Source organism: Phyllopteryx taeniolatus, chromosome 11 (assembly GCF_024500385.1).
Source record: "Phyllopteryx taeniolatus isolate TA_2022b chromosome 11, UOR_Ptae_1.2, whole genome shotgun sequence".
In the NCBI taxonomy this organism is placed as follows: Eukaryota; Metazoa; Chordata; class Actinopteri; order Syngnathiformes; family Syngnathidae; genus Phyllopteryx; species Phyllopteryx taeniolatus.
Window position 1 is genome coordinate 21,524,711 of NC_084512.1, and position 72,089 is coordinate 21,596,799.

Here is a 72,089-nt window from a genome sequence, read left to right on the forward strand (position 1 = left end):
GCACACCCTGAACTGGTTGCCAGCCAATCGCAGGGCACATAGAAACTAACAACCATTCGCACTCACAGTCATGCCTACGGGCAATTTAGAGTCTCCAATTAATGCATGTTTTTGGGATGTGGGAGGAAACCGGAGTGCCCGGAGAAAACCCACGCAGGCACGGGGAGAACATGCAAACTCCACACAGGCGGGGACGGGGATTGAACCCCGCACCTCAGAACTGTGAGGCTGACGCTCTAACCAGTCGGCCACCGTGCCGCTGCCAAATGTAGACTTTATATTTTTATATATATATTTTTTTTATATCCACTAAACAGATTATAACTTCAGATGCATTGCCATAATATTATGTTGCTCTTGATGTTGTACTATAACATTTGGGGGCTTTTTTGTTTTAAGGCGACTTACAATTTTTGTATTCTTTTTGGACAAAAAAAACAACAACAACAAAAACGCTTTTTTTTTTTCTTTTAATGTATCTGACTACTTTCTGCTCTCCTAATACTAAAACTATAGACTCCTATTGTTCCCCCATACGAACATCATACTCCCTTTTTCTCCTTCCCAAGCTTTAGCCACATTTTTTCCCCATCACCCGCAGAAGGAATTCTCACAAGATATCAAAACAAAAATCTATATTTAATATGGGGGCAATTACACTGCAAAGTTGGCTGCACGCGGCCGTTGTCAGCCAAGCGCGTGTTTTTCATCAAACAGGTCATTAGACCGTGATGGATGTAAACCTATAAAGTATCTAAACTGCAGCTTTTAACAAAGCGCCGGCAACACTATCATTTCTCTAATAGAACCTGCTGACCGTGTCATTCCCCGCTGCCATTTGTCTTTTTTTTTTTTTCCACCACCTCTCTGTGAAATAATCAATATCTGGCCGCTTTGAAAAAAATAAAATCAAAAGTCACGTTAACCTACCCGAGGAGCAACAAAAATAGACTTACGGGGCTCGAGCCAGAGGCCCGCGTGCTTAACGTCTATGCAGCGTGCGCCTTTCTTAATCGATGCGTCTGATAGAGTCCAGAATTATTTAAGACTATTCACACAGTCAAGCTGAATTTAACTTTCACACTCAGTGGATTTTCCTGTGTGGTGAAGACAAAGTCCGAAAGAAAGGTACAACAGAACACTCCAAAAGTGCTACGATTTGGAGTTCAACCAACATTATCAGCCCTGAAAGTCAAAGAAAATCTGACTTCAAGGCATCAGCATGCAAATTCTGTGAGACGTCATCTCCGTGACGTGCACGTGTTTTGCTTTTCTTTTCTTTTTTTTTCAAGTAATGGCAAAAAGGAAAAGTGCGAAAGAATGGAGCTTCCTGCAACACTCACTATACATTACATATGAAACACCACGAGGTGATGATATTGTCTTAAATGGGTGAGGAGTTTGACTTTATTTTACTTTCATTATACAGCTGTTAACTCGTCTTTATCCTTGTACAATAAAATTTGACTTGCAACATTCCCTGAATAGCTACAAAAAAAATTGTTTTATGCTGCAACAGTTTGAGCTATTGCAGTTGTTACCGCAATTAAGAGAGACCCCACACGTGACGAGGACAAAAAAAAATCATCACGTGTGGTGCACTTGATACAAAACACAACCCGCGCACAAAAGCCTTATCAACATCGAGAATAGCGAGTCCCCTTCATCCAATCAGATGTCTGTCGTAGTACCAAGACTGACCTGTGAGAGGCAGCCTGGTGCCACAGGTCATCCATACAAAACAGAGGAGTGATAGAAGAAGAATTCAAAAAAAGCTAAGCTAATTGTTAGCTTATGTGCTAACAATATTGATGTTTTAAACTCTTGTTGTTGTTTTTTATCGTAGTGAATGAATTGTGAGACATGTTACACAAACACTCGACATAAATTTGCTCCTCCGAGTGTTGCTTTCTAATTGGCTGTCGTCACGTTTCACGTCGTAATCACACACACACACAGACACATAAAGATTTGCCATCGTAAATATTGAACAAGTTTAACATTTACCACCCTGACCATATTTTTTCTCCAAGCAGATACGCGAGGACAAAAGAAATCACCCTCAAAACACCCCACACCACAAGATAATCGCTGAAAATATGAAGCCCTTTGCTGACTTTGATCAGAAAGGAGGAAAAATGCTCTAATTTGGCGCGATTATTGGTACAGCATTTGTGTACTGTACACTTTAGCAGTAGTACCTCGATATTTGCAAAAAAAAAAACAACAACCTGTTGCTGGAGGTGCATTTCTGTTGCATACAAATTATAGCCTGTACAATATTAATACTGGTAATATTATGTGCATATTACTCCCATCCAGTGACTAAAATGTATACAATTTGTGAAAAAAAACACCACTTTTTATTACTATTGAATTGATTTATTTTTATTTATTATTTCTATTTATTCAGCATCCTCCAATACATCCACGCGTCCCACACGTCTATGCTCGTAATTCACAATTCCACTTCTCGACCAAGAGAGGGCGCTGTCTCCCCACCCTTCCCCGTCCACTTCACCCAACAGACTCCACCACACGTTTTTGTTTTTTTTTGTTTTTTTTTAAACAAGTCAATTAATGGCAGCGAGCGAATATTCATGGCACATCTACAACAACGAGCTACAATCCGACGAATGAATTAAGCACATCGATTGGAGAGGAATAAATGACCGTGTAACCTTGGAAGTGGCCCTCACTGTAGTTAAAAAAAAAAAAAAAGAAAAAAATCAATGGACGAGAAATATGAATCTAATCGGCCTTTCGTGCAACACAGTGAGTGGCCACACAAATAAATGATTTTTACTTTCAGTACAATCTAAACTATTCTAAGGAGTATAACAAGCCTCTTTAGACTTTTAACCTATATTTATTTTTGCTTAAATACTTACTGTCGCTGTTTTTGCCAATCAACTTCAGAAGTTCTAATTGCCTAGTTAAATAGTAATATAGTCACTTATTGTTGTACTTATTATTGAAAATAATGCATTTTAGAGGTTGGGTGTATTAGAGGTAGCTGCAAGTTGTCTTGGTATCCACTCACTGGTCACAATATTAGGAACACCTGCACCATATAAGTTCCAATATAACACGATTCTGCCTTTACAATAATAATAATAATAATTAATAATAATAATAAATCAAATTTATACAGTCCTTTTCTGGCAATAAGAAGTTGTTATTATTGTGTACTTTTTCTAATATTTGGTTAGTTCATGACATGGTTAAAACATTGGAAACCACATTTAATATCACGCATTGCAAAGAACAACACCAGTAATACAAAACAAATTATAGTATTATGTTTGCAAATGCAGAATTGTGGTACAGGGTCTCATTTTATGTCGAAGGTGTTCCTAATATTTTAACCGTCTCATAAGTAACCAATTATTATCTTTGTCTTTGTAAAGGTGCAATTTGGATGGTGCCGGTGTACCTAATGAAGTGTCCAGCGAGTGTGCGTTATAAATGTTGCGTTGAGGTGCAAACTTTTTTTTTTTTTTTTTTTTTTTTTTTGGCGTTAACAGCCTGGCGCTCATTTGCTGCCTAACGGGACTTTATGAGAGCAATAACACGGGGACACACGCACCCGCACGCACGCCCGCGTGCACACGCACGCATGCCTGCCCTGCAGCCAAAGAGGGGAGGATGTCCCCTCTCTCTCTCTCTCTTTCTCTCTCTCTCTCTCTCTCCTCTCTCTCTCTCTCTCTCCTCCCTCCTCAGTCTGCCTTAATCCCATTTGCTATTGTGCGAGCCCAATCGCCTGTACTTTCCGCATTTAACTTGGATGACATTTTTATTTCGTCATTAGCACACCGGCTCGCGGTTCGGCGTTCGAGCCCCCGGGATGATCCATCCGGCACGCCTTGTGCACGCTCCCGCTGCCCCTCGACCGCCTTCCGTCTCTTTCCGTGCGTGCGCTTTGGTTTGAGTTCACCCAAAGAAGCAGTGGAAGTCACCACTTGCAAAGAAAAAAAAAGAAAAAATACATTTAAAAAAAGATTTTTTTGTGTTTTTTTGTTTTTTTGTTTTTTTTTAAACCCAAAACCCTCGATCCTCCGCCGCCATGCCCGAGACCACGCAGGAGGCTCCGGCCAAGGACTCGCCCTTCTTTATCAAGAACCTGCTCAACTGCGACAGCAAGCCGCCCAACAAGCCCAAGCCGCCGGCGCTGGCGGCCCACCGGGCGGCCCTGGAGGCGGCGGCCGGGGGCTTTTCCCTGGCGCAGGTGGCCGACTTCGGCTTCCCTCGCTTCGAGCTGCCCGCGCAGCGCTTCACTCTGCCGGCCCACTACCTGGAGCGCACCTCGGCCTGGTGGTACCCGTACGCCCTCAACTCGTCCGCGCACATCCACAGAAGTGAAGGTAATAAGACTTCTATTCGACCGTAGATACATGAGATACATGAGATACATGAGATACATGAGATACATGAGATAGATAGATAGATAGATAGATAGATAGATAGATAGATAGATAGATAGATAGATAGATAGATAGATAGATAGATAGATAGATAGATAGATAGATCAAATGTAGCTTTTTTTTAATGTCTGTGTAGATTGTCAGTCATTCAATGCATCGAAGCAACTCGACTCGTCTGAAATGTTTGTTGGAATTTTTTTTGGTCATATGAAAATGAAATATGAAAATAAAATAAAATAATGACTTGGACAACTACGCTACATAGGGTTTATTTATAATATAAGATGTCATTATATAGAGGGTGTCCATAAAAGTGTCTTTGCATTTTCACAACAACAACAAAAAGTGTTGCGAAGGCAAGAAATAATAATAATAAAGGAAGAGTTATTATTATCATTTTTTTTCAATTGTAAAGAGGCTTTGTGGATATTCAGCTAGCAAGACACTAATAATAAGAACGAATTGAATAATGATGAAAGCGGTTTGTTTGGCCCCCTGCAGAATAGTTGAATGGTGCACCGCCAAAATTCTTGTAATTGAACATATACTGTATCGCAACGAGTGTGTTTGGAATTATTATTTTTTTTTATGTCACAGGGTGATTAAAATCACTGCTAATATCAATAATAACTCATTGACTCCAGATAAATGCGGGAGTTTGCTTGGCCTCTTTCGAAGATTTTTTCAGGGTCGTCGAACATGGACTATTGCAGCTGCGTTTTTGCTCGTCATTTCTAAGGTCACGTGGTGATTGAAATCTATCAAATGACATCATGCGTGTAGTAATTAAAGGCAGTAATATAAAATGATAACGAATGAATTAAGGGTGGGGGTTGAGGGGATGCATGCTGCTGTACTGTTGTAATGTCTGCATGAACTTCCGCAGCCATAGAAAAACTGACAGCCAGAGACTCGTCCCCGACGTCGGGCACGGACCGGGACTCTCCGGAACTGGTGCTCAAGTCCGAGCCGGAGGCCTGCAAGGACGACGACGAGGACGACGAGCGCGCGGCGAGCAAAAGCGGCGACGAGATCATCTTGGAGGAGAGCGACTCCGAGGAGGCCTGCAAGAAGGACGAGCTGGACGACTGGAAGAAACGCGACGACGACGGCGGCGGCGGCGGAGGAGACAAGAAACCGTGTCGCAAGAAGAAAACGCGCACCGTGTTCTCTCGCAGCCAAGTCTTCCAGTTGGAGTCCACGTTCGACATGAAGCGCTACCTGAGCAGCTCGGAGCGCGCCGGCCTGGCCGCCTCGCTGCACCTGACCGAGACGCAGGTGAAGATCTGGTTCCAGAACCGCAGGAACAAGTGGAAGAGGCAGCTGGCCGCCGAGCTGGAGGCGGCCAACCTCAGCCACGCCGCCGCGCAGAGGATAGTCCGGGTGCCCATCCTTTACCACGAGAACTCGGCGTCGGAGGGCGCGGGCGCCGCCCCCAGCGCGCCCGCCAGCCAGCCGCTGCTCACCTTCCCGCACCCGGGCGTCTTCTACTCGCACCCCATCGTCACCTCCGTGCCACTGCTCAGACCCGTCTGAAAGTACACACACACGCACACACACACACACACACAAAAGAATAGGAATGAATAAAAAAAAAAAAAAAAAAAAGAAGTAAAATATTTTTATACTCGATGAAGAAACGAACGAGGAGGTGGAAACAAAACTGTAAGGCCTGCAGGGACCTCTTGTTTTACGGTTTACACGTGATCCGACAATTCAACCACGTTATTATTATTATTATTATTTGGGCTGCAGCTAACAGTTATTTTAATAATCAATGAATCTGTATAATATTTTCAATTAATCCTTGAATTGGATTTAAAAAAAAAAAAAACTAAAATTCTATCCATAAAAAAAACAAAAAACAGGACATGTTTTCAAAGTAGTACTTAAGTAAAGCTGATGTTTACAAATGTCTTCTTTTGATGACAACAAAGAACAGTCTGCTTTCATGGAGGACTGCAGAAATGTGCGAATGTTGACTGGCGAGAGGATGAAATTAGAGGATTAGAGGAGGTCTGTAAATGATGACTCGATCATCAAAATTGATAATCGATTAGTTGAATCGATGAACGGAATGGTTGCAGCTCTAGTTATTATTATTATTATTATTATCATCATCTCAGGAGTCTACCTGCTTACACTGCCCAAAGAGTGTCTATTTTTTTTGATTGTATTTTTTTTTTTATTTCGACTACTTTTTAAGTTCGAGTTTTTAACACTGTGACCACCTTGTTTAGGGCCCAAAATAAGTCCCACTGGCTTGTTCATGTGTAAAACACTTTTGTTGTTGTTTTGAACCATTATGTGCAATACATCATTCCAACCAACAAGAATTTGTACTTTTTTAGTTTGTTATGATTCCTATTTGTTCTGGCAAAGAGCTCGTGACGGGTGACAATCAAGACACTCTCAACTGTACATGACTGTGATTGTTGCTATGTGTGTAATTAGCTTTAGTTTTGATTCGATGAAGGTGTAGACTCCACTGCTGTATAAAGTTATGTAAATGTATATATTTAATGAACGGGGAGACAGTTTTTTTGTTTGTTTCTTTCTTTCTTTCTTTCTTTCTTTGTACAGAAAAAAAAACACACGCATCGTTTCTTTTGATATTGTATTGATGGAGCAAGTGGTGAAATAAATGGAGAATATTGCCTATCTTTTTAATTTTATTTTTCTACATTTCTGCGGCGCTGCTCTGGTGATGTTTTATTTGAATTGATATCATTTTTGTTTTTTTTTAAAGGACAGGTGGGTTAAAAAAAAAAAAAAAATACACTTAGCATAAAAATGGTCCCTTCAATTAGAAGCGTAATGGCCACCATCTTGTCCAAATAATCGCCAGAAATGCATTCACAAGAGGTGTGTGTGTGTGTGTGTGTGTGTGTGTGTTCTCCACATCTCTTTGTTGCTTCAGCAAATGAATTTTATATTTGAATCAGTTCAAATAAAAATCGATAAAAACATATTACTCGCCTATTTAGTATTTAGTCATATTTTTGATCAGATCGATGTATTTTTTGGAGTGATTTAGCGATTTAGTTGAAGCAAAGAAATGTCGACGAGGATGTGTAACATTTCAAACTATATAAGAGATGAATTATTTAGCTGCTACTTTGTAACACACACGATCGTACAAGCGTCACCGGACACTTGATGCCACTAAACAGCCAATGACCTCCTTGTGTGTGCGTGCGTGTGTGCGTGCGTGTGCGTGTGCGTGTGTAATTTAAGAAACTAATGCATCCAAATATGGGGGAGGAAAAACTCTTATAATGCTATTTATTGTTTTATTTTAATTCAGTTTCATTTCAAGGAAAGTAACTTTGCATTTGATTGCACTTGGATTATTATTATTACTTTTTAATGCGCTATAATGATGCCATTTTTGGGAGTGTATTTATGTTATGCATTCATTTTAGCAGAATATTTGTTTCTATATGATCTTTAAAAAAAAAATCTAAGCAACACAACGAAGCATGTTAAATATGCTTTAATGACATATTTGTTCAGCCATCCAGCCTATATATTATTTTTACAAATACATTGCAGCAGCACAATATTCTTTTCGACATATTAAGAATAGTAAAGAATATTAATTCTGTTTTAATTATGCATTTTAACACTGTCGGGATGAAAGTTTGTATTTGAAAATGGTTGATACAATCTTATCTGCGTGATTAGCTAATCATAATGTATAGCTTTGAATTCCGATTTGTTTTTTTTCTTTTAATCAAGGCGCAAACTTTGCAGGCGCTTCATGCATGTCATGCTTCAACTCAAGTCTTGTCCATTTTGCGTGTACGTCTGCGCACTACTAATCTTAATAATGATACTAGTAGTGACGCTCAAAACGACTGCAGTGTGCGGCGCATGGTGACCTCATCAGCGAGACAATATGCTCGGACCCGATCCTCGCCGTCATCGTTATCGACGTGCGGGCTCCATTAGCGCCGATGAATAGATTGGATGGCCCGCATGATTATTATTCGCTTCCTCCGGCGCACACTCGGCAGCCGCAGCGTGCATCGACCCGTGCGCATATCCGCGGATGATGACCTTGATGTGTGCGCATACATTGGAAATAAAATGACCACTCGATAATTTCCCACTTAAAATAAAAAAAAAAATAAATAATAATAATAAAAAAAAAAATTATACTCTACTGAATTTTTAGGCCTGACAAAGTTTTGGGTCCATCCTCGTGCGCCGTCTTTATTGCGCCTATAAAAATAAACACATAAATAAAAGTACGCGCGTAATTGCGCATGTGCGCGCAGATTTACGCGCAGAAATGAAATCCCAGGTGATTTATCCCTTGTGTTTGGCGCACAATATAAGAAACCGTCTGCTACAGCGCACTTGTGTACAAGCCCGCTCGTAACAAACATACACAGTTGCACTTGCAGGGCCTTGTTTGCTAAAGAACCCCCCCCCCCCCACCCCCATTTTGCAACGTCTGCGTCCTTGATGGAAGGCGAGCATCCGATTTTCATCAAGGTTCCATTAAGTGAAACATAGGTTGCGAGCCCGCCTCTGATCGGAACAGTTTCAATTTTAATTGTATTTTTAATTTGACATATAGTTGCGGTGAAGAGTGACACCGGCGCGCCTCGGGTAGGGAGGGGGGGAGGGGGGGCTGGGTGGGGGGGCGAAGGGTGGCGCTTGGCGGTCGATTTTCTTAATTTCTCCCCGAGGAATTGATGAGTCTATCAGGGCAGTAGATTGGAAAGCCATTAAAAGTCAATGGTTAGCTTGTTAATTGGAACTTGATGGATAGGAGCCCTCGGATAGGCGGTGCTGATCCAATCTTCCTGACTTTTGTGTTTTCCAATAAATTACCCAGTTCATTTCGTACGCTCGCATTACATAAATGGTGCACCTCCGGGGCTCCGCTCGCATTTACAACTCTCTCCCTCACCCAAAACATGAGAGGGGGGGAGAAAAAATAAATGAAATAAATAAATGAGCAGGGCCCCTTTCTTTCTTGAATGAAAATCGAAACATAATCAACGTTTATACTTAGAGAATTTATCGATATCATTTTCTCTGGTAATTTCCTTATTGTAGATGCCGGACACGCCATAGATCATAATCCAGGCGCGTTGTTTAATATTTATCGAGGCTTGAGTTCCACATCGAAGCGCGCCCATAACTTCAGCCGTCCCTCCAGATAAGGATGCTCTTGTTCGCTTGTTGCGGTAGGTAAAAGGGGGGGGGGGGGGGGGGGGCCGGACGCCACCCATCATCGTGATAGAGAGCCAACAGCGGAGGGGAGGGGAAGGGGGTCCCTAACGTTTGCCTCCCGCCCCCCTCCCTTTGTGAAACATCGGCAGCATGCGAGCATACGTCCCCTTCACTATCTCATGATGAACTCCTCTCTCACTTTGCCACACGAGTGACAAGAGATTGGAAATATTTATATAAAATGGGATCAATAAACTAGTATCTACGGAAGCGTATTGCATTCACTTGGATAAAAAAAAAAAAAAAAAAAAAAAAATAGTTTTTCTGAGTATTTTTTTCTTTGAGTTATCGGGACACATCGAACTCACGCGAGAACCTGCGAACTGCAAGTGACTCTTTGCGGACCCCAAACATGACCGGCTTATTCAGTTTGATCAAGTATTATTTTGATATGGGTTTTAAGACACTGGGAGATACTCCTGTCTTTGAGTCACATAGATGGTATAGTTATTTGTCATTAGAAAAAAAAAAACAGTCAGAAAAACTGGGGAAAAAAACTACTCAGAAAAACAGGGGGAAAATAGTCACAAAACAGGGGGGAAAATAGACAGAAAAACTGAGAAAAATAATTAGTCAGAAAAACAGAAAGAAATACTCAAAAAAAACAAAGCCCTCAAAATAATTGCTTAGAAAAACAGGACTTTTTTTTTTTTTTTTTTAATCCAAGTGAATGCAATACGCTTCCGTAAGTATCTACCTAGCAACTGATGAAACCGAATACAAAAAGCTATATGTCTAAACATTCTGCCTTTTGTACATTCAAGTGGCTTACTATTTTTTGTTATTGGTTTGATTTTTTTTGTCCCCAATATTTTCCGTCAACTATCTCAATACGGAATCTAATAGAGCGGTGTCTTGAGATACAAGGGTGTTTTTCGAGATACAAGTTGTCGTTTGGCCGATTTGTTTGCCTTGACTTGAGAGCGCAAACTTGAGATGCAAGCGCCGGATGGTGGAAGAGAACGCAGATAATATTAGCAAATAATAGAGGGAAGGAAAGGCGTCAAGGTGTTTATTGCCACTCCTAGTGGAGTTTTACTGTCAGACTAAACAAAAAAACAACAACCACTTAGCTTAGCCTTTTGTCTGCTAGTTTACGGCTAATGCTAGCATACAATGGGAAGCACCATAGGCACGGGCTAAGGATTAGCATCCACGTGGCGGTGTTACAATCCTTTATGCAACAGATATTGGACAAAAGATTTATGGCAAAACTCTGCCCCTAGTCTCCTCGATGATAAAATGAACGCAGCCCACATGCTCCTCCAATGCTGTTTGCTAATGACTGATGTGTTCAATGCGGCATGGATTTAGCAGTTTCCCGCAATTACTAAGGCAGTCCTATTCAAACCAGGCTAGTAAAGCGGGGCCTTAGTTGACGACGGAGTTCCGTTACCACTGTGGCAACGTCACACAAATTTGTGAGTGAGAACGGAGCATAGTCTACGGTAGGTATGAAAAGTCTTCACACCCCTGTTCAAATGACAAAAAAAAGATACATCGTTTCAAAACTTTTTTCTCCGTTGTGACTAAGAACCAGTACAACGCAATTGAAAAAAATAATAATCTTTTCGACAGGGGGTGTAAAAATAAACAACAGAGATAAATGTGTTTGCACAAGTGTGCACACCCTCTTATAACTGCAGGTGCGGCTGTGTAATCAATCACATTCAAACTCACGTTAGTACAGGAGGTCCTTGCTTAACCACAGAGTTTTGTTCTGTTCCTGTTCGTAACCTCGAACCCCGTATGTTGGTACCATCAGAAACCGAGGACTTTTTATGTCTGGGTTGCATGCAAAATTCATGAACTACAAATCTTATTTTTGTCTGTGTAAAACTGCAAAATGTTAAAAAGAAAAAGTTGACCGCTTCTATTGCGACGATTGAAATTCTGTAGGTTTGTGCAACTATTGATGCGTCTTTTTATTACTGAGAAATCTGATGATGTTGGTAATTGTATGACTTCAGTTGCTCTACATTATGGTACGTAATGTTTTGCTGTATAATCTAATAAGACTACGTGAGCGGTCCTTCTTGTGCAGCGTGACCGCGTGTCATTTTACGCACCTGTTAAAACTAGTCGAATGCACGGCGTTCGTAACCTTGAAACATCATATCCTCAGCCAAATTGCGTACTTATATATGAACGAAGTCATTTTTGAACATTTTCGGACAAAAAGAAAAACAAACACAATTAAGAGTCCAAGAACAGTGCAGTTGCCTCGATTCAACTTTTGCAAATTTCCATGACCTGGATGACTGACAATCTACACAGACATACATTTTCAGCACGCACATTGATAGTTTTTATTGATATTGTGAATGTAAGTGAAAAATGACTTGAGCAACTATGCTATTAGGCTAATGATATATTGGTACTGTTGTAAACTAAGGACCCCTGCACTGGCAGTGATGTCATACCAAACTGTTCACAGTCCCTATACATTGAGTCTCTGCATGTTTATGCTTCGGTATTCATTTATTTTTTTTTATGCTCATGCCATAGCCTTGTCTAATAGAAAAAAAAAACGTGCTTCGCCGCCATCTTGTGGCATCAACAGGCAATTACAAACCGTTTTTGGGTGGGCGTCAATTGCTCGAGGATTTTGCGTCAGGTCTTCGTCTCTATCTTCTCCGTAGGGGCCATATTTGCATTGTATGTCGGGATTGCTATGATATACTGTCAAGATTGAATCCGGATAATCAGCAAGGTGTCAAAATCGACCTCTCGCATCACCAGAATCCCCACCTTCCTCTCGCCCTCCAGCCCGTCCCGATACACTCATGCCGCGAGTGAAAGCCGCTGACACCATGATTAAAGGCCACCATTTGTAATGTGTCTGGGCCTCCCTTACAAAGAAGTAAAACAGGCATCATGTGGCCACTCCAGCCCTGCAGCTGTCTCGCAACCGCCACTACGATGCCTAATGGGTGAGAGGAGGCAAAGGTGGCGGGATGGTTGCCCACCCTCCAACTCGCTCCCCTCCACACACATGCACAGTTCACCCCTCTTGCCATCACCGCCAATTAATCAATTAGCCGGCGTCCTGAACTCAAAGGCAGATTAGCTTGTTAATGATCAAATGAATTCTTAAATGCTGGTAATGAATCACGTGGCACAAACTAGCAAACGAAGCACACATTTCGCATCAGATCAGGTGACTAGTAAAATATAATACAATTGGTATAGGGACCGAGGCCTAAATAATTGCCTATCCAGTGGTCCTTCTTTCCTTTCTTGTTCTCATCCTGATGAGAACGTATAGTCCATTGCATGTGTGCATGTATAAAAGATCCTTTCGACATTTCGGTTTGCATTTCTGTGTGAAAATGAGTGCAGGAGTTCGCTCGGCTCAATTTTCACTTGGGACTTTATTACAAGGACATCGCTGCTTTACTTGCAAGTCGTCAACATTCCGTTGTGTCTGACAAACATTTAAAACAAATTTTGAAGTCTTGTGGTCTGGTTCGGTTGTAAATAGTTGGAAGTTAATAGTAAGTAAGTAAATAAGCTACCGTTCGGAGGAAGCTACTGTACAGCTACCCCAACGCAGGAAGCTACCGCGAGAAGGTAAATAAGCTACTGGTTTGAATGAGAAACTTTTATTAATATGAGAAAGTTTTTTTGTTTTTTTTTTCCAAGTCCCTTTAGGGGCTCCGCAGAAATGCCATTAATCTGTTCCAACCTCACAAAAAAAAACTAAACTAAACGTTTTTCACACGTATTTTTAATAATAATTAAAAAAAAAACAGCACTCTATAATATTGTACTTTATAAAAGAGATAGTATTAACATAAACAGAATGCAAATAATTTGTGTATCATGATTTTATACTTCAATGCCCATTAACCTTGTGCTGATTCTGGTATGTGCGCCTTGACCACCAGGGGACAGTATATTACAGATGTAGATAATACACAGAGTTTCAGAGCTAAGTGACTCAGTAAGCCGCACTCATTTTAGTTGCCTTTCGCAGAGGATAAAGAATATACGCGTGTATGTAGTGTCTGTCTACATGTGTTGCTGTGCCGTTCATGTTCAAATATCGTTTACTGCCACATCGATGCTCGTGTTGATTGTCTGTCTGAGGTATTTTGCATACGTGTTAGCATTAAGCTAGCAGACTTTCATAAATTCTGTTCATTTGATGAAATACACAACGTGTGAGTCTTGGTTTTATGTTTAAACTTCAACTGGAAATGGGAATGATGAGCTCAGAGCAAGCACTTGGAGCTCTTTTTTTGATTTTATTTGTTTAAAACTCCAGTATTTTTTATCTGCTACCTGCCGTGAAGTTCCCTGCCACCATTTAGCGATTGTAACTAAACTTTTTGCCTGAAACCCAAGACAGAATCTGCCAAGCAATGGTGCGTTTCTCCCAAAAAAACTTGTAAGTCACTCATATGTTGAAGTACCACTGTATTAATAACTAAACCCCTAAATATTAACCACAAACTGGGATCCCCAAACACTGAAATAACATTTCAAACATACAATATTACCCTGATACGGCGAGGATGCTAGCTTCCAGCTCATAGTTGGTATAATAATAGCAATAGTTGGGGTAAATAAAAATCATCATTTTGTTAGCTGACTGATGAAGAAGGTTAAAATCATATTTCAGCACAAGTTGGACAGCATTTCTGACAAAGTTTAAATATTATCAGTTCAAATTAGTATGAATAATATTAACAGTTTAATCTGTAAATATACCACAACCTATCATCCCAAAACACTAATATAATTTTAAACTCATTTTACAGCATTGCACTTAAAAATAAATGCCTTACAAATGATTTCATCGTAAAAAGTCCCTTCTTCGCTCTGCCTTGTTGAAGCCTTACACAGATCCACGACAAACTTGAGAACAATAAATCACATCTATAGTCATCTGTAGGCTTCAACATTTATTTACATTTTTATGTATTCATTCAAAAATAAGTTTTTCTAATGTCTCGGCATTCAGGCAATTCCATTTTTCTTCTTGCAAGTTCTCCAGCTTTAGAGAACATCTGCTCACATGCCTTTTATGGACCTTTCATTCACTATGATTTCATGTATTATTTTAACTTAGTTTATCACATTGTACAATTTGTATATGTATTTGCTTCTATTTTGCTTTGTTTTGTTTTATACTCTGCTGTCTTCAGCTAGGTCGGTGTTGCAAAAGCCTGACCTGGATAAGGTTCAATGAATAAGCCTCGTATTTCTAGCCTTGCGCCACGCCGCATTCAGTAATGGTTGCTCTGTGAATGAAAAAAGTAAACGCCTACAGAGCTCTGTCGACCAATCAGCGTTCGTTAGCACAGGCCGCCCCTACCCGCCACGAGGAACGAAATAATCCAGGGGGAACCTTCTGTATCCTGGTAGTTTTTTTTCGTGGGGACACGGGTGGGAACTCAAGCGACCAGGGTAGCGAGGGAAGTTCCTGCAAAGGTTCGTGCAGTGGGAAAGCCCCTCCTGTTTGCCACACCTGCTGTCTTTGATTGGTTGTTTTTCCACAGGTGAGGTGTTTTCCTAAAAATCCAATTAGAGGTACAAGATTGGGCCAGAGAGGGCAATCCTTTTCCCAATGTCCCACTTATACACGCTTTCAAGCGTCATTTGTTCACGGTTTTAGCCATTTGCAATCTGGTCCAGTCGCAAATAGCAGGGCTCCACTGGAATTACAGTTTTAACAAAGAGGACAAAAAGTGATTGTTGGGGGTGGAAAATTGCAAATTCCCCTTTAAAAGGCCAAGATCATAGATGGCCTGGTAAATATCCGATGTTCGGTACCACTTTGTTTTGATACATAACATTTCAATTTACAGAATGAAACATAATTGTAAACAAAGACCTTTCTTCCTTTCCGACGCGCATGATGATTTGCAAACGCAATGTAGCGCCAACTACTGGCGAGGAGAACTTACTGTCAAATGTTTGCCTTAAGTATCGGCGACTGGTATCGGCAGCCTTCGCGAGTACCCGTTACCTTGAAATAAAGCCAGTATCAGCCCGATACCGAGACCTGGTATCGGTACTCGCCCGTGGTGGAAATAAATAAATACATATATTAATAATATCTAAATAAAACCAGTGAGATGAAATCAATGCAGGACAATGGAAACCCCATCACAGGATTTTTTTTCCCTAAAAGTGCAGTCACCTTAAAAAGAGTGGTGTGATTTTTGTTCAGGCAAAAAAAGTGGGAGCATTGTTTCCTTTCTCTCTCTCTCTCTCTCTCTCTCTCTCTCTCTCTCTCTCTCTCTCTCTCTCTCTCTCTCTCTTTGCTTCTGCAAGCGTTTTAAAATGTGCGGGCCAATAATGGATGCCGGGATTGGCCCAGGAGGAGTTTACCTTCATGCAAATGAGCTCCACGCCGGCATCGGCGCCTCCGAGGAGGAGGAGGACCCGCCAATGCACTCACGTTCCCCGACGCCGGACAAAAAACACCTCCAACTCCACTTCAATGTGAAAGCCCCCCGCGCGATTTAGCGGACGGAAAAAAAAAAAAAAAAAAAAAAAAAAAAAAAAAAGACGACGTGTGTGTGTTTTTTGTTTGATTTCTTTGTTGTTGTTGTTGTTGTTGTTGTCATTCTAACGGAATAACGCCACACAGGAGAAGCTCCCAGTCGGTAAGTGTTATGAGGCGACCATGAGCAGCGCAGAAGACAGCGGGAGCAAGGGCACGACGGGGCCCATTTGCAGCTTCACCATCCAGTCCATCCTGGGCACGCCGTCAGAGGCGCCCCCGACGCCCACCCCGCACCCGCCGCCGCCGCCGCCGATGCCGCGCTCCGGTGCCAAGGGACTAGTGCAGGCGGCGCGGAGGAGGACGCTGTCCGTGTCCTCCGAGGAGGAGTGCAGCGGCGGAGAGGACTCGGCGGACTGCTTCTGCTCCGAGCCGGTCCACGGACGAGCTTGCGGCCGGCACCGGCAACATCGCGCTTTCGCGTGCTTAGGTGACTATATGCTCTCATTATTATATATGATATGTTTCAATTCCCATAATCATTGAACAAGATGCTTATTATTGCGGTCGCTGTGGTGCACAAAGTGTTTCTAATATTTCGATGACCAGACCCAGCTGCCACTTTATTAGGTACACCTGCACGAGCCAATGACATCGACGCAACAAATCTCCCAATTTGCATTTTCAAATAATTCTCGGCTTTAATGCAATCAATTCAGTAGTGTCGAATTCTTATTCGAGTATTTTGGCCAGCATTTAGCTGCATGGCGACACTTGATTAGGTACACCGGCACAATCCAATGCAAGAGCTGCACCAGAAATGTGCATTTTCAAAGAGGATAATGCTCACTTTTCAATGCTATCAATTCCCGAATGAATTTTTACGGATAATTAATTCTAGTACGTCGGTGACTTTATTTAGCTGCACGATGTCACTTAATTAGGGACACCTGCGTGATCCAATGAGCTGTGCATTTACAAAAATAATATTCAGTTTTAATGCTATTAATTCAACAATACTTTTAATTACTGTGGATTATTAATTCTAGAATTCGTGTTAACTTATTTAGTTTGAGTAACTCTTTATTGGGGACCCTTGTAAAATACATTGCTCGGTTTTAATTAATTAATTCCACCTTTTATTATGGATTTTTTTTTGCTCACTTTTGTTTTTTTTTAGGTGCACGATGACACTATTAAGCACAGCAGCACAATCTAATGGGATGTAACACAGAATGCTGTTTTTACAAAGATAATGCTCAGTTTTGGTACTACTAATTCAATTATTTATATTTCTTTGTAAATGATGCAGTACACAAAGTTGCTTCTAATATTTTGGTCACCTTAGAAAGCTGCATTAGGGACACTAACTGCACAATCTAATAAAGAAGTACAACTGCAAATTATAACAACATAATTTGCAGTTGTAAATAATGGCTTCAAATATACCCCCCCCCCCAATATGAAGCCACCAAAATACTCACTATTAAACATAATTAATCATTCTCTTACATTGTTTTTTATTGGCCGGCATTGTAGTTATCATTACGAGGTCGATTTAATTTGCTTGTGCCGATTTCAAAATAAGCCGATTATTTGCCTTGCATATATAGAAGTAAAACATGTCATCTTTTAATTGCATCGGGCTCTAATTGAATTTCATGGGTGACACTCGGTGCAGCCCTCGTTCCATCCTCCTCCTCGCCACAGTGGTGGTGAAAATAATGAGTTGCTCTCGCTCGCTCTTATTTCAAATGTAATTGAGGCGGCTAATTGATGGGACGTGTTTGCTGCCTGCGTCGTCAATTGGGCGTTAAATGGCGCGCAGAGGGTGTGTGCGCGCGAGTGTGTGCGCGCGCGTGTGCAGGCTTGGATTAATACAGACAGGTTGAGAATTGTTGATTTTAAAAAAAAAAAAAAAAAAAGTCACATTCGATTTAGTGCAAGAGTGCACACTCCACTCACTCCCCGCAAGTTAAAGCAATTATGTGTTAAAACGCGTTAATGATCCTCGTGCGTAAAAAAAAAAACAACAACAACAACAAAACACTAATGCACGCTTGCTGGTCACGCAGGTCCCGTCAAGACAGCTTGAGAATTGTTGATTTAAACTGAAAAAAGAAAATCAAGTCATTTGATTGAGTGCAAGAGTGCATACTTGCAATTGCACGTGAAAACAAATGGCGTCACTGCATGGTCACGCCTCCATATTTGGTGTCATTGGATTGTCCTGTTAAAGTCACCGCGGTCTGCTTGAATGCTATTTACGTTTAATGTACGCCACACAAAATTAAAAACTAAAAGGTGGTAAGGCCTTGCCCCAAATTTGTGGCAAGCGCTTCCTTTTAAGATAAGAGCTGTCTCTTGAGTGGGCATTTTTGAAAAGCGGGTAAGGAACACATTTGTTAAGGTATGAGGCATTCCAGTATGATTAGATTGCTTTGATTTGTTTTGATTTGATTTTAAAGTTTAGGAATGTAGGGAATGGGAATAGTTCCCAAAGTGCCCTGAAAGAGCAGAACAGTTTTGCTTTGAATCGATGAAGAAATGTGGAAGCCGGTGGTAAATATGTAAAATCTCTCTTAAATTTGATCATTTTACTGTCTGGAATTTGGGGAATTTTTGGAATGTGGATAATAGTTTCCACAATGTTCTGAATGAGCTGAACAGTTTGCATTTGGAATGGGAAAAAAACCTTTTGGTTGAAAGTCTCATTCACTCAAATGTAATTTTTTTTTTTTTTTAGGGGGAGGGGTTGGAAAATGTAGAATTCTGGGAAAAGTGGTGGGAATTTTTGGAAGGTGAAACGTAATACCCCAGATGTCCTGAATTTTGTGTATCTTTTCAAGTGCGAATTGTTTGAATTGGTGGGGTCATGCGGAGAGAGTAGTTAGTTGCCAGTTGTCAGTTTTCTGTTAGCATAAACGGATTATTTTTGCAGTGGTCTCTTCATTTTTCCCAAAGCCGCATGTTTGACTGCTTTCCACAACGAGGTGAACCACTTTGTGGGTCCTCTGTGAAAAGTGCTGTATAAACTAGAGAATAGAATTTCTGTCGAAAATGTGTATGAATGCTGAAAAGCTGACCTGAAATGCGGTGGAATTAATTCAGTCGTTAACATGTAAACTGTGAGTATTGAAATGTTTTGAATAGGTCAAGAAATGTGGAAGGACAGGGAAATATGTCAAAAGTATCTTCATTTGGGAATTCTATTTTTTTTTTAAATTGAGAATATAGTATAGCAGTAATACTAATTTTCAAATTCTTTTTTTTTTTGTCTCATTCCACAAGGCCACAGCATATGGAATGTAGAATTTTTGGAGTATTAAATACCCCATTGTCCTGATTTTTGTAAGTCTTTGGAAATTGGAATGATTTGACTCAGAGTAGTAAGTACACTTACTACTTCTGCTCCTTCCACATCTGCTACTATGCTTTTTGTGGTGTAGAATAAATATATATAGATTTTTAAACCAAGTTACAACGTGTGTCAGAGAAGTTGCAGGACTGGCGTCACAGCAGATAAGATTTCAAATCTGAACTCCAAACTCTAAATTTTCTCCTTGCAAGTAATCTCCCTGGAGTCCAATGCACTTTCCCAACCTTCTCCGTGACGCCTTCACGCACTCCTGGAAGGATCCTCCGCATCTCCGTCATCACGGCCATCTTTTCGTCGTCCACGTCTTGAAAACGGGTCCCCCTTGATCACCCCCTGGAGCTTGGTAATGAGGAAATCACACGGACCGAGGTCGGGTGAATGGGAGTTTGCGTCAGCGTGGCGATGTTCTTCTCGGCCAGGAACTGTCGGATGCTCAGGGCATTGTGAGCAGATGCGTTGTCATGGTGAAGCAGCCAGAGGATGTCCTGCTGCAACTCTCAGGAAACGTCGCAGAATCTTGTAGTTTGTAATATATCTATTGTGACGCCAGTCCTGGAACTTTCCTGACACCGCGTAGTTACTTGAAACAATGTTAAACGGTGTTAATAACCGTAATGTACGCTCGGTGGTCCCGCAGGTTCCGCCAAGGGGCTCCTGTCCGCCAACGAGGGTCTGGCGAGGCGACCGCCCCTCCTGCACGACTACAACAAGGAGGACGAGCAGGACCGAGCCTTGCTGTCCCCCCTGTCCGAGGAGAGGCAGTCGGACGGGGCCGACAAGCACACGCAGGGCTCCTCGGCCAAGAAGAAGACGCGCACCGTGTTCTCCCGCAGCCAGGTGTACCAGCTGGAGTCCACGTTCGACATGAAGCGCTACCTGAGCAGCTCGGAGCGCGCCTGCCTGGCGTCCAGCCTGCAGCTGACCGAGACGCAGGTCAAGACGTGGTTTCAGAACCGCAGGAACAAATGGAAGCGGCAGCTCTCGGCCGAGCTGGAGGCGGCAAACATGGCGCACGCCTCGGCGCAGACTCTCGTGGGTATGCCGCTGGTTTTCCGGGAGAACTCCTTGCTGCGTGTCCCGGTGCCCCGCTCCATCGCCTTCCCCACGCCCCTGTACTACCCCGGGAGCAATCTGCCGGCTTTGCCTTTATACAACCTGTACAATAAGGTCGACTACTGATACGGACGTACACATTCTTATTCCTATAGCCCTGCAGGGGTGTCCAAACCTTTTCGCCGAGGGCCACTTTAATATTCATCCATCCATCCATCCATCCATTTTCTTTACTGCTTCTCCTCACGCGGGTCGCGGGCTGCTGGAGCCGAGCCCAGCTATCTTCGGGCGGGAGGCGGGGTACACCTACACACATAGAAACAAACAACCATTCGCGCTCACATTCACACCTACGGGCAATTTAGAGTCTTCAATCAACCTACCACGCATGGTTTTGGGGATGTGGGAGGAAACCGGAGTGCCCGGAGAAAACCCACGCAGGCAGAGGGAGAACATGCAAACTCAATTTGAACCCCGGTCCCCAGAACTGTCAGCAGATGTGCTAACCAGTCGCCCACCTTGCCCACTGGAACATTCTTTGACTTTATTTATTAAACGCTTTAAAACCAATGCTACAAGCGATTATATATTGTTTATATTTTATAGAAAGTTAAAAAAAAAAAACTACGTCAAAGCTTTCTGTTAAAGATGATAGTATACTTCCGCCTTTGCACTAAGCAGACCTTCTCAAACTAAATATAAAACAAAGAGAATTACACGTGTATTTCAAGCTACCACGCAACTTCGCCCACAACTAGCTTACTGCTAACACACAACGCTGAACTCCATAGATGGGCTAACAATTAGCATCGGTAGTTGCGGTGTCATAACCCTTGAAGCAACAGTTATTTGAACGGTGAGGTAACAAGTAGACAGACAATATAACAATACTCACAGGCATATTTTCTTTATCCTCTGAGAAAAATGAATATTACTGCAGTATACTATCATTTACAGTAGTTGTGTCTGTCTTCGTGACTGTATTACACTGCCCCCAAGTGTCCAATTCACATACACGACGCACAAACTATTGAATTCTTTACAATATATTGTTTTTTTTCCCTCTATATGTTTTATTAAGTAAATATTATAGAGTACTTACTTCCTTATTGACAAACTACAAATTTGGGGTTTTTGAGCGGGCAAGGCTGGAAGAGATTAATGGCATTTCCATTCATTTGAATGGGGAAAGATGATTTGAGAAAAACGTTTTGAGTCTTAAGACACCACTGTATTTTCATTCGGTTATACAGAGACATTGTTACTATTTTAGTTTGAAATTATTCTATTTTTTTTTGCATCTTTGCATATCTGGAAAAGCTCTGAACAAAGCAATTTGTTAGTCGTAGTAGTTTGACGTGGGTGTGCCTCACTTTTTCGACACTCATACCTTTCCGACTTCCCCTCCCCCCCTGGGCCGTAGTTTGGACACCCTTGCTATTGCCTGTATATTGATTCTATGAGGAGGCATTCATATGCAGCAAGTCTCACGAGAAGGCAACGAAGCTTCCCTGTATGTATTTCAATACACCATGTGTATTCTTAATTCAAATCATTTTCTACCTTTTTTTTGGGGGGGGGGGGGTGTTACCCCTACCCTCCAGTTCAGCCTTCATATCACATTCAAACAAAGTTTAGTTGATTCCTTCTCTCATTATATTATTGTTAATGAACACACAATTCTTCCATTTTAAGGAACACAAATGTCATTATTTTTATTGTCATTTAGCGCTCTGGGAATAACCTCATTCAATAAATTTTCTATTTCAGTCCAAATTGTGTGAGTTTGTTTTGTGTTTATTGAATTTTTTTGACACATTTTCTCGACACATGCTTTAACGCTTTTAACATTGGCTCCCTCTGACATGTTCCAGTTTAGAGGCGAGCAGCAACATTTTGAGCCAATTGGAGACGTTTGAGGTCGGACTGGCTGACTCCAAAGTAAAGTGCAGTACCCTAATCCAGCCAAAATGAAGATATGGATTAATGATGAAATATGTTTGCTTAAACTGGGTGAGCTAGTCGTTAGCACAATTCAAAATTTGAGGTTCGAATTTCGACCCTGGTTTCCTCCCACATTACAAAAACATGGTTAGATTAGGTTCTTTGAAGACTAAATTGCCCATAGGTGTGAATGTGATTGATTTATTATTATGTTATATTATGAGGAGTTGTTAGAACAGACCCACTAAACGCCACACAGGAAGGCCGGAGTCGGGATTCGAACCCAAAACCTCTCGACTGGGAGGCAGATGTGCTTCTCACTAGAACACTGTGCTGACCGTCTGTTTCCCATTTGTTCAAATGATGTCTACCAGCTATTATATATTAAATACAGTGTTTGATTTACACCATTTTTAAGGCTTTGCATCGTCTACCACCTTGAAGTGGGTTCACACAGATACGCACGCACGCAGACACACACACACACACGCACACACATCTCTATGTGCACAAACTAATGGCTAAATTACACATGAAGCACAATCAGCCAAGCCCCGGTCATCTCGCAGATTACACCTGACCCAATCGGGTACGCAGAGGACGCCTTGTGTTTCAGGTAAAATGGCGAGAGAGCGGAAGTGATTTACGGCCATCGGCTGAGAAGACGAGGAGAGATGAATTTGTGACAGATTGTAAGGAGGACGAGGAAGGGAGCTTATGAAAAGCAGCAGCGTAGGGTTTGCTTGAATGAAGCTGTTTACGAGCTTCCAAAGTGGTCGTTATGTCATCAACCGTGACGGGATGGATGTTCATGGGGAAATCTGCATGATCCGACATGACCGGTTTGATTTAGGGCCACACACGCACCTGCACGCATGTTTGCAGACGCAATGACAGAATGCGTAGCCCAAAAAAGATGAATAGGTGGAGGTGCCACATTTTAATAGCGGGGACCATGAAAATGATTTGAAGTGGTTTAAAGTGCAAAGAGACAGCCGGACGTGGCGTGCGGATGAAGATTTGTCGAGATGGTGCGTCGTGCCTTTTTACATTCAAGCGTAAGTCACGCGGGTGTGTAATTTATGATGGAAGTAATGGGAACTGTGGGAGGAAGACAGAGAACCCAGGTGGCCTCGCGCTGGACACAACATTAGGTACACCTGTGCAATCTAATGGCATCCATTTTCTATCGCGTTCGTCCTCATTAGGGCTGGAGTCTAACCCGGCTGACTTTGGGCGAGAGGCGAGGTACATTCTGACACAAGAGTTCAATTTGTTCCGTGACTCGTCAATCAGCAACAAATGTAGACAGGCAATATAACAGTTTTCACAGTCATAATCTGGATCCTCTGCGTAGGATGACTAACATTAGTGCCATACTAATGAGCTGAGACGTCTCAATGAACAGTATACAAGCCAGTCTTATACTGCCCCCAGGTGGGCTAGGCGGGCACACCAGAAGGAGCAGCACAAGATCCATTCAATTGATGCCGTGTGACAAAAACTGTTTCATTATTTTAAATTCTATTTATTTACATCGTGACTATTTTTTTTTTTTATAAAGTACAACATTATGGAGTGCTATTTTTCCTCATTAAAATACACGTTATAACAATATTATAACATCTTTTGTTGTGCTTTGGGGAAAGCTAAATGGATTAAAGGCATTTCCACTCATTTCAATAAGAAAAGATGATTTGAGATATTGCACAAGTTGAGTTAATACGTAGTCACGGAACAAATTAAATCTCAAGGCACCACTTGTACTGTACTTATGACTTTACTACCGTGTTGGCGTAGGCTTGTGATGGACTACAGTACTTCACCACTGTAAGAAAAGAACTCGGTCATGAACCCATGACCCCCCGTTTTGAGTTATATATGCACAATGTAAACACCGTACATAAGTGTGCACTCCGCAAATAAACATGAGCAGATGCTGAGCGAATCATTTGAAGGAGCCGAGAAAGCAAACTTAAGCGTTCTAAAGCTCCGGCCCCTGAAACTCAATTTAGCAATTTGCAGGAAGGCAAGATGGCAGGAAACAAGGCAATTTGCCACGTGTGCAGCGCGTGGCCGAGCCTCCTGAGAGGTCATTATCCCCACAAATAAAAAAAAAACAAAAAAAAACAGAAGAATGCCATGCCGTATTAAGACGTGGCCGCATCAGAACTGAAGGAGACAGCCTCATTAGGAGTAATTAGAAAGATCATTTAACTAAACGAGCAAATAATGTCCAGGATATTGAAGAAGCCGCATGCACTTCTGCCGACCGCTGCCAGAGCCATTACAAAAATTGTAGGTCTTTAATAGAATAATGACATGCTTTATCTTGCGAGAGGGTCTTGGAGAGAGCCCCCTGTGTAAAAACAACTGTTGCTGGGGCTCCCTGTCCTCAACGTGGTCTTCGCTCTTGAGTGCGACGGCAGAAGGCCTTCCAGATAATCCCCCTATTATCCTTAGAAATACAAAATGGAGAGACGAAAATTGTATCTCACATCCATTATTGTGTCAAAGGTAATGCTAATGGACTTATCTGGCCAGTAATAGCCCTCGCTTCTCTTCAGGTAGCGTCGCCTCTAAATAGCCAGATGCATATTGGACGGGCGAGGGCCACTTTAAAAATTGGCCGTTCAAGAAATGCTCGCTACTTCAACGATGAGGCCCCCGCGTACATTTTAGCCCATTAAACCGCAGATTCAGATTTGTGGTTCAATATTGTTCTCCCAGGGTTTAACGAGGTGACAGGAACGCTTTGCTTGTGAGCGGCATATGTGGGGAATTCTCAAAACTGTTGATATTCGACTCGGAAGTTCTCAAACAGGACACTTTTTACAGCAAAGTGAAAAGTTTGACATTCTTCCATGTATATGCTTATTTCATTGTTCAATGAGTAACTGATGCCCCACCTACTTTTTTTTAAACAACTGCCTATATTAATAATGTAAACTAAGTATACCACAAACTATAATCTCCTGTTTATTGCGGGGTATACATTCCAGACTCACCTGTGATACATTCCAAACTCATCTTACAGCATTCCCCTTCAAAATAAATGGCTTACAGATGATCCGATGCATTGAAAATGCGTGTGGACATGCACGTGACGCAAAAGACTCCCCGGAACTTCCTCTAACAACCCAGGCTAAACTTAGCTCCTCCCCGACATGCAAAGCTCGTCTCTCGGTGGAGATTTATCACTTCAACATACTTCCTTGACACCAATTCTTACGTAGACATGGCTTTACCAGCATCATGTGGCATCATAGAGCGTTTCAGAAAGCGACCAAAAAACGTGAATTGCTGAATGGTGAACCGTGAACATGAAGGGATTACAGTAGCTAATAGTTTGCCCAGAGCAATGGCATAACCGCATTTGCTACCCTGCATGTGCCTGCTCGCCCCCCATTCATGTTAGAGGGAGGCAAACACAATTTGCCTTCAGCTCCTTAATTCCCAGTTGATATAAAACAGAATGGTGATGAATCTACTTTTTTTTTTAAACAATAATCCATAAATAGAGGAGCTGGGATGACAAGGTACGCCCCAAAACCTTGTTAGCCCCCCACCCCTCTTCAAATTCATTTATGGAGCAAACACGTCTTGAGAGTTGGCTGGCTTAATGCATTGCAATCACCTTTAAGGGCCTGTGTTTTGGACCAGAACATTGATTCAAATCAAACAGTATTGAACACGTGTGTAGAACATGAAAAGTAAAAAAAAAAAAAAAAAAGTCTCCATGAACATACTTTGTCATCCAGTAAATACGTGCTACACTCCACAGCAGAAGGTACAAAATCCTGCCTTATTCACTTGAACCTCAAAGTTATAACAAAGATCCTACAATTTGGGGAAAAATGTGTCAGAAGGCATACAAATATTCAATACGTTTGACTTGGTTGTATTCATCAGCAAACTTATTCATTTGGTATCTGATGCATTTTATTTTCAAACTATTTTGTCAAGCAGGCCCGCTTCAGAAATGTGCAAACATTTCAAAATAACAGCGTCAATGTGTATTCTATGCATTTTATTTTGAAATGTGTCAGATGTGTAAAAACATTCAATGCGTATCCCACTTCTTTTATTTCGAAACTACTTGGACATGCCGTAAGAAATGTGCAAGAATATTGGCGGTGTATCCAATGGTTTTTTTTTTATTTTGAAACTACATTCCATAATTGATGCGGTACGTGAAAGAATCACTGCCTAAGTTCAGTTAAGTTGTATTTAACGTTTAAGTTGAATACATTTGAATTGTAATCTTAAGGAAGTGTTTGTATTTAAACATTTATTAAATTCAGTTTTAGTCAACTTTTATGTGCAACACATTTAAATAAAATTATTTAGTACAGTTTTTAATGGTCCCATATTTAAGAGCAGTGTTTATGTTCAAACTGTACATGATGTTACAATGGCTTACAATGATATTGAAGACACATTTTAGGACTAAAAGCTCTAGACTACTGTATTTTAATGTTGATGACACATGATGGTGGTATTTGGAGAGCTCAGTATTTGTTTTTTTCGGTAGTACTTGGTGTAAAAAGTTTGAGAACCACCGTTTCAACATATTAGTATTACAATGGTTAATTGATTTTCACACTCCTTTCATAATCACATGACGGGTCTTCGTTCTGATTGACAGCGAATGTTGGTTTGGATCCAGGATTCATCTCGGAGTGTATTTTCCAATGGCGGGCGTCTCGTGTTTGTCTGTCTGTTCTCCGACCGCAGCCGTGACAGACTTGGCTGAGGGAGGGTTTTATTTCTAAGTGCTGATGTGTCGCAGACAGTTTGGCTCTACAAGGGCCTGTTACATGCCGATTAAAGAGAGGGAAGGAGTGCTCCCGTGAGGCGACCTCATACATTTACCCTGACCGCAAAAAGGTCTAATGTTTACGCCCCCCTGCTGACATGACCTTCAAACAAGGTCCCTCAGCTGGAATGTCTTGATACTGGAACTGCATGGAAAACAAGTACAAAACACCAGAGGGGTGCTAATAAAGCTTTTGTCCTATTCAATAATGGTCCTAATATGATAGAGAAAATATATCCTACGCAACAATCCTACATCCATTCCTCCATTTTCTATACCTTGTCCTCATTAGGGTCACGGGTGAGCTGGAGCATATCCCAGTTGACTTTAGACGAGAGGCATAGTAAACCCTGGACAGGTCGCTGGCCAATTGCCGGTACACTGAACCTTTTTTTAATTGCAGCGGATGTCTTCCAGACCAACCACCTGCCCGAAGCCAACAAACCAAACCAACCGACCGACTGATCTACTCACAAAACCAGCAAGCAACCAATCAAACGACCGACTGACTCACAATGCAATCAAGCAACCAACAAAGCAAGTAAGTGACCAACAAACCAACTGACCGAACCATACAGCCAACCGACCGACAAAGGAACCAACCAACCAACTGACCAACAAAGCAATCAAGCAACCGACAAACAACAGACCACCTGACCCGACCAAACCAGCAAAGCAACCTCTTTTGAACTGAAGCTTTTGACTGAAAGTTTTCAATACCCAATGTCTTAAAATATTTCTACAGGTGGTATTTAATTTGACAGAACTCTGATGCGAAGGTGGCACAGCATTTTATATTAGCGGGCTCCTGAAAACTTTGGCATCGTTTGGCCTTCACAAGTGCAGCAATGTCATTTAAGTGTTGTCAATGCGCCCTCAAGTGGACACAATTAGCAACAACCATTACTTTTATTGGGGAAAAAAAGCAGTGAATGTGTTCTCCATCCCAATGGGCCGGATGAGACCCCCTGATGGGCCGGTTCTGGCCCGTGGGCCGTACGTTTGACAGCCCTGACCTAACGCACACAACCGACCAAACGGATCTGTTTTCTATGAGATTCAATAGTGAGTTCCCTTTTAATACAATGAGGTGGGGTCTCTTTGTAAGGACCAAGCGGTCTCATTCAGATGTATAGGGCGTCATGATCCGTCACTTCAGCCCGGGAGACCGCTGACCACATGGCCTGCAGAGCAGCACAATAGGGGCGGCCCGCTATCACCTGACAGATAATCAGGGATCACTCCGCTGGGAGGGAATACACCGCCTATTGAGAGGTCACAGCAAATCCCTGTGAAGTGTCCATCAAAGGCTCAAGACACCTGCATCTTCCAAGAGGCAATTCCCTGGCATTGATTATTATTATTATATTTAGTTTTGGTCGCATTCGCCATTCAGCTACCATTTTAAAGCAATGCCAGCTTGGTGTGGTAGTGGTTAGCACATTTGCCTCACAGTCTAGAGGTTCTGAGTTTGAACCTCAGCCACACATCTACACTGCCAGCACTGAAATTCAATGTAGTGGCTTTAAAGTAAATGACACCTAACAACTATCAGCTAAATCATTCCTAAATAGAACCTGTTCAGTTATGTTTCAAACTCATTAGATTTATTTCCATTTCAGCAACAACAACAACAGACTGCTGATGCCACCGTGCAGCTCCGGTGCGTTATGTGTGGGTTCATGCGTGAGACTTCTGCAAACACATTTGTAACCATTAGTTGAGTGTTGGGTTTCAGCTGCAGAGTGCAGCCTCCATCACAGTCGCTGCGAGACTCTGCAGCAACCTCTCTGGGCGTGTGGAGAAGGGACGGTGTCCTTTGGAGCACGGGCGTCCCACCGACAATGCGTCACGGCAGGCACGGCGGTAATCCAAGCACCCCCTCTGGCCTGCCCGGATGCTTTTAAAGCGATTCGGCCAGCGAGAAAGCGCCTCTTCACAAAGACTCGTCGTCACATTAGAAAGTAATTAGCCGTGCCCAAAGGCTAATTTGGAGCCCCCTCACAATCCGTCTTGGCGTGAGGCGGATGGCCAGGCGTGCTCTCTCGGCACAGGGGAGGGTGTTCAGTTTTTTTGTGGGGAAGGGAGATTCCCATGGAAGTGCAGGTGGACGAACCTTAAGAGGTCATCGGGAAAGGTTGCCGGGTAATCCATCTGAGTAACGGTCTGCAGGTGGATTTAGACATCATACAGCCACGCACCCCGGGAAAGTGGCGTAGGTTAGCAAGTACAGTGTTACCTTTCCGTGAGAGTTTCATTCATTCCATGATCTAGCTTGTGAATCATTTTACTCCTATCAAATCAATATTCACCCACTGAAATGAGTTGAAATGGCATTACTCCGTTCCAGCTCCCCAAAACACAATTTTTTGTCTTCAATGTTTTTAATGAAGAGAAATAGCTCTTTATTTTATGAAAACAGAGAATGTAAAACAAACTGGGTTTATAAAGTGAAATTACTGTCTATACTGTAATATCCGTGTACTGGATGTGTCTCCTTAAGGCTGCATTAGGCGTGCCCGTTTAGTCTACGTGTGAGCGTCCTGGCACGAGTTGTGGCCTACTGCAGTGTTTTCATTTTGTAGGCATGTGTTTGACTGTCTGCCTAAGGAGTGTAGTATTGAGGGGGGGGGGGGGAGCAAGCGTGCACCAAAATCATCCAATTTTCATCTCATATAATGGCACAACTCTTCCAGTGTTGGACACTGAAGAGTCCGTAGTCCGAAGCGGATGCCCTGTTTGCGCACGTCAGGCCCCGAGAAGCCATTTCAACACACGGCCACCTGTTCTCGCATAGCCTGCAGGGCCTCACTGGCAACAAGCCTTCCTCTCACTATTAGACTAACTAATCTGATTGGGAGAATGAGGTTGGAGGTTGGGGTTAGGTTTGGTGTCTTACAAGCAGCATGCTGCAGGGTGGGACTTGACACCGCCAGGCCTCTGTTCTGATCTCGTCTCTGATGGTTTAAAAGCTGCAGTAGCCTTCAGCATGATGACGAGCACATAGTGGGAGGCACAAAAAAGAAAACGGAAGACTCGCATAGGAATACAGCGATGACACACATTTGCAAAACATCAGTGTCCGTTAAGATTGTTCGGGCGAGAAACCCAGGAAATTGCAACTTCAATCTGCAAAATTTAAGGAAATTCAAGAAGTGCAGCAGTAGTTAATAATACTCATAACAATGTGTTTATTATTATTGCATTGGTGTCAAACTGCTCTGTACCGTGCTGAGAGCTGTTTCCAATATTTCACTACTAAAAAAAAAGAATAAATAAATACAATAACAGTAATACTACTACGGCTACAAACTAATTTCATATGTAATAATGGTAATAAAATATACTGTATTTTAGTATATAATATTACTACCGTATAATAATAATAATAATAATGATACTAAAAATAATCTATAATAAAATACCATCGTAAACATTTTATATTATTTATGATTCAAATGTAATAGATGTTATGTTATTATCATTTATTATAATTTACAATTTTTCTGTTATTAGTATTGCTATACAATAACAATTGTAACAAAGGCTACGACTACTATTACTACGACTACTACTAATAATAATGTAAAATACAATACAAATAAATAATTCAATAATACAAAATAGCATATTACAGTGTAAAATAATAATAATGAAAACTAGTCATAATAATCCGAATAAAAAAAATAAAATAAAATTGTACACAACGGTACAGCATAGTAACAATAAGACTAAGAATAATAATATAATAATTAAGCATAAAAATAATTACAACACATTCTTTACATTTTATATAATTTTTAAAATATTTAATATTTAATTATTTTTTATTACTTAAATCCTATTTAAGGGAAAAGATGGGGGGGGGGGGGGGGGGAAAGACCATGTTGACTATTAAAATTTCCTCTTATGAGATTGGTGTCTATCCATCCATCCATGCAGGCAAACTTGCGAAGGAATCACGCTCTAAACACAACACCAACTATGCGCAGTTATAGACATGCCTAATTAATGCCCCATCATTTTATATAGATAACAAACCAATGTATCACATGAAGGTAACTGTGTGTTCACGTTGAAAAAGAGCATTTCAAGCAAGTCATCCTGCATCTGGCAACGGTGGCACTCACTCAGTGGTAATGCGTCGAGACGGAGAAGGAAAACATACACTTGTTAAAGCAGAAAGAGCGGCGGCCAATTGGCCAATTAGGAAGTGGCCCATCATGTCAAACTCATTTGCAAAAGCACGGCTTAACCCCTGAGGGGAGGAAGGTCTGGATCAAAGGGTATCCCTCATGGGAGAGCGCACTGGGAGGGGGGGTGGTCATTGAAGAAACGCTGATCCCCTCAGCTTTTGTGAAGGAATCTTCTAATTACAATAAATCTCCACTGCGAGCCAAAGACATGATACAGTGGCCATACGATAGCCCCCTCGCCCAAGGCCCCGCAGCCGTCCATAGAAGACTGATCGGGGCAAATGACTGCCACCGCACTAGCCACCTCTCTTTTACCATGCAGGTCAAAACCTCCAAGAGGGATCAGAGTCTGACCAGCACCCATGGGCCCCTGTAGCCTCTGGTGTGTAACTGGCTCTTTGACCTTGCCCCCCCCCCCCCCCCCCCCCCCAGATTAGCATCGCTATCAGGGTTAGTGCTGGATTGAACTCTCGCATTCTTAGTGCGCTTTTCTTTTATTGTCTTGTTGGTCCTGCTTGTTTCACTCTCAATGGAACACTCAAGGCCAAACACATTCATGTGATGGATACTCATTAATATAGAATTTGAAGGGGGCAGTTTCATTACAGTGACCCCAACCCACGCCGTAGCAAAAATCTGCGAGTAATTGACGGCCCCCTAAAATTGTTTAGAATTGCCTGTATTAGTGATTCCCAACCACATTAGTGTGCCGTGAGAGATCAGTAGGTGTGCTGCGGAAAATTACCCAATTTCATTTAATTGGTCTGAAAATATTCATTTACTACAAATAATGTATTGTTGTTCATCTATCTATGTCAGCAACGTAGAGTGACAGGCAGAACAATTTAATGCTCTTCCACTAGATGGAAAAGGGTACAATTAACCACATTGTCATTCATACAACAGAATAAAGCGAATGTCCCACCTATCACAGGGGATAAATCTCAGACCCCTCCATAATAGGTTAAAATCTGCGATATAGAGACCATGTAAAAAAAACATTCTAGAAATAGTTTTACGCCTCCCACACACGTTAAACACCTTTAGACCTATCAAAACACACTTTTTTAAAAGTCTATAACGTCCCTTTTAGGAAGGTAAAAGAAGACTCTCGCTCACAAAGTTCTCCAAACAGAGGCAACGTGTAAAACTGACACAAAACAAAGGTGAATTAAACATTGTACATTTTTAACCACCAAAATGTTCAATCAAACCATACACAGTAATTTCATCTAACGAAAGTCTCCTAGCTTAATGCTAACATATCATTTGAAAATCCTAAAATTAACGTAGATGTTACGGTAACTATAAACAACGGCTTTTTTAACCCACACACAGCAGAAACTCATATAAAGCATACAACAATACTCACAGGCATATATTCTCTCTGCTTTATGGGAACAACAAATATTACTAATGTGTTTCAACAAGTTTCATAAATACTGTTATGTATCATAACTTCACAATATATCAATTATCACACAATTGCTGTACGGTGGTGGGCTGGCAAAAGAGTACGATCGTGTAGCTGAAACTTTACCACCTGTGTTGACTGTGCGCGGTGTGAATGGCCGTGTTGTTATGTCACTTAAAACCCATGAAATCATCGGAATTACATCCCATAATGGTGGCACGGTCAGCCTGTACGCAGTATTGGAAGGAATTCATGAGCTCATTCCCTTTGACCCACATGCTAAATAAGGAGCTAGCACGGATAGCCCGGCTTGAGACATGAGGCAAAGTACACAGCAATGATTATTTTAAGAAGGCCATAAAATCTAGACATGCATACGACTGCACTGACAGCGCTATTGTAACGTGAACTTAAAACAGGGTTGCCGCTGCGAGTTCTGACTACTGACCAACAATGGCGAGTCGTCGCGGCTCCGTTTGTTTCCCAAAGTACAGTATCAGTGGCACATGACCCATGACCCACGCCCTTACAGCACCCTGTTGTTTTGAAGCCAGGCATACTTTTTGTAACAGCCATTCAAAAGGAATTACCAATAACACAGCTTGTAATAAAAGGCTTGTAATTGATACATATGAGGCGGGGAGGGTGGTGGGGGTAAGGGTGTCATCTTGCTACAGTTTAATCTGGCCTGCAGCAACTAGGACCAGTAAGGTGACACTCAAAAGATTCGCTGCATTAGTTCTGCTTAGCTAACCGTGAATGCTAATTGCCGGAAGAACAAACTCCTTTTTCCTCTCCTTACTCCTCCTTTTCCGTCTTTTGGTCAACGGTAGAAGGGGCTGCAATATAGGTTTGCTCTAAACTATTAGAACAAAGAGGGCTGTTTTGTGAGTTGCAATGTTTAGAGACAACGTGAAAACGTGGAGAGACATACCTCAAATGAAATCATCCACGGCTTAAAAGGGACATATAATGAATAGCTGACTTTATAATAACTTGCGCAAAAACAATTGGGTCTCTGGAGTACCTGCCAACCCATAGTGGAAAAAAGAATTGATGCTTTACATAAAGATGGCCTAGGCTAGAAGAAGATACCCAACACCCTGAAACTGAGCCCCAGCACGGTGCCCAAAACCATACAGCGGTTTAACAGGACAGGTTCCAGTCGGAACAGACCTTGCCGTGGTTTACCAAAGACAGGGAGCCCACATGACTACAGATGTGCAAGAGTCCCCCCCCCCCCCCCAAACACATTCCCACTTTCACGATTGATGGTCATCCCCTTGCAATTGTCCCAAACATCATCTACCTCAACACTGTTCTGTCCCCCCCGAGTAACATTGATGACGACTTCCAGGTCCGCATCAGACTGGCCTCCGCTGCCTTTGGAAGGCTTAGCTCCAGGTTCCTCACGAGTAGGAAACACCATCGTCACCAAAGCAAGCCGTGTACAAGGGAGCCCATCTTTCGACATTACTGTATGGCTCGGAAGCCCTGGAATCACATATGAACCCAGAGGCCTTGCACATGTTTTGCCTGCAAAGGACCCTTGGTGTGTTTCAGTCCTTTGTTGAGATCATGGATCGGACACAACCAGCATCACAGCGCTCCTTACTGAGAAACATCTGTGCCAGGGCATGCGATCTGTATGCCTGCTGACCTCCTCCCCAGACAAATCCTCTACGGCCAGTTTTTGGATGGGCACATATCTGCTGGGGGTCAGAAAGAGCGCAACAAGAATCCTCCAGACAGAGTTCAATATTACTCCAACAACACTCAAATCCCTGGCTACTGTTCGTCACACCTCAAGTACCACCTGTCAGCAGAAAAATTACACTCAGGAGCAGGCCACAGGGAGGAGGATGCAGTGATGTGCATAGAGGCATTAACGTGCCGCAGGGCTTGCACCCTCCAGTGCTGCCTGTCCCTGTCTCCGCAGGTCTTACCACATAGACCTGCGGATCCAGCATCGACCTGCACAGCCACATGGTTATGCACTGCCGCAACACACCCCAATAAATGTCCATACATTCAATTTGGAGCAACGTCATCATCATAATGCACACTGCATCAAATGCGTATGCATGGCTGTTGTTCCACAAGAAAGCCTGTTTGAAAGACAAAGTGTGCAAACAATTTGCTAAAGACAAACAGACTAAGGACATAAATTACTGGAAACACGTCCCGTGGTCTGATGAGACCAAGAGGGAACCATGATTGACAGCATGTACTGTGACATACTGAACCACAGCACAAACCCTTCCCTTTGGAAACCGGACCACAGTACAGTATTCCAACATGATGATAACGCCAAACACACTTCCAAGAAGACTGCAGCCTTGCTAAAGGAGTTGAGGGTAAAGAAGATGGACTGGCCAAGCATGTCACCAGACTTAAACCCTACAAAGCATCTGTGGGGCGTACTCAAACACCAGCTCTGTCATATCCTCATGGAGGAGTGGTAGAGGATTCCTCTGGCAACCTGTGAAGCTCTGGTGAACTCCAAGTCCAACAGGGTGGTCATGGTAATGGTGGCCACACAAAATATGAACACTTTGCACACAATTTGGACATTTTCACTTAGGGGTGTACTCACATTTGTTACCAGCGGTTTAGACATCAATGGCGGTGCGTTGAGTTATTTTGAGGAGACACTTTTACTAAATCGTCATCGTGAAAATACTTCCTCCCCTATGCAGTGTTGATCCCGAGGTAATCATTAGCAGTTCTCTTAAGTGTAAAGTCTTATCAGTTACAAACAGGTACAAGTGGCCCAAGTGCTCCCGATTGATCCGCTAAAGACTGTGACCTTGCATCCCCCCTTGACGCTTCCTCTCCCCTCCCAAGTGTGGATGCCACTGTCTGGCCACACAGAATCTCCAGGAGACACCGCTCTCCTGATCAATAGGCCTTCCTGTGACACGGTTCCTGCAAAACGACTGCAGTCTCAGTCAATTTGAGAACACCAATTTGTGGATTAATCATGTTGATACTTGAGAGCAATGTATTTAAGTGTGAGATAATGAGCCAATTATGATGCCATGTACACACAGGGCACTATTAGGTACATCTGCACAATCCAATGAGTGTGGATACACTAGCTGTAGTGTTTTTATGGGTTTATGTGGACAGTCATGGGGAATATTCATTCCATATACGAGTAAATTCAGTTAGGAGCTTGGTCCCGGAACGAATTCAACTCGTAAGTCAAGGTACCACTGTATTTGTTTAACATCTGCGACGTGCCGCAGCTTCAAATCAAGCGACGAAGGCCTCGCGAGCATCGCCTCTCATGTTCCTGTTTGCATCACCCCGTCTCCTTGTTGAACCGCAGCTACTTCATGTCCAATCCGAATCGACAAGATTGCCGTATAATAAAGGACCCGCGGTTCTCAGCGAGACGAATATTGAGATTCGTATAACTGTGCGGGAGAAAAGAGCGGCGGTGAGCAGAGGCAGCCAGGAGGAGAGTTTTCTCCATGATTGCGGAGGGGGTTTAAGGTTACCAACTAATTTCGCGGTTGTTACCTGCTGAGAGTACGACATCCGGTTCGTCCGCTGCTCTCTTACTGTTTTCCAACAGGGAACAGTACAAGCTGTTATACTGTAGTGATCATCAGCTCTTCTCCGACGAGTGATTACCAGTAATTACCCATTTCCCCCCCCCCGCGCTGCCTCACCCCCTTTCTCCCGCCAGCTATTAGCCTAACTGGCTGTTGTGGAGCAAAGAGGAGGTGTGCTGAGAACAAGGCAGGCTTTTATGGACTCCCCACCAGCGCCACTCCATTTAGAAATGATAAGGTCCCCCTCTTAGCTTTTTGAAGTCGGCGTAAGCGCACCCTCCCATTTGCGAGACGGACCGCGTACTTACGGGGTCACGGGGCTGATCAAGAGGTCCTAAAGATAGCCTTCTCGCCGACGCCGTGTGCAAATAAAATGTGTCACTCCAACAAAGTTCAAAATGTTAAATGCACAATACCATTTGCACTGAGGGGGGACACAAGGCATTCACAGTAAGATCATGGATTGAAAAGCAACGGTTTTGTTCATTACTGTTGGCTTGTACACCAATGCCTCATTCACGTGTTATTATTTTTTTTTTCACCAAATATTTGACGATTGTTTCAAGGATTTGTGTTGTTTAAAGGTCTTGAAAACATTGGTGACATTGCTGTCAACCAGTAGCGGGCTGTGGTTTTGGTAACTGGCGCTTCAGTGGGGACCTACCTGACTTAATCCACCTCTTAATATCACCACCACTACCATCACGTGGCAATAACAGAAATGACCAGTACTATACAAAAACGCAATATAACAACATCTAACAATGCCACGTAACATCATCTGGAGCAGTTCAAAATCAATATTTATTTAATAACATGAGAAAAACATCCAAAATGTATACACAATACATCACACTCACCAGAGATGCTGATTATTAAATGTGTCATTGTATGGAGATGACTATAGACGTGTTTTGCTCGTCAAACAGTTTTGCTCTAACCAACCAATCAGAGGACGAAAAAATGCTGATGTCACTGAGGGCCGGCCTTGGATGTATTAGACTGACATGGCACTTATTTTCCTTTGTATTTAATGGCGGACACACCTCTAATGTAACATAATTAGACCATTTCAAATTGTCTCTGCTTTGGCTGTAATTTAGATTTACAGTGGGTATTTTTAGTGTTTCTTTGTACGTCAGCAATTGGTGTATTTCGACATCAAGCTTGAACTGATGAGGTATTTCTGATCTGTGCATTTATTTGCAAATTTACGATTTTTATCCATGTGTTGAAGAGGCCTGATTCCAGTCTGAAGATACCATGATTCAGACCAGATTCCATGCGGGTTTCTTTTTGCACTGCCGTGACGCAAACTCAAATTGTGTCACTTGAGACCAAAAAAAAAAACCAAAATATTGAAATTGTGATACTTGAACCATGCAGTGTAAATCCAGCCTTAGTGAGGTTCAAACAGCAGGCGAGGGTGGAACACCTAAATGTGATGCAGTTGGATATTTGTGTAATCCGCCAAGTGCTCGCTCAACGTTTCAGAATCCAACAAAGTCGTCTAAAAACACCATCGTACGATTTATTGATAAAATTATTATTAATGGTCATCGCCTCTGGTCGTCTGTGGCATTTATCACAACACAGCAGGGATGAATGGGACCACGTGCACACATCGGGCCGTCGCTCAGTGCGCGTGTATGCGCGACTTTGAAATTGTATTGATTGCGTCACTCGCCGATAATATGATGCACGTCAGAGCTGACAATATTGCAAGAGGAGGTGCTATGTGGGCCTAATGAAAGTGTTTAGGGGAGAGATGGATTTTGTTTTCTACTACATTAACCTTGCAAATGGCTGGCAGCCTCACATGCACGCCTGCACGCACACAACTTCTTGATGTTTGACATTAAGCCAGAAATCCACCAAAACCATTAAAAATACTCACACAGGGAAACTGGAATATGAAATATGAAAGTCAAAAATGGAATGAAAATCTTCTTAGCGTCACAACAGCGCTTGTGGCAAAACATGAGGTCATTTAAAAAGTGTCCGCCGCAGCCGCAGTCGCCTGCTGGTGCGGATGACGGATGAGGCTGGGAACATGTGAGAGATTGGTGGCGGGAGGGGGGCTTCTCTTGACGGAGTTAAACCCCTCCAAAATGAGTAATCTTACATAATAATATCCTCATGTGTCTTGATAAGAGCAAAGCCGGAACAAGCAGGCGGCCTATGAACGCTAGATTGGATACTGAAGCTCAAAATATGCTGGCTGAACCTCTAATTTGGCAGCTGTATCTTCTTTAACCACGCCATTACCGCCGGCTATCATGGAAACAAGCCCTGTAAAAAGTGGTTAGCCCGTTCGCCCTACAGCTGAGAAGTCCAAGGTTCGAATCTTGGCTGAGGTCTAGTTAATATTTGAATTTACCCAAGGAAAACCCCTTGAGATGCAGCATCGCATTTTCGAGACACAACATGGATAACATGAACAGACTTACAGAACAAACAATACATATTACAAACAAAAGGGAAAAAAAAAAAAATCCCAATTGTAAAGTAGTCAATGAGCTCACACACCCAACCCCTCCTAAGTCAGCCTTCAGATAGAACATACAAACATTGACCCAAAAGATGGATACATTCACAATCACAGCCAGAACTGTGTGATAATCTGTAATCATACAGTGGCATTGCAAAATATGTTAACGGAGTAACATAGACAAATTAAAAACAGGAACACGATGTCTTAAGATACAAGATTAAACAAATCCCGAAACAATGGAGAGAGCTAATTGATTTCAGTGAGCCGGGGAGATTACTGCAGTCAGATGGAGCTGTATAAATAAACGATCCACGACAAATTTCTTTGAAAATTCTGGGGACGGTTAAAAGAAGGGTACTATAAATGGCGGAACCAATGATTCTTGTAAAATAAGTGGGATTATTAAAGTCGGTATGATGGCGAAAGACCTTCCTCTAAGACTGATTGTTTGTATTTCCATCCTTTCTGATGGCAAAACTGTGCGGCACGGTTCCATAAACATGCATGTTAGGTTCATAGAAGACTAAATTGTCCATAGGTGTGACAAACGATGGAGAAAATGGATGGCTGTATTACGCCTGTATAAAAAGCCATCAAGTGGTACCTTAAGTTACAAGTTTTTCCGAGTTATAAGCCATGGCTTGGTTAATTTTTTCGCTTTATGTTGCAAGCCAAAATTTGAGCACTTCAGATACACCGAAGTGAAGTGAAAAAAAGCAGCAGAACAACATTATATTTACCTTATTTTGATTGTTGTGTGGTTAAAAATATATGAATAAAAGAATAGGTGAAAACCCAATTTTTAATGATAAAACAACAGTGGGTTCGCTCGCAAATCACTGTGCAGTGTCTTCGCCTTTTTGGGTACAGTAATGTTTAAAGTCATTGTGGTTACTGCTAGCCCTAAATGGCCACAAACTCCCACAATGCAGCAAAGCGTTTATGTTGCATTGTGGGACGTGGCGGCTTTTAATTTTTTTTGTTCATAAACCCAATCGTTCGTAAACCGAGGTTCCAATGTATGAATAAATTGAGTTAATAGCTTGGTCACGGAACAAATGAAACTTCAAGTTAAAATACCGCTGCAACTGTAATAAAAATGTAAGCATCTAGATTAACACATTCACTGCCATTGACGGCTTTAGAAGTCAAATATCCATGTTAACTGGGAAGGCTGGCAGTGAAGGAGTTTACAGACTGCAAACTGACTAGCGACCAGGCCAGGGTATGACCCCTCTCCCCCCCTCCCCTCCCCCCCAAAGTTGGCTGGGATAAGGACCAGCTCACGGGCAACCTTGGTGAGGAAAAGCGCGATAGAAAATAGATGGATGGATGTTAAGAAGTGTCACATCGCGGTGCGCTGCTGTATGCACACAGCATTAAATGCTCTCCGAATACATCAGCTCTTTTCTTATTGTATTAACTGAGAAGTAATTAAAGCTTTAAGTCAATAGCATGGGGGGGGGGATAAAGAGCCCTATTTGCGAGGTGTTTACGGGTCCCGGGAGTCATGGCTTTTGGTGAGAAGGGGGCGTGATGGCGGCCATCCATCCCCAGTCAATGACCTGACAGAGCTCGCACTCAATTATTGATAAGACAAAAGAGCTTCGCCGTTGTCCGGGATGACGCGGGCCGCATTAAGAGATACTTAACCGCGTTTTAATCAGACGGTAACATGCTCCGCGTCTTCCTTCTTTGTGTGGATGTCACTCCCTTTTTTGCTAACCTAATCAAAAGGCAGAGATAAATGTTTGAGTGGAGAGGTCTCGCTCCCCCTCACCCCCGACGCCTGAAAGGGAGCCACAAAAGGCGGCCGAGAAGTGAGCCCGAGCAGACTTTAAAGAAAGACGTGGAAAAAAAAAGAAACGGAAAGGAAAACTGTGCCTCTCCTCCCGGCGTTGGTGCTAATGCATCTGGAAGGTAGAGAGAGGGAGAGAGGAGGGGGAGGAAAGGGAGACAAGGAAAGCGAGAGAAAAGGAACTGGTGCTAGAGAGGACAAAGAGCTCCAAGGTGTGCACTCGGCATTCGGTAATTGGCAAAAGAAGCTTCATTTCTTGCCGTGATTTCCTGTCTTTTTACCATCCCTGACAATCCCCGCGCTTTTAATAGGCCGGCGAGGGAGAGGCTATTCTTCGCGGCGCCCGCCGACACCAACCTGTCTGGCTACACCCGCCCCTCCCGGCTCCTTGCCAAATGGGGGAAGCATTAACCATGTTCCCTTCCGTCATTCTCTCTCCTTGAATACCTCAAAGCCCTTTAGCTTTAATCATTTCAGGATCAGACTCGGTCTAAATAAGCCAAGCCATTTTCTGCACTCAATTACTCCCTTAACAGCATCAAAAAGAGAAAGGATTCAGGTATAGAGAGGGTGAGAGGGAGAACATTGTGAAGCGTCTTCATCTAGCCCCCCACCCCACCCCACCCCGCCACACCACCAAATGCTTTGAATGCTTCCAAAAGGATTCTTTTTCTAATGAAAAACCAGTAATAAGAGATGGTTCCGACTATAACAAAATGTTTACGGCTTGCTCGCCTCCGAGCTCTTCACTTCTACCGCATAAATCGTTGAAGAGGGTGAATAAAGAAGATGTGTGTGAGTGTGTGTGTGTGTGTGGGGGGGGGGGGGGTGCTTTCATCACCCAAGAAAAATACATCAGAAGGTGCTTCACTCCAAAAGGTATTTTAATAATACATTACTTTTGTCATAACTATTCTTAACCTTTACATACAATGCATTCTGGATGAATAAAGCTGCCATTGCTTGGATCTGGGATAATGAGACATACAAGTCTTATTTACTGCTGCCTGCTTGTGATAAATGGGATTTCACACTCTGCTCATTGTGTCATTATATACTGCGTCTCTTTTAATCATTCATTAATTGCACCTTGATATTAAAAAAGAGGACTGTAGTGTTTTGTTTCCAATGTAATTAGTGCTAAATCGCAGATGAAATTATGATTCATAGGTGAGGAACTTCAAAAATTGAATTACTCGCACTGCATCATACAGGGTGTTCCCAAAACTGTGACATCATTTGAGATCTCAATAGCCATATAATATAATGGCCCAAGTCATTTTTAGTTTACTGTCACAATATCAACAAGAAATATGAATGTGCATGCTAAAATGTTTGATTTTTCTTTGTCTGTTTTGATTGTCAGTCATCCAGGTCATGGTAATCCGCAAAGGTTGAATCGACGCAACTGGACTCTTGTTGTTTGTTGAATTTGTTGCATTTTCTTCTTGTTTTGTGCAAATGCTCAAAAATGACTTTGGCAATGATGCTTTACGGGCAGGCTAACGACATGAATATTTGAGATCGCCTAGGCAATTGAAATTAAATAGGCTTCAAGTTGAAAAATAAAAAGTTTGTTAAAATTCCAACAACAGACTCAAGCATTTAACAAATCATTTGCTTAAGTCATTCTTACGTACTGTCACAATATTATCCCCATTGAAATGAATGAAATGCCATTAAACTGATCAAGACCCCCGTAACACCACACATTTGTTTCGATGCATGTTTTTAATAAAGAAAAACAGCGTTGAATTGTAAAACACGAATAAAATAAAATGTAAAGAAATAAGTTGTTTTTAGAAAGTGTAACTAAACCAAAAGTCACAAACACACACCGTAGTGCGCTCGAGTATTGAAGTGTGCCTTTAAGAGGCGTGGCCTAGTAATTTGCATTTGCTGTTTACCAGGCACTTAGTTCAGTTTTAGCGTCTCCTTCGTGCTCCTCACGTGTGTTTTCATTTTGCATTTGTGTGTTTGACTGTTTGTCCTGTTAAATAAACAGCTGAATGTGCATCAGGGACTGTGGCTCTCCTTGCCCACATACGAGGGCATTACTGTACCGCAATTGTTTTCGTTTTTCCCCCCACTTGCTGATAACTCAAAATTTTGGTTCGCAACACAAACTTAACAATTGACCAACTGATGATTCATACAGAGAAAGACTTAAGTTGGGCCACTCCTGAGTAAAGTAGGGGAGCCACTAGAGTTGATTATTCACCATTCAAACAATTTATAATCAGACAAATTTTGAGTTCTGAGGTCAGACAAAATAAAAATAAACTTTTTGTGACATTGGAAAGTAGCACACTTTGTCTCTGTCCAGGCTGCCCAGTACAATATGGCAAAATTGACAATAATAATCCAATGACATTGCTTTGCATTAGTTTTACGATGTTCCAACTGGCCATCAGTCCAAACATCAAATATCATGCGATGGGCCAGAATGAGGGCATTGCTCCATCCACAGGCGCTTGAGGCTACTTCATAAAATATATGCAGGAAGTGCATCTAAATAGGGTTGCTCTTTTTTTCCTAAATAGCACTCAATCCATAAGTATGAGCTCCGGGCTTGATAAAAAGCTGCCCTGTTTTTCCATGGCTGCCCAAATTGCCCGCATTGTTCTAAACGGCCGCCAGTAGATACAAATCAAGTATGAAATGTGTGAATACCAACAGAGGTCAATAAAGCACATCCACAGTAATATAATGTGATTGATTCCTCTCTGCGGCGCTGTCCGTCCGCGTCGGACCGCACGCTGGTGATTACACAAAAACTGCTGATGGTTAATCATAATGGCTCAGGGCGAGCACTTTACTTGGGCATGCTCGCTCCTAACAACACCCCCCCCCCCCCCCCCCCCCCCCGCCCCCCCTTGCCGGCCGCTGATGGTCAGCGGGGTCAACGTGACACGCATGACGAAAGGCGCAAAGCCGAGATGGGAAGAGGGCTATCCTGGCACCCAATAGTTTCTCTTATAACCCTATTATATCAACAGAGTGACAATGCCTGCCGAGTTATCTAGGGTCCTCAACACAGACATAATATCTTTTTACCTTGCCAGTAAACAAGTAGGTACAGTGGACACTGACAGTATGACAGGTGCTCTGTTTGGGGATGCTCTTGTATCTTGGTGTAGTCAATTTACTTGGGATGTTTTTGCACCAGTGTCAGAGTCAAGTCACTTGAATTTTGAGTATGTATGAGTCAATGTGGCTGCGTAGTTGGTGGGTAAGTGCTTAAATCACCCACTATTTTTCAGCTTGCCATGACTGTCAGTCGTGCGAGCAAAATGTTTCCACATCTCGCTCGATGCCTTACGAGGGGCAGGTCATTTCAAACATGGCGCCACCCGCTAAAGAACACTGTGGCTGCAGAGCAAACTGCTGCATGAAGACAGCTCTGTTAGAAAAAAACAACAAATATTTTCAGCCAATACCGATAAGCTAAAAATGACGTGATCAGCCCTGATTTCCGATTCTGTGATCGGGTTGGAACAACACTAATGATTACTGTATATAATGTAGTCTCCACGTTTTGGATGTGCGCCTTTAAGGGCGTGGCTCAGTGAGTGACATCAGAAGCTGGAGTCGGGTTGGCCGGTTAGCCTACACGTGAGCGTCTGGGCGTGAGTTGTGACCTACAGCAGCTGAACGGGACAATCGGTCAAACACACGAATACAAAATGAGACCACTCACAAGGAGCAGACGCTCACATTGAAAAAAACTGACCAACATGAGCTCCTGATGTCACTCACTAGGCCACACCCCTTAAAGGCACACATGCAAGCCACGAATACAACAGTATATATAGCAATTACACTTTATAGAACCACTTTTTTATTTGCATTCTCTTTTATTATGTTTTTATACGATACAGAGCTATTTTTTTAATATAAAAAGTTTTTGAGAGGGCTTGAATGGATTAATGGCATTTGAATTCATTTCAGCAGGGAACATTGATTTGATATACAAGTAAATTGAGTTACAAGCTCATGGAATGAAATAAACTCATAAATCAAGGTACCACTGTGTATTCAAAGTATAACATCAGCAAACTGTTTCACTCGTTACAGTATTGTTTGCCACTCAAAAGCATATTCTGATCACCCAGCTGCATCAAGCCAGGCTGCATAGTAGTTCCAAATTGGACAAGGAGAAGTTGTGCATTTGCAGCTTTGAAAAGAATAATCATTTAAAGCCTGTGCATGGTGTCCGCAAAGCACCTTTTTAACAGCCGAGTCAAAGTGATAGCTGTGGTCTTTGCTAAAGATCATTTGCAGCGCGGGAACAAAGCCGCCAGCTATCTGGGGTGTTAATTAAATCTACAAGGCTTTTATTAATACATTTAAACACCCACTTTATGTGGCCAGCGTTTTAGCACATATTTTCCACCATTCCCTTGTTATGTCTTTGAAAGAGGGAAAAACCCGGGCCAAATGAATGTTCGCTGAAAAGAACGGGAGCGTTGACTCTTAATGGGCAACCTCGCTAATGGACGACGGTAATTAGCGCAAGGCTCACGAGGCCGCACAAAGGGAGCAGATCAATATGCCGTGTAAAGGCCTCTTTATACTCCCGCGACATCAGCGCGGCCGCCGCTTGTTCAAAAGACGCTGGACGCTGACACTTGCTCGGCACGCGGCGCGATAGCAGTGCATTGCAGGAGTGGCAAGGTGGTCGTGGTTACTAGGGGACCCAGATTGTTCTATGCTTTTAAAACATACTGCATCTATTGCTTTTATAAATTGAGAAAGAACCTGAGGTGGGTGTACTAGTAATACAGTACGGATCAGTTTTCCACTTCAAAATCGTACGTATGGTGGGAAATTGTGGAACATGCGCCACATTGAAAGTTAGGGGTGTCCCGATCCGATCTTTGACATCGGAAATCGGTCCGATGTCAGCAAAAAAAAAAAAAAAAAAACGAGTATCGGATCGGACTGGATCTAAAATCTCAGATTTGACCACTCTTATACAAGCAGTCCATTCCTGCTCCGCTCCAGCACTTCATCCAGCAGCGCACGGACGGCAGGCGGAGCCCACGTGATCACAACAACAGGTTGATAAGGTGCTAACACAGTAGCAAGCAGTCAGAGTAAATGTTGCTTGCTTAAAGTTGTTTATTGACATTCGAGTTGAACTTCACTGTGAAACTAATGTTCCCACCATATACTGAGTGGTCATGTATTTTTTTTTCTCTGAATTTCCTAATATTAAGTTTTATTTATTTTATTCAATTGCAGTGCATTCTTATTTTTAAAGTTACTTTATGCAACTCATTGGTTAATAATAAACAAGTCGTTTCCCCTCCCCTCATACCTACTCTTGCTGGTTATTGTTCTCTGTTTGACTAACATCACTTCATCAAACCTTTTCTAACATTCCATACTACAAAATAAGTAAAGTATGTATGATTATTGCTGATATCGGATAGGACCGGCACCCAGTCAGAATTCAAGGTTGTAATATCGGTATGGGATAGGAAGTGAAAAAGTTGGATTGGGACAACCCTATTCAAAAGATTAGTCTGACTGAGACGCGCTAATAAACAACAACAATGGAGGTCTCCTGTATTTACGTCTGTTGGCCACGGAAAGCAAACTAATTCAAGAGGTTGATCGGAGGCAGAGAAGAAAATGGAGCGCTGTAGCAAAGTGGAGACTGTGGAGTATAATACACTACAATGTTGTACAACTTATTTTGGTTATTTAGGCTAAGTTCATTTTGCAGGTCAATTCTGTTTTATTTTGCCCAACGTGACAATGTTTTTCACGTCAAGGTGAACAGTACAATCCCGTTTTTTTTTCAAATCCGACGCAGGCCTCTTTCGAATGTGGATATAAAGCGGATATGTATCCAATGTGAGTGCAGTATGGACGCTGACATCGCGCTCAGCCGACTTATGTATATTCAAAAAGGTGAAAGGTGAAAGCCTTCACAACTGTTCAACAAAACAGACACGCACGACAAGCAACGACGGACAAAGGAGCCCAAAACAATGGCCAAAAAGAAGATGCTTTACTGTAGAGTCTATAGTACATCATAGATTTTCACCTGTTGCGGGAGGCTCTGGAAGGTATTACTTATTTGAGTTGTAGTTCGAGTAGCTAGTGCGCATCTCAATGCCAGTGGCTCCCAACTGGATGCACGCTCTACTTTTATATGCGCTCAACCTAACCGATAAGGACACAGGCACTTGTACAAGTTGTACGAGTTAGTGGCTGCAAAATGGGATCCTAGTTAGGTGTGGTAAGATAACTCCAGCCCAAATAGGCAAGTGGACATTGAAATTCAAATATCTGAACAGGTAACAGGACCCGCAACTTTTTCTTTTGGGGGGGGGGGGGGTTAATTTGGAAACCGCGTGGCACACTTTTTTTTTTTTTTTGCCCAATATCCTCCTCCTCCTCCTCCTCCTTCCTTCCTCCTCCCCGGAGAGAGCCATTGATCTGTCGTTGAGTGAACACTGTGTCTCCAGTGTCAGGATAATTCCTAGCGGGATTGGTTTTCCCTCGTTACCTTGTATTTTGCGAGCTCTGTTCCTGCCCCCTTTCCTAATTCTCCCCGCCTTGACTTCCCAGTGGCACCGGGCACCGACCGGCGGACAACGAACCCTTTGTCCCCTCGCCGGAGGCTGGAAGAATGAGCGAGGACGGTGGAGATGGAACCGAAAGTCGCTTGTTCACCTCTGTCAGCTATGTGCACCTGCAGAAGCCAACACAAAAATGGACCTGTTAGATCACATCACACAAGTAATGCAGCAGTCCCAATCTTTTGGGCCATTCGACTCACTAACCGCACGGTAAATGGGCTTTCACTTGTATAGACGCAGCATCTGGAGCAACTGGGGGTTCATTATCTTGCTCAAAGACACTTGGACACGGTCACAAGGGTTGAGGGTCCAACCCACAGCCTTCGGGTTGGTAGACAAAACACTTTACCACCTCGGGCATGCTGCCGCTGCATGGTAACTGGCCAACTGGAGCTGGCGTCCTGACGTCACTTATTAGAGCAGTGATTCCCAACCAGTGTGCTGTAAGAGATCATCGGGTGTGGTATCACTTCATTTCTACAACGAATGCATCGTTACTCATTCATCTATGCCAGCGACATATAGTGACAGGCAGAACAACGGAACGCTCTTCCACGAGATGGCAATTAACCTGTGTGTCCACTTTTTGTGGCATTTTTGTCTGGTGGTGTGCCGTGAGATTGTTGAGATATGAAATATGTACCTTGGCAAACAATGCACTAGGTCACGCTCTTTACTTTTGGTTTCATTAATCTGAATAGAAACAGTTTATTTCTTGACATGTTTTTATAGTTATATTTTACAATACAGTGCTGTTTTTTTCTTCATTGAAAACTTAAAATGTAGTTTTTTGGGGGGACAGGGGCGAGAACAGATTAATGGCATGTCAATCCATTTCAATTGGGAAAATGGATTTGGTATATGAGCACATAATTCAAGGTACCACTGTATTTCTAGTCATCGCGTATAGCGGAGTATATATGGCCTGAAAACGCACTGCAACCTATCCATGGTCGAGCTGATTTTGTTATCTCCTTCCAAATCCCTCTTCGACTTCAATGTACAAATGAGCACCAACGTGGCAACGGTAGTCTAGAAAGCTCCCTCAAATAGGAATTTAGGCTATCAATGACACGGCGCATCTCTCTCCTCTCCGCTTTGGTCCGGCATAATAATGTCACGAGAGCTGCCTCGACAAAAGTTGCGGGCACACGCCGGCAATTCTTATTTTCTTTTCATTGTCCTTGCCGGACATCACAAACAAGCAAACAAGGCTGGAGAGTGTATCATTTCATTTCCATATAGATGAAAAGTGCGCAATGAAATAAACAAGTGTCCATTTGTACACGAGGCACAATGCTTCTCATGTGGATGCTTGGTCATTGTTGGATGTGCTCCTGCGAATTACCTGAACAAAACCTGAGAATGATGATAGAGGATGATTGTAATTCTAAAAGGCCACTAATAGATTTTGCCCGGTTCGCAGCACTTGAGACATAAAAGAGGTTAAAGCAACGTGGGAGCCCAGATGATAGCGGCCCTCTTCAGTCTTATTCACACCAGATGTCATTTATCCTCACATGCGTGAGTATTCTTGGGCCTGGAGTCCACATAAAGCCTACTGTGGAATTGGATGGACTTATTGGAATAGTCCAGTACGAAGATTCCTTGAAATAGTTTGTATTTTTCAATTCCTGGAACATCTGATGACAGCTCAATGGATTTGATTGAAAGGGAGGCAACCACAGACTTTGACAAGGAGGCAATGTGAAATCAAAAGTTTCATCTTCTTAGAAATCTGTCAAGGAAATTAGCAAAAGACCAATCTTTATGAAAGCAGCGGATGTTTAAGCAATTTTCAAGAAAAACGGAAAAAAACTGTTTTCTTTGGGCTGCTACTTGTGCAGAATCGGAATTGGCTGCAAATATGAGAGAAAAAAAGCCCCTTTAAACACAGTAAAAGCATGGATTGTATTTGAACTTACATACGTTGACTTTCAAGCCAGTTTCTCAAGTTACGAGCAATCGTTTTGTTCATTTCTTTCCCATTTTTCTTGGGGAAATGAGCGAACTTCACATACGCCGCTGCTCCAGTGAAGTGAAAAACAGTCAAACACACAAATACAAAATGAAAACAATCGCAAGGAGCTGCTGTAGGCCGCAACTCGCACCCAGACGCTCACACTGAAACCAAACTGACTCAATGTCTGGCAATTAAGGCCATGAATGCCTTCACATGTGGGCAAGGAGAGCGATCTATTTTGCACGGATGCCTGCTTATGACAAAACAACATTTTTATATTATATATATATTTGTATATATATTTCCAAACGTCCCCCCCCCCTGCTTAACATCCCAAGGAAATTTATCGTAAACATTATGGAGATTTTGCAACTTTTTTGCAACCGTTCGCATGACCACATACTGTATCTCTGTATGCCAAGTGTGGTGCGTAATCTCAAAATGTCGCGTGTCTGGACCGTCGTACACCGAGGACCCACTGTACTCCTCTAGTAGGATTACTTCCTCGAAAGAGGGCAGATGGGAGTGACCCGCTGAAAGGCCTCTTTAGTGTGAACTGCGGAGAGCCATCCAGAGTTCTTATAGCGGAGATGATCAAGGTTTGTATTCTTTTGATGTGAACATGCCCAGTTCTTTTGCAAAACCTCTCAAGGACCAGTTTTTTGGATTTCTTCACACATACACAAGCTTCTCTCATCCTGTGATGAAAAAGCATGTACGGTGTATATACACACACACACACACACACACACACACACCGCTAAACAATATTTTACTCCCAGGTTCCAGGTCCCATTTGAAGAGATCACATCAGGACATGAAAGCATTCCCTTTTTTTTTTTTGTATCCAACCCACTCGTGTGCGCCTCAAGCATTGATCCTGTGATGGTGGTAAATGAGTTAGAGACAATCCAAGTCTTGGCCAAATGGAGTAGTGAGCTGTTAATGCTGCTCGAGTGCTGGTAACAAAGCACTGAAGAGGCATAAAATGCTGAAATAAAAAAAAAGAAAAAAAAAGAATAAAACTATACAGTGTCTTAGACATGATTGGAGATAAGCGCACAAAACACATTAGCAAGATGTTCAAAAGAGACGAAAGGCAATGTCCATTACTGGAGAGAGTACCACGTACTAGTTGTATTCAACTATTGACATGACAATGTCTTATTAAAGCGTCACGTTAATGGGGCAGCTGAACAACTTTCCGGCTTTCGTGCGAGCTTAGTTATGTCGTTAATGTCGGCCAATTAGCACGCCTGACACAAAGCGCCCCCGAAGCCGCCGGCTCGGCAGCAAACGAGCCCACTGGTCTAATTGGGAATTAACAAATAATTTAAAGCGCAGTTCCAAAACGAGAGACGATTAATCAGCATCATTTCTGGTGGCGAAAGTTAGCATTAACATAATTGGGGAAGAGCAGAGGCCGGCTAATCCACTGTTTGTTTGTACAATTAATTACCCACCGCATCATTTATTAGTCTTGTTTTAAGTTCGTGGGAGAGGAGTGAATGAAATAACTGCAATGGGATCCAACCAGGTTGGAAGGTGGACAAGTGGTTAGCATGTCTGTCTAACAGTCCCGAGATTCCTCGTTCGGAACCCCGAAGTGTTACAACATAAGAGCCGCAACAGAAAATCGAACTTTTTACATGGAACTCAGTGAAGGCAAAAATGTTGTGTTAAACTTCACAGTCCTGTCCCGCCACTCATTTACATCCAGTCGTCGTCTCAGCTTTGAGACCACCGCTGAATGTTCCGTGTGTTCCATGATTTTTTTCCCCCTTTGCATCCGTAGCCTGACTTTGTTTATTGTGACTAGGTGAGACTTGATCTCAGCAAATGTCACGCTGTCTCCCAGATGCTTTGTATGTATCAAAATGCAGTCTGTTATTTACAAAGAAAGGATGCACATGCAGTATGTATCATCCTGACAATAACACTCGACACAAAGAATTAAGGCAGCGACCTGGAATGTTCCAACCAAATGGAGCTCAAAAAAAAAAAAAAAAAAAAAAAAAAAAATACCAAATCACCAAGAAGCTGTTTATACTTTCATAAGAAAAAGCGAAAGTTTGAAAACTTATATTTCTATGTCAATTTTGTAACAATGGTTCCTCAAAGCGGACAATGTCCATTGAATTAAAGCTGGAAATCATTTTTTTTTAAAAACAAGCGAGGTGTGCATGTCGTCGACTTGGCGAAGCAGTACGATTATTAAAAAACAGGTTACAAATTTTTTTGCGCTGTTTTTTTGGGGGGGGGGGGGGTTTGTGGGGGGTGGGCTAAATGCAATTATAGCATTTCCATTCATTTCAATAGGGAAAGTTTATTTGAGATACAAGTGACTTGTGTTATGAACATGGTCACTGAATGAATTGAACTCATAATTCAAGGTACCACAGTACTTTGTAGTTGTACACCTACATGTTTATTTTGTGATAAAGACTTTTTTTCTTTACTACAGTAAAAGTAAAAGTACCACAGTGACTCCAACTACCGGAGACAATTTCCTTGTGTGTTTTTAACATACAGTACTTGATTTTTCTCATATTGTCACTGAATGATGATGGTGTAGTTCTGTCTGTTATGGCCTTGGCTGAGGCTGAACAATTTTTGGGAGGAGTAAAGTGCTGCCAAACCTACTTTGGAATACGGAAGGTATCCATTGTTTTTAGTCATGGATCACATCTGTGAGGAATATTGGGAATACCTAAAAGTCATCCATCTATACGTCCCCCAAAGAGCTGAAGCCAGGGTGGCGGTGCAGCTACAGACTTTTGGGTCATCTGTGCTCCTGACCCTGACTGAGACCTTGTGACCTCGGTCTGGGCCTCCGCAGACACTTGTCGCCGTAACCTTTAGCCCTGGACAAGCTGTTGCGTCCAAAAGCATTTATGCGGAAGGTCTGCTCATTTCCTGGACCGATCAATACCGAGAAGTGACCTTTCGCAACAGAAAGAACATCTGCAAACACACAGGTAAGATGTCACATTGTGGTCGACTACTACAACCACTACTGCTTGCCTCCTGGACATGAGGATTACAACTGTTTCTCTGCTTGTTGTGCTAACATCATATTTCTTTTTGAATAAAATAATTTTCTAAGGCAGCGGGGGGGGTCTTTTCTAGTGGCGGCCGTGCATTTGGTACCTGGACTTTCAGTTGGACTTACAAGACTTACTCCACCCCTTTAATGCTATTAAAAAAGAAAAAGAAAAAAACTCAATATAAGAGCTCGCAACTGTGCCATGTGCATAATCTGGAGCAGTTCACAATCAAAGTCTAAAGATAAAACATTGAAATAAAATATATCATACAGAGATGCATTAATGTGTGCAGATCGTCACAGACTGTCAGAATCATCTTTATTTATCAGTGCTTCTGATAGTGTTTAGGCCAGCGGAGAGGACCTTACTGGCCCTGGTTTTCATATACAATGGGTACGGAAAGTATTCAGACCCCCTTACAGTTTTCACTCTAAATAATAGTAAAAAAAAAAAAATTCTACATTAATGAACACACAGCACCCCATATTGACACACAAAAAATAACGGAATAGTTGAAATTTTTGCAGATTTATTAAAAAACTGAAAAATCACACAGCCGTAAGTATTCAGAGCCTTTGTAGTAGATTTTTCAGGTATCAGTACTGCACTTGAGTATTTTCTTTTCCTGACAACATTTCACTTTTACTCCCTACATTTGAAAGCATCTCTGTACTTTCTGCTCATGACTACAAAATAGGCTCCTTAATTTGTTTCTCAACCTCCAACCGGATGACTCACACGCCGTTGACTGAGGACGAAGGCGGAGAAAACTGAAACAGCAGCGACATGGAAAAACATGAAAAAGGGAACAAGTTTTGGTTCGTTTAGTTATCAAATTGGGTCTTTTATATAATTGACGGTAACATTTGCACTTTTTGCTCTCTTAAGTACATTTCAGTGTCGACTTTCTTTAGTTTTACTTAAGTCCAGGAGTTGAATTAGAATTTCTTTTTTTTACACAAGTATCTGCACGTCTACTTAAGTACAGCGTGTGAGTACTTTGCTACCTCTATTACAAAGTGAGATCACCATCTACTGGCCTGGCATGCATAGTACAGTGTCTTTTTTTTGTTGTTGTTGTTTTTTTTTTTTTTTTTTTTTACATTTTTGCAGGGACAGTTGAAAAAACGCTAACAGAAATGTTGAGTTTCCTGTTGGTTGTGGTGTAAATGTACTCAAAGAGAAAGCGCTTATTACACAAAAGCAATAGTAGCTCGGTTTTACACTGCAGGTACCATTATTGCCGTGCAAAGGGTCAGAAGGACTCACTATAGTGGAGAGGCATGGAAGAGCAGGAATTTGAGCCGCTAACCTCTGAACCACTAATTAAAATGGGCAACTACCACAAAACTGCATTAAAAAACCCACCTCTCCTAAAGCCATTTAACATGACTTATTCCCTGAGCACCTGATGGTTAATGTAACTGAGCGACCTCCGTGTTAATTATTGCCGCTAATGTTCACACCGCCTGTTTTTGTTTTAATTGTTTGGGTGATTTTGTTCTGCCGAGAATACGTCCTGCACGCTGCATATCTTCGCTGGAACTTCCATAAAAAGCTCTTTTTGAATGACTTCACCTGCCTTCCTCCCTGCGCCATGTTTGTCTGCATTGACAAAAGCTTCATTAGAGCGTCCCCGCCATCACTGTAATTGGGCCCCATTTATTTCAAAGCTACATTTAATGGTCATTTCTTTGTCGGCGCTGTGTGGCGGACCGAAGTAGATCACAATGCCTCTTTTCTTCTCGCCTCTATTTCCCTCATTTTTCCTGAGGTGCTCAATTATTAAATTATATTTCTTTCATCTGCTGTGTTTAATAAATTGCATGGTGCTCTCTAGTTAATGGCAGCGGTAGGTGTCCTCGCCGCACGCGCTTGTGTGTGTTTGTGTGTGAACCATTGAAATCATGGACTGTACAACACTGGGAAAAAGTTTTAGCCTTTGTTGGTTTGATGACCCTTTTTTTTCAAGGCAGAGTTTAACATAGTAGGAATTTAATTTTGTGCATTTCTTGAGGTACAGTGATCCCTGTTAGTCGCAGGATTTACGTTCCTGACCCACCTGCATTAACATTTTAACTCCAGCACCCCCCAAAAAAATGTTTGTTACGGGTTTGGAAGAAAAAATAGCACCGTATTGTTTTAGAACATAAAACATTATGCAAATAAATAACCTGGTTTTATAGTGTGATTTCTGTATATAGTGTAGTATTTGTGTGTTGGATGTATGCCTTTAAGGGGTGTGGCCTGTGAGTGACGTCAGGCGCTGGAGTCAGGTTGGCTGGATAATTCCGTGTGAGCTACTGGGCGTGAGTTGTTGCCTACAGCAGCACTTGGGGTGTTCTCATTTCATATTTGTTTGCTTCTCATGTTCAATAAATGTCGACTGTGACTCTTCTTGGCCATGTGCGAGGGCATTACGGTACCTTAATTGCTCCATTTTCTTTTCGCTTCACGCGAGTGGTGCTGCATCAGAAGATACAGCTCGTAACCCAAATTTTGGTTCGCAGCACAACGCAAAAATAAATGGACCAAACAATGGCTCGTTCAACTAGCAAAACCAATCTGTTGTGATCTGTACACATTAATATGTTTAATAATCAGCATTTCTGGTGAGCATGATGTGATTCATTTAAACTACTTATGTTCGTCGTGTGATTAGATAAATAATGGTATGGAACTGGTTCAGATGATTTATATGACACAGTTGCCTCTGTTATATTGTGATTATGTAGAGTACCAAGGACCCCGCTATAGGGGAAGAAATACCATGAATAAGCGGGGGGTTTCCGCGGAAAAGGGGGTACGGTTAAAAAAACAAATCTGCGAATTTGCGAATGCTGAATGGCAAAAAGGCAGGGGTCCACTGTATTGATTTGTTCTTTTTTTAGACATAATTTTGATGTGAGGCGCATTAAGTCAGGTATGCCACTGCTTTGGCATAATCAGCAAAGAGTAAATCCTCACGATAAGCTTGTTCATTCAGCTAAGGGTGTTTCGCTTTATGTCGGCTACAATAGCCTGTGTGAGAGTCTGTGTTTTTGCTGGGAGGGGGTGACGAGGGTCAGGAACATCCACCCCTAAATCATTTCATTTCACACCCTGAAACATCAGAAGCCAACAAGGTGGAGAGAAATGACTGTGCGCGATTTCTCGGCTTCAGACGACGCCGGCTCTCCTCTCTTTTATGTGCGTAATTGAGGGTGATTATTTCAACTGGGAAAAGGGGAGCGGGTAATAGAGGCTGATTAAATCCCACGGACAGTGGCCCCAGACGGGCCCTCAAGACACAGCGGCGTAATAACAACCCAGCACCCCTAGAAAAAAAACAAAACAGCTTCACCTACCACGGCCCGTCCACTCACCTTATTTTGCCTGACACGAGGCCAGATGCAATTTAATGCAGTTATTGTGGTGTTGGTCCTTTTATTGACAGCTGTAAACAGTTGTGATTAAATTGAAGCTGCGGTGCTTGCTGTTGAGGCTTGTATTACAAAAAAAGGGAAAAAAAAGAAAACACAACAGACACGACAGGGAGATGCTATTCCATCATTTGGCAACCACAACAGGGATTAGTGTCAGTGCAGAGATATTTCTATAAATATTTAAAAAAAGAAAAAAAAAAAAAAAACTGCTCATTTTTCACGGCTTAACAAGAGTGCTTGTGTTATCGACTCCAGGCACCCAGTGAAAAGGCTCGTGGAACAAGTGACATGTTCTCATCATGACTACGTGGCAGCCTGCCTATCAAGTGCTAATTTGTTTAGCGTATCCAAGGGTAACCATTCAGTAACGCATCACACCAAATGTACACCGCGTTCCTCAACAGGTTTTTAGTACACTTGCAGAATGGAGCTCACCATGGTGGTTGATCAGTGGAATGAAAGGGATGTTTGATGAAGTGACTGATTCATTTTCAATATGCATAGAAGGAAAATACTGCAACACTGGCAAGGGGGAAAACAATTTCAGTCAGGAAGTTGTAATATTGCGAAAATGTAGCTACAGTGGATCAACTTACGCTATTTTCGAGATATAAGCCATTGCTTGGCCGATTTTTTGTTGTTGAGTTGCGAGCACAAATACTACCCCCTGGTTGCCAAGGCACACACGCACGCACACACACACACACACACACACCAGAAGAAGGCCAATGTCAATGGGTATTGAAGCATGAAATCATTACATTTGGTTTGTTGTTGTTTTTTTTTTTTTTTTTTTGTGGCGCTGGAACCATTCGTTTCAATAGGGAAATATAATTTTTTTTTTTTGAGTTATGAGCGTGGTCATGGAATGAATCCAAAAGTCAAGGCATCAACACATTTTTTCTCCCAAGTTATAATATTACCAGAATAAAGGTTCAATTTAGTAGATACTATTACTATTAATATAACAGATACTATATATGATTTATACTTACATTTTTTTTAAATGACTTTTTCTCCCTCAAATAACGACTATATTCTCGTAAAATTAAGGACTTTTTCCTGAGAAAATTCAGACTATATTCTCGTGAAATTATGACATTTTCTAATTAGAAAATTACAAATATATTTCCATAATAAAAAAAATGGTGTCGTATATTTATTTATATGAATTAATTGCTCTAAAATTCATTTCATTTTAATTTCAATTCATATTTTTTTAATAGTTATATTACATATTCTGCGATTGGCTGGCGACCAGTTCAGGGTGTACCCTACCTCTCGCCCAGTCAGCTGGGATAGGCTCCAGCACACCTGCGACCCAAGTGAGGATAAGCGGTATGGAAAATGGATGGATGGATATTACACCTTGGTTATTGTAAAACAACTTTTTTTCTTTTAATATTACCACTTAATTCCTCTTAATGACAATTTTCTTCTTGTACTATTTTTCCCAAATTTCCGTGTAGTACTAAACTTCATTTGACTTTAATCTGGAAAAAAAAATATATGTTTTTTTAATTCCTCATAATATTATGGATACTCTTAAAAAAGAAAAAGAAAAAAAAAGAAGAAAAAAATTACATTTGATTCTGTTAATACTACAATTTTATTCACAATCATTTCGATTCTTTGTTTCTCAATGTGGCCTCAAAACATCTTTGTAGGAACAGGCTAAAGCAAATAACCCAGACAGCAGAAAATAAATGGAAGGCAATGATTAAATAGAGAATATAAAGGCCCCAACTAAGTTAAATTTCCCAAAAATCTGATTTAGTTTATCGGCATGGCATTTTTTGCCCATGCTCTCTGGATTAATTCGGACTTCCTTTTCCATTTCACGCCATAAAAGCTGTAGCAAAGTTATTTCAAGCTATTTATTTCGGAGGTCCAATGAGCATCTGCTGAGTTTTGAGTGAATTCCAAATGTGATCTGTATTGATGAGCGGCCCTGCTCCAACAAGCCGTGAGCGCCAACAGTCGGACCCGTCAGCACTGCGGCATAGGCTGACATCCATCACGCTATTACTGCGGTGCACCTATATATGGAGCTTTGAAGGGAGGCTGCAACAGGAACATCCCCTACAGAGAAGCAGTGGTGCTGGAATGGGACGCAAACAAGTTCCCCCCACCCCGACACTGCCCAGAGGGCAGCACCAACAATAGCCCATCCATTACAAAGAAGAGGGTGGAAATCGAGGAGGGGAAAAAGAAACAACAAACATTTATTTACTGCCGCTGTTGTCACTTTTTTTTCCCCAGCTATTTTTTTCATGATTTACGGTTGGCTTGGAGAAGCTTGAGCTGAATTGATCGGCTTCTTGGCTGAATTTAAGAGCGCGTCATCCGTCCGGAAACAAACCCTGATTACTTCTTCAGCCAACTGGAGAATACAAACAAAGGGAAACTTTGAATCAAATTCTTTAACAAAATATACAGTTTTTTTTTATTTATTTTTTTATTGTCAACTTGTGACTGCAGCCACCACTTATCGATTCAAAACTTGTGAAGTTTGCATTATGTTTACCTTTATAGAGTTTTGTTTATTTTAGTGACATACTATTCTAATCTTTATAATAGTGGATTAAATGTTCATTACTACTATTACAATCCCTTTGCTGATTGGCCAGGGGAAATAACAGTTGTGCGACTGTGTCCAGTGTGGGAAGTAAAAAAGTTTCTAAAAAGGAAAATAATAAACACATACACTTATGCATTTAATTGCTACTGTATATAGCTATGAAAAAAAATCCTATTGTTGGTGTTTTGACCATTTTTCATTTTCTGCAAATAAATGCTCTAAATGACTATTTTTTAAATTTGGCATTTAGATTGTTATGTTGTATTTTACAGAAGAAACAAATATATAATTTTACTCAAACGTATACAGTGGTGGCTTGATAAACAAGTGACCCGACTTAGGAGTTTATCAACATGCAAGTCGTCGTTCGGCCAATTTTCTTTTTGCTTTGACTTGTGACCAAAAATCTAAAATACGACTGCTGTATGGTGGCGGTCAACTCGACTCAACTCACTTCACAACAAGCAGCCGTTTGCCAGATTTCAATTCTTCAAAAAAGAGGCTACGAGCTGTTTTTTTTGTTTTTTGTTTGCCACTCTCAGTTGATCTTCACTGTCGAACCAAAAATCAAAAGAATTAAACATTACAGGTATGTATGTTTTAAACAACCGCAGAACTTGCCATCAATTTAGCTTAATGCTAACAAACAATGCAAAACACCATAGATGGGTTAATGAACAGCATCAGTGTTGCGGCCTTCTACCGTTTTAAGCAACAAGTATTTAAACGCAAACAGTCAAATACAAAACAGAGGCAACTCAAAAGCATAAATTCTTTATCCTTTGCAAAGAACAACTAATATTGGTACGGCTTACCATTTTGAATTTGAGTTTTTGATTACTGTATTTTATTTTTTTTAAGTCAGTGTTATTTTTGTTATGAAAAAAAACACACATTTTTAAAAAAATTTTTGGGGGGGGGGGGAGGCTGGAATGCATTAATGGAATTTTCTTTCTATTATTTACTGTACTTCATGGCAACCATAATAATAATAGCAATAACAACAACATTACCAATAATACTAATAATAATAACAATTATATATACATATTTTTGGTCATGTCTACTGTGTATATATATATATATATGTAATCAGTGCATTGTATCAGACATAATAAATACGCTATTTCACAATGCTTTAGCCCAAGTTATGTTATGTAATTTATGGGCGAAGGAATGAAAAGAAGAGGGACGCTTAGTGATTATTGAGAAGACAAAGACTTTGCTGTCTGGGTGCTGACAGCAGCCTCTACATCAGGTGGCCCCCGTCCCTGCCTCCATCCATCCCCGCGGTCGCCATCCAATTCCAGCCAGACGGGGAAATTTTCTCCCGCACGCCACCCACCCATCATCCATTTATCTCGCTATTCATCCCCATCAACAAATGGGAATGATAACACACAACAACACAGCAAACGATGGCTTATTCCTCCAAATTCGGCTTCCCAGAACCTCAGGATGCTTTCGAGTTAAAAGGCAAGTTCTGGTGAGGATGAGCCACCCCGTTGGCCGGCGGATTCCGCACACGGTGTGCCAAGATTCCTGCGTGAACCCGAGTAGTCAGTGAAAAGATGGTTTCGCATTACATCAGATTATTCAGCCACTTTGAGATAACCGTCCGACTCACAATAGACTTTCAGAAGAAGCGTTTGCCTGGGGAGTTGTTGACCGCCTGGGTTGGCTCCAACAGACATGAACTGAATGGCTGACACAGACCATTGTATGTATAATTATCACTATGGAGTTCCCCGAGTGAACTTGTGAAGCCCAGTAAGATGTTTGTGATACATTCGGTTAAGGAACAAGCTTGCTGGGACATAAGTCATGGTGCACTTTTGAGTCTACAGTGAAGCCCCGTTTATTGTGGGGGATACGTTCCAGACCTGCGTACATTAGGTGAAAGTCTGCGATATAGTCTAGTTGTCTAATCAATGTCCGGTTGCTAACAGTAACTGTGAAACGCCATGGACAGGCTACCGAAAATTAGCATAGATGTTGACGAATAGATGTCGATGAATATTTCAACACATGAAGATAGACAATATAACTATACTCATTCTTTATCCGTTGTGAAAAATGACTAATGTTACGGCAGTCAGTTGTAAAACCTCTCTTTGTGTGCGTCTCTATGTATTATACTGCCAAACTGGTTAACGCTTTACAGTCTATTTAAATATGTCATTGCTGTATGTTTTTATAAAGTACAATTTGCTTTAAAGTGCTATTTTTCTCATTAAACATAAAAATGTTCGTTATTTTATTGGGAGGTTGCAACGAATGAATGGCATTTACATTCATTTAAACAGGGAAAGATCCTTTGAGATACGAGTGTTTTGAGTTACAAGTGTAGTCAAGGAATGGATGAAATTTGCATCTCAAGGCACCACTCTAGTATTAAAAGTCTGCAATAGAGCAGGTGCGTGAAGGATGAACAGCGGGGGAACATTGTACTGACTTGTTTAAAATTTAAATGTAACACTTGTATTTGATTTCCTAAGTCTTACATTCCATTATATCCATAGATTATACTGTATATATATATATATATATTCCATCATATGATATATATTTGGAGCTTCCTGCCATAGTAGGCCAGTTGTGGGGCAATCGGCTCAACTGTTTGTCAGATCAGTTAAGTGTTTATTTTTGATTGGACAATAGGCCTGGCAGTATCATTGCGGTATCTTTTAAGTTTAAAGGCTAACAAAGAGAACTTCAGTATTGTATCCCTGCCAAAGGCCATGTACAGATAAAATAAAGTGTTCGGGGGGGGGGGGGGGGGGTTTAGGTATGGATGGATACATTTCCCTGCCTAAAGATGGAGGCCCTGGGGGCGCAGACAGTGAACAAAAGAGCTTGAGCTCACACTTGTGACCTAGCGAGCTATTCGCCCTTCAGCGAGCGAGCACAAAGGGAACAGCATAGGTGACTCCACGCATGCTTCGGTGCAGCTTTTTCAACACTTGTATTCTCTGTTGCTGCCGCCCTTTCGCTGCGCAGTGACATCAACCTTTGGCCCGCTGACAACCAATAGCGGTTTCAATTTACGGAATGACTCAAAAAGGTTTGCCTTCGCTTTGAAAAGACACTTTCATAATCACTGTGCTCGGTCAAATAAAGAAGTTGCAATTAATGAGGACGCTTTTATATTTTAGGGGGTTTTAGACGGGCGGTGTCACTTTCTCCTCTGAATGTGGTCTGCGACAATGCGGTGGTCCCAGGAGAGTTGGCGATAAGAGCTCGGCACTTGAAACGGAACCCTCAATTGTAGACAAAGCAAGGTACACATATACCGATAGTTAAGCTGACATTTAGCAACGTTTTTTTTCCCCTCATTCCGATCAAAGGTAGCAGAGCCCTGGTTGTTAAGATATCGAAAAGATTTTCTTGACTGATTGTCTTGTGGTGTGGAGTGTGTTAAGAGTGATTTTTCCATCCCTGATCTGCTCGGTGCGGGTAGAAGATCGTGAATGCTAAACCTGTTCAATATTTACGATCACGAATTCTAATGTGTGTAGTCCACACCAAGTTCGACCAACCAACCGCGAACTACTTAGGAAGCGACCTGAAACTTGCGCCGTTCCGGACACAAAGAGAGGAGCAAGTGATTGTGTTGACTGTTTGTATAATGTGTTTCACAAGACATTCAGCACAATATAAAAGACAAGAAGGGGAGTTCGCAATGGCAACATTGTTACATCAGCTATCGTCCTGTTTCACGATACAATCAGAGTCTGTGCCTTGGATCAACTCTGTTTTGTCCACACGAAGAAAGTGCAATCCTAAATATTGAACAGGTGTAACATTTACGATTGCCGGCCCCCCATTGGTTTCTGAGCTGAACGGGGGGAGTTAAAAAACAAACAAACGAAAAAAATAATAAAATACAAATCACTCTTAATACACTCCACACTACAGGATTATCGCTCAGGATAATTTTTCATAGAAATCGAATTATCGAGCCTTTGCTGACTTTGATCGTAAAGGATGGAACATGCTCACATTTTTCTTAGTTGTCAGTATGTGAGTGTCCCGCATAAGTTTACACACTAGCTTAGCTTCTTCAACTACTCCTCCTTCCTTGTATTTTCCGGCAGTCTGGATGCCCTGTGGCACCATGCTACCTCTCCCAGGTCAGTCTTGGTACTACAAAGACATGGTTTTGGGGGAGGATTGTTGATGGAGGTATCGTGTGGTGTGGTGTGCTTTGTTGTCATCGCAGAACACACTTGCTGACCTTTTTGTGTGCGTGTGTGTGTACGCCACTCTTTGATATAACTTCTTCAAGGTCTAATTACAAGATATAATTGCCTGAAGACAATATTGACGACACCACCTGGAGGTGAGCATCACGGACAGCTTCACTGAGTAATGGCGTCCACTTTGTGTGCGGTGTCATCACCTCGCATGTTTGCCATTCAAGCTGCTCGGCCTTTTCCTTGTTAATTTACACAATGGCCGAACATGAGCATGCGTGGGGCTGGAGTTTCACCCGAAGCCAACAAGTGCAATGTTTCAAGGGCAACAAAGTGTAGAATCCCGCTCACAAGATTCACAGGTGGTGCTACAAGACAGGCAAAAAGCAAGGAATTGGAGAGTAAGTTAGTTTGACAGCAGTGTCTTATTTATTCACAGAAGAATCATTATACGGCGGTACCTTGACTTACAAGTGCTCCAACATGAGTTTTTTTGAGTTACGAGCTGTCGCTTGCATGCCAAAATTTGAGTTACGACTACGGATGTCTCAATCACACTTTTGCACCCGAGTCCGAGTCGATCCACTTGCTTTTGAGTATAGGCCAATACAGAGTCCAATCCGATACCGGCAAACGTCAAAAAAGAATGTATTATTTGAACCTAAGTCGTTTAAAAGTGGAACATTTGCTAACCTGTTGCTCTCTGATGATGCCGCTCATCCAGCTGTTTGGCAATACTGTTCCCTCCTCTTGTTTCAGCGTATACGATATTATACGATACCATATTATGTGCCCACTACGCATCCATTGCAGCCTGGTCATCCCGAAAGGGGGATCCCCTCCATCTGTGGTCCCTTCTCAGGGTTTCTTCTTTTCTCCCCAAATGGGGTTTTGAGATTTTGAGGGGTTTAGATCAGGCGATGTCGCCGATCTGTGTCAACTGTGTGCCCGTGAAGCTCTTTGAGACTGTTTTGTGATTAAGGGCTATAACAAATATTATTTGACTTGACTGCTGTGGTCAGTGCGGCTTTGCAGACTTCATTTAGTCTATAGTATTGTGCCGCTTGTCCAGACTGTCGGCCGTGTGAGCAAAATGTTTCCACATCTGCCTCTGTACCTCGTTTTCCTTGACAAGCTGCAGATGACCGCTTCAACTCGGATGCAGATATAATCAGATTAAACCATATGAATGTGTGAGTTTTTTGCCTGATTGTGGTGGGCGGAAAAAAAAACTCAAGTCTAAATTGAATCAAGTCACCGATGGTGTTGTGGTACACTCGTCGGACTTTGGTGCGGGCGGGTGACGGTGTGAACATAAGTTCGAATGGTTGTCCATGTCTATATGTGCCCTGTGACTGGCTGGCGACCAGTTCAGGGTGTAGTGCGCCTTTCGCCCGAAGTCAGCTGGGATAGGCTCCAGCGACCCATGACCCTAACCAGGATAAGCAGTGTTGAGAATGGGCGGATGGATGGATAAATGGAATCCACGTTTGGGAATGCCGAGTATTTACAGCTATCGTGAGGAGCCACCTAATGCAATCATATAAACAGCAGGTGTACAGTATGCAGAAGAACTCACTACATGACTCCAAATCCACTTCTTCTTCCCTGTGTGCTCCAAAGCCATTCACAAAAACAAACACCTGCTCGATTTTGCTCGACATGGCGCGCGGCAAAAGCCCTCTCTGCCAGCATCTGTTTCCAGCTTGGGTCCCATTAGATGTGTCACATGCTGTTTGCTGACATGCACCCTTAATATTGAATCACCACATGTTCAAAGTTATGACCTCCGCGGCCGCAGCCAACTTTAAAATAGCTCCGCCTTCGGCCCGACTTTGGCTAACAGGAAACCATTAAAGCACCGGCAATTACCATTATTCCCATCCATCCGTGTGGTCACCCCATTTTAGTTTAATCTGTTTAAGTGCATTTTTTACGCAAGGTTAAAATATGAATCCTGCTCCCCCCCCCCCACACACACACACATACACCCCCACACACTCCACCGCAAGGATGGGTTTTTCTGGCTTAGTCGAGAGCACGATTTACAGCTGATTTAATTTAGCCTTCGCAAACATTTCTAATGACATTAGGCCCAGTGCATATACTGACTGCCTCTCCCTCTTATTCCATTAGCTCCTAAATCAGGTTTAAAGAGCGTACTGATGCTGGATGCTATTATGGGTGATTATCAAAACAACAGACAATGGGGCAAAGTGTTTACTAACTGGTTTAGCTGTAATTCTGCGTAACCAGGACAGATGGGAACACCACCAATTACAAATCAATCTTTCCGATGATGAAGGACCTCACAGAGAGCACCGGTCACCTCTATGTTTTGTCGCAGGAAGCAGCACAGCTCGTCACTGACTATTTTTAACCGCTGAAGCACACAAGCAACTACGTTTTGGTTATATTTTATACAGATTATGGCAAGATGGTGAATTGTCAAGGTACCACTGCCTAAAGTTGGGTACCCATATACCCACAGGGTATTTTTCCCTTGCTTGTCTCAAGGTCAGCAAAGCTCCGATTATCGGATGTCTCAAAAGATTATCCTGAGCGATTATCCTGTGGTGTGCAGTGAGTTGAGAACAACTTTTCTTCCCCCATCTGCTTAGAAAACAGACGGGGTCAACAATCGTAAATGATAAACGTTTTCATTCTTTACGATTAAAAAAAAAAATTTAATAAAAATCGGCGATCGTCATTGGCCACTATACAATGACAAGGGGAGGAGTATGCAACAGCAATGGAGTTACCAGATAATAGTTAGCCTTCTATTTCCTCTTCTGCTACAACTCTTTGTTCTTCTTAGCATCTTGCGGGAGTCTGGATGCAGAGTAGTAAGAATGTAAAAGACAAGTTTTTTTGTCTCATATTATGTGGGGTCTTTCACATTTTAAAAATCGGTCAAGTTGTTAAAAATCCTAAACTGAGTTCGGCCGAACCACGGACCCTGTGGGACCTCTCACAGGTCAGTTTTGGTACTTCGCCAGATTTCCGACAAAAGACAAAACTCGAGTTACGAGCAAGCTTTAGATAAGCCACCGCTCGAGTGAAGTTTTGAATAAATAAAAAAACTAAATACTTTTTTTTTTTTTCAACGGAGAGTCACAGTTGCTGTTGCACTTTCAGCTGTTTGTTGAACGGGACAAAGAGTCAAACACACAAGTATCAAATGAGGACATTCAGAGAGAGCTGCAGTAGGTCACAATTTACGGATGGGCCAACCTGGCTTCATCTGATTCCCCTGATTAAGCCATGCCCCTCAAAGGCACACATACAACATGTTGTTGTGAATTTCGGTCTGTCGCAGTGTACAGTAATTACACTTACTAAAGCCAGTTTATTTATTTACATTCCCTTTTATTACGTTTTATTACCTTTTCATACAAGAAGTGTTCTTTTTCTTGATTAGAAATGCAAATTACAAAAAAAGTGTGGTGTTATTTTGGGGGGCTGGAACGGATTAATAGCATTTCTGTTCACATCAATGGTGAAAATTGATTTGACACGCGAGTAAATGGAGTTACAAAGTTGTTCACAGAAGGAATTAAACGCGTAAGGCAAGATACCACTGTATGATTATGTGTGGTCAACGAGTACACTGGACACTGTAAGAGCACTGAGAAAACGTGGCATTTTCTTTTCCTTGTCATGTGTGGGGTCTTTCATTTAAAAAAACCAGTTAAGATGTTAAGATGTGTCATGAAACTTCTTTCTTTCTTGACACCACAGATGAGTTTGAAGTCGTTTGTGTAAGCGGATGTCGGGAAAAGAGAACAGTTCCCGCTTGATTAGCGAGACGACTACGAGGGTTGAAGTGCTCTCACGCTTATTCAGCCGGCGCGACAAGGACTAACGACGACCGTCCATCTGCATGCATGCTTACAGCTGTCTCCCGTCCTCATCCAGGTAATGATTGTGTTATCAACCCTCAACCTCTTTTTCAAATTGTTATTAACTGCGCTGGGAGAGGCTGTCTCCGCTCACCTGTCACCGACGCAGCGCTAAGGAGGGCTTTGACCCGGCAGGCTATCAGTCATTGTCAAAGGCAAGGCAGCGTGATAGAGGATTGGGGAGGGGGAGCACCATGATATACAGACAAAGCCTGATGTATTCTCTTTATTCAACACTGAATCAGGAAAAGACGAATCATGAAAGTGATAGCTATTCTATCTTTGTCCTTTGCCCAACAAAAAAACGCACGGTGATACCTTGACTTACAAGTTTCATTTGTTCTGTGACCAAGCTCATAACTCAATTGACTTGTGTGTCAAATCAATTTTCCCCACTGAAATGAATTGAAATGCTATTAATGCTATATTCAAACTTGAACTGTCATCATTCACGATATTAGCGTACGGTGCAAGACTTCAGCCAAAGCCTGCGAGACTTCGGCTTATCTCGTGAGCATTTCAAGGACTGAACAACGAAAAATGCGCTGATGACCATAGATCAGGAAGTTCTGTTAAATTTTGGATAAATAGGCATAGCAGTAGAAAACTGACATGGTGCATTTTTGTATTACTTTCCTTCAATAAATGTTGTAATAGGTGCCAAAAACCTAGCACCCAAATGTATTTACATAATAAATAGATTACGAGTGCAGTGCCGGAACATAATATAGCGCTTAATGTTCTCCTATTTTCCGCTAAATTATCCAGAGAACATGATTTTTTTAAATCCAATTAAATATGTAATGTTTTTGTTTGTTTTGTGGAAGGCAAATCTTGTTTTGACACGAGCCCAAAGAAAACCAGCCATTCATTTACTTACAAAAAAATCTGTGTATCCATCTGGGGGGTTTAGATAAAGGTGAGCTGTACCATCGCAGGTCAGCCAGCGAGACCCTGAGGCCTCTTGCCGTGGACTGATAGATATGCTAATACCCTCCTATTCACTCCACTACACTCCCTTTATTTCTCCCAATTAAAGCAAACGCCAGTGAAACTGTAATTAAGCCATGTCCAGGCAAAAGACTGCCTGCTGCTTTTAATCGATTCTCCTTTTATTTGCGATCGCTCTCCCTATAACATCCATTGGCCTGAAATGAAAGCAAGTTAAAAGTGCAGGCTTCTATCCGGGTTGTCCATTGTTTTGGATTGTTTCATTAAAAAGAGGATAGTGTTTAGCTTGCATCTGTTTATCTATCACATGCACTCTTGTGTATTTGTGTGTGTGTGTGTGTGTGTGTGTGTGTTGCTGCAAAGAACAGCTGGTGTGTGGCCAAATGAGTCCAACTCTCTCCTCAAGGCCATAATAAGACCTCTACAAGTTTCCAAACAAAAGCAAAAGCACACTCACGTCCATTTGTGAGACCGGGATGACCTCGCCCGATCAATACCCCGCAATTAAATAAATGCTGAAAGCAATTAGCTAAATTGAACCGCTGCCAAAGGCTAAATTCGCCTGATAGGGAAGTTCAATGTGAGCACAATTAAAGATAAAAGGTTCGTTCGGGCAGACAGCCACAGTCAAAATGTCACGACTCGGCTCAATCGTAGCTGGAGATAATCTGCGGTAAACACCCTTGTTTGGCTTGAAGGCTTTAATTCAGATCCATTCTGATGTTGGACAGACAACATACAGAACCGACGACTTGTCAGAATGCTTTTATGAGATCATACGTACACAAAAGCTGCAGCTCTTTGTTCTAGTTTATCACCTACGTCAAGGAGCTTACCCCAGTTTATTCCGAAGTTTGTTTGCATGGAGTATGCAAAGCAGGTATATTAACGAGGAGTTTCAAGTTTGTAAAAGGGGCGTGGCTCAAGGTAGATGCCATTACTTTCCGGTGGGGATTTGGATAGAGATGCAAATTTTGCTGCTGATCCAAATTTAGACTGCCCAGCCTTATGGAGTTATTCTCCAGTCAAGCATGGTACGCACATACCGATTTGTTAACCTGTGAAAAGACCCCACGCGACCGTGAAAAACATCGACATGTGTTTTTACTGCTCTTAACGTAACGTGTTACAATTACTCCGTTACATTTACTTAAGTACCCGAGCCTTTTGGGATAAATTGCACTTGTCAAATTAGTTTTAATGTAACAGACAGTACTTTTTACTTTACGTGAGTATTTTTGATACATGAAATCTCATTTGGAGCAGCAGCCAATGATAGCGATGTCACAGCTAAATACATGGAATATAAACCTCTGGAGAAAGATATTAAATACATCTTCAATAACAAGATCCCGATAATGTATTTCTTAACAACACCAGCCCTTAGATAGCTCCCGTATCCGATTTTTTTCCCCCTCCTTTCAGTGCATCCAATAATGTATCTTCCGATAAATTAACTGCTTTTTAGTTTGCAACCCCCCCCCCCCCCCCCCCCCCCCATCTCTCCCATTAATCCATATGGGAAGAAGTATGGTCAAGTTACACTGAAGAGGAGCAAAGCGGCCATGTTTTAGCGACGCAATTAGGGCCCATTAGCCTTGGCTTTAATTAGAAGGCTGCAGCGTTGATATTTCAAGTGCCCGGTTTGCACCGGTGTTGTGTTTCCCGGCTCAACGCTCGTCTCCATCCTGGAGGAGAAGTCCGTCTAGTGCATAGAGCTGGCAGATTTTTTTTTTTCTGCGAATGCTCGAAATAGAACGATTCCATTGGCGGAGTTGATACAGTTGGTGAAAAGGGCGAATGATGGAAGGAGAGTGGACAGCATTGAATTAAGCCAGCTACGAGATGAAGCCTGGCATTCAAATTGATCTGCTTGAGGTGCCACCTTTAATTGTTAGCCAACAGATAGACATGACATCTTAGCTCCTCCGATCCATCCCTTGGCCGCATTAGCCGACCGCACAGCTTCATGTTCGCACGCTGGAGGCAGACAGTCTGGAAGGGGAATGGGGGGGGTGGTGGTGGGGGGTGCAAAAACACCATCGCCATCCCTCCATCCCTCTTTCCTGACTCATCAGTGCTGCTTCACGCTCACAGACCGCAGCAGAGACAATGTGGAAGGTCACGGCTGCCCGGCATGGTCTGGTCTGGTCCCATTGAGTCACAAGCGTTTTGGACAAAAGTATTGAGACACACAAAGTTCAAATGGAAGAAAACATGGAGTCAGTGTCCGATTTTCACATATAACTGCAGCTTCTAGTCTTCTGAAGTTCTACAAGTGGGTCTGAGGGACCTTTACTGTCCCTCTACTATATACAGTCGTGCTCAGCATTATTGGCACCCATTCATTTTTTGCAGAACCTGTATTTTAACTTCAGAAATAAATAGAAACGTACCCATCTTATATCATCCGGATCTTTTAATTGGCGGTCCAAAGTAACAAATACATTTTTTTTTGGTTTTTATTTTCAACTGAAATATTGTCATTTGAAAGTAAAGAAAAAACAATCTTCAATATTGGAACCCTTCAATATTTGGTTCCACAGCCTTTGTTTGGCAAGCATGACGGCCTCCAAACGTTTCTTGTGTCCATCTATAAGCTTTTTGGACTTCTCAGGTAGTATTTTCTCCCACTCTCCTTTTGGAATTTGTTCAAGATCTTGAACGTTTGCAGGGTTCTTTACCCCAAATCCCAAAGATTTTCAATTGGATTGAAATCAGCACTCATTGCTGGCCAGTCTAAAACATTCCCGTGTGCTTTGGGTCTTTGTCTTGCTGGAGGACCCGTGATGTTTTCTTACAGTGGGTAAGACATTTCGCTCTAAAATCTCCATCATTTTCTTCTTCCATGATACTTGTTATACAGTCAAGGCCTCCAGTGAGACATTGCACTTTAGGCTCGTTTTTTTTAGGTGTGAAATTATACCAAACTGTGGACATAGTTTGTCTTTTACACACCGTTTCCTCCCGGCTTGTCACCATCTCGACAACTCATTTCTACACAGAGTGGTGCATGTGTTCGCAGGAACCTAGGTTCGGTTGGAAAAATGATCCCTGCCAAGCTTCGAGGCAGAGATTTTGCATCAAGCTTTTTTTTTGGGTAATCTAATTATTCGATTAATCGTTTCAGCCCTAGTTAGGTGTTCACTGTATTTCTAATGTGCAAGCTAAGAAAATGACTTCTGCATGACTCGTGCTGTTCCGATAAGGGTCAAGCTTCTTTGGTGGCATTTTCCCACTTTTTCATCCCGGGGATCTTCGGTAGCTGGCAGTGATGCTGAGAGCAGAACTGCTTCATGTCGCTGTCTGTTTACAGGGCAAGCAAATCAAAGATGCATCTCATTTCAGAGGCTGTAAAAGTGCGCCTAGGGAAAGATCGGGTGTCGCCGATACACCCAATCCTCCCCGAGCAGCCTCTACTTACAATCCAACACTGCAAACACGTCTCAAAGCAGCTGTTTGTCTATTATTGTCTTTTTGTGCATATAGTTCTATGTTTCAATAATGTTCTTCGAGGCATTACATGTAGGTGGTGGTCACCTTAATATTGTGCTGATATTGGTAGATTTCTGGCTTTACCAGCTGTGACATCTTAAACTTTCCCCTGAAACAAACAGGGCATATCAGTATATCATATGCAGCTCTATTAATGCATGTCTTGTTTCTATGTGAAGGAGGGTGGTGGTGGGAAAAAAAAATAATCAATTGTAATATTTTGTTTCTTGTGGTGTATTTGTTTCCTGAGCGGTCAGGAATAAAGCCCGTCTAATCGAACCATCAATTTATTACCTGAAAGTGCTTGTGCTGGAAAATAAAGAGGACATTTTTTTTTACTGGAAATTTCACAGACTCACATCCGCTGCTGCTTTGCAGTACTCGATTACTGTGTGCTCTTTCAATTAGGATCTCTCGAGATTTATGTCATCCAGCATAAATTATAACTTTTTTTTTGATGAAAGTTATTTTTTGTGATACAGTTTCACAGCCATGTCTTGCTTGGCAGAATTCTTAGGGTTCATTCATATGTTCCTCCATAGGGTCAATGGGGAAAAAAACAAACAAAACAAAACAAAAACCTGAGTGTTTTAGCTACGAAAAGAAAAACAGTCATAGTACTATTACTAACCCGTTACAGCCACGAGAAAAAAGTCGTACTCAATACAGATAAAATAGTATAAGAAAAATGTTATTTTAAGACAAGTCATAACATTATGAGAAAGATGTAATTTTTAAAGAGAAAAACAATATTTTAAATGAAAACAAAATTTAAAAAACGTGTAATTTTGTCAGAGAAAAATTACATAATATTAAGAGGAACAAAGATGTAATTTTAAAAATAATAATCATGGAAAATATTCTGTGGTAATTATGACAATTATAACTACTCTTCTAATTCCTTATTCCAAACAGAGAAAATATAACTTTATTACATTTCAAATCATTTTAATATCACAACATTATTCTTGGAACTATGACTCTTTTTTTTTTGTTTTGTATTTTTTCTTTTCTTTTTAATCTGGCTCTAACACTCCATACAAACTAAGATGTCTGAATGGAAAACTAATTATGAAACCAATTGCATTGCCGCTCTGTATTAAATATAAAACATATTGGAACCAAAGAAATACAGCTGCTGA

The 72,089-nt window shown here is 42.0% G+C and overlaps 2 protein-coding genes across 2 annotated transcripts; both read left to right on the plus strand.

Moving 5' to 3' along the window:
- The first annotated feature begins 3,511 nt into the window (after nt 1–3,511).
- On the plus strand, nt 3,512–7,081 carry hmx3a (H6 family homeobox 3a). The gene is made up of 2 exons (XM_061789745.1): nt 3,512–4,364; nt 5,311–7,081. The coding sequence occupies exons 1-2, from the start codon at nt 4,067–4,069 to the stop codon at nt 5,958–5,960; spliced, it is 948 nt and encodes a 315-aa protein (XP_061645729.1). The 5' UTR covers nt 3,512–4,066; the 3' UTR covers nt 5,961–7,081.
- An 8,883-nt stretch (nt 7,082–15,964) lies between these two features.
- hmx2 (H6 family homeobox 2) lies at nt 15,965–22,175 on the plus strand. Its single transcript, XM_061790985.1, has 2 exons — nt 15,965–16,621; nt 20,148–22,175. Exons 1-2 carry the CDS (start codon nt 16,315–16,317, stop codon nt 20,687–20,689), a joined length of 849 nt encoding a protein of 282 aa, XP_061646969.1. The 5' UTR covers nt 15,965–16,314; the 3' UTR covers nt 20,690–22,175.
- Nucleotides 22,176–72,089: the final 49,914 nt, after the last annotated feature.

What these genes read in the sequence shown, in the direction of transcription:
- hmx3a (XM_061789745.1), top strand. Translation starts at nt 4,067, where the DNA reads ATGCCCGAGACCACGCAGGAGGCTCCGGCCAAGGACTCGCCCTTCTTT. An exon ending in GCACATCCACAGAAGTGAAG is followed by an intron (nt 4,365 to 5,310) that starts GTAATAAGACTT and finishes GAACTTCCGCAG; the next exon opens with CCATAGAAAAACTGACAGCC.
- hmx2 (XM_061790985.1), top strand. Translation starts at nt 16,315, where the DNA reads ATGAGCAGCGCAGAAGACAGCGGGAGCAAGGGCACGACGGGGCCCATT. An exon ending in TCGCGCTTTCGCGTGCTTAG is followed by an intron (nt 16,622 to 20,147) that starts GTGACTATATGC and finishes GTGGTCCCGCAG; the next exon opens with GTTCCGCCAAGGGGCTCCTG.